Source organism: Lycium barbarum, chromosome 4 (genome assembly GCF_019175385.1).
Source record: "Lycium barbarum isolate Lr01 chromosome 4, ASM1917538v2, whole genome shotgun sequence".
Lineage (NCBI taxonomy): Eukaryota > Viridiplantae > Streptophyta > Magnoliopsida > Solanales > Solanaceae > Lycium > Lycium barbarum.
The window spans coordinates 3424264-3496352 of NC_083340.1; the positions used below are offsets into that span (position 1 = coordinate 3424264).

Here is a 72089-nt window from a genome sequence, read left to right on the forward strand (position 1 = left end):
TTTGGTTGTTTTCTTTATGCTTGCTTTTATCGTTGCCTTGTTTGTTTCTTTTATGTTCTTTTAAGTATTTGCTTTATTATATGAAATTTTCTATGTAGTAATATGTTACTGCTTTCCTTAAATTGGCATTTCGTTCATATTTCCTCCACTTTTGGAAAACTCACACTATCACACGTACACGCGAGGTGTGTTTTGCGCACCCACAAATTTTCTTCGTAGAATCCAAATTTTAGGAGAGTTGGCGTATGCGCGGGGTGCCCGAGTAACGGGGACCGCGTAGCCTTCCCACTCGAGTAGTCCGCTCGGGAACCTTGTGTCTAGTAAGATAAATCTTAGAAAACTTAAGATAGAGCTTTGCCACCAATTTTATTAAGTCATGCATGCATAAGCCTTAGGTGGGTCGGTCCTTGGTAGCGACTCCACAATTAGGAACCCTACCAAATTGTCGACGGGTTTCATAACCCAACGACCAACAAGCATATTGTGTGTAACGCGATAATGATAGAAGGATCCAAGCTTAATCATGACATGTCGAGTTTGGGAATGTAAGTTTGAAAGAATCAAGTTTGATGTTCTTAGGAAAGTCCGAGATTCTGTTTCGAATTTGTATTTGAACTGTGATTGAAGGTTTGAATGAGTTTTGTTCATCTAGAAATCATAAGTTGTTACCTTTGCTGTTTGACATTACAGTATATGCTCAAATGTTTGTTACAATGCCTCCCTCTTTGATTTCAAGTATCATGGCTGAAAAATTATTTATGATGTTAGTTAAAAGGAACAATCAACTTCTACTTCATTGTATTGGCCTCTATCACAGATGTGTGTGTATGTCAGATGATGTAGCCTTGTCGGCTCCTATTCTTTTGTGTACAGTACATGTAGCAGCCTAGTTGGCTTTTACTGTTCTTTCAGCTTGTATGTATGTAAATGTACAGAGTTCATGATGTCGCCCCTTCATGAGGCAGTATGAGATCAGTTTACGTCACTTATGGGCCCTTGATGTTCATATATGAGTATAGGGGTGTTTGGTAACTAGAGGTCAGACACCCGTCACGACTCATCGGTTTGGGTCGTGACAATATCATTCTAGTAAGAATCAACGTGAAGAACTCGGTAAAGAAATGTCCTGGCAAGAAACTGCACAGCTGCAGAATCTGCAGGTACCGCTGTAGCGGTCTGCAGACCGCCATGGCGGTACAGCAATGGCAGACAATAGACTGCTATAGCAATCTTACTCCATTTCCTGATGACCGCCACAGCGGTCAATTGAGCGCCACAGCGGCAACGCTGCAACGGTTAGTCAACCGCTGCAGCGGTATCATCTTCCCCGATAGAAACCCTTAAATTTCCAGATTTCAACCCCACTTTTTGAGTCAAAAACCTATTTTAAAGTATGGATCGGGCAGGAAATCCGTGTGCGTGAATTTTAAAACCCATTAGGGGTGCTATTCTAACAACAAACTAACCCAAATTTCAGAAAACTCCAAAAATCTATTCCAAGAATTTTCTTTACTATGTTCAAGTTTTGCGGCTTAAATCTGTGCTATAATCACGCTACGTTCAAGGGCAGGGCTATCCTAATGATTAATTAGTTCATATTACTCCGACAAATTCGTCCAAGTGGTGTGTCAACCCAAAAACCTCAACTTTGTACTACAACAACCCAACCCTCTAGGCTTGTTACTTCTAAATGCAGTGTTATTGTTTAACTAGGAAGCAAAAGAGAAGTGAATTTTACCTTTATTTTCGAAGACTTGAATGAGTAGATGGAGGTGGATTCTTCTTGCCTTGGCTGTTCTTCTTCTTCTTCTTGTGGGTGAGAGAAAAGTGGGTGAATGAGGGAGCCTTGTTAGAGTTAAATAGGAAAAGCAAGGAATTGGGAGAGTTTTATATGGAGTAGAAGTGGAATGGGGGTAGGAGTCTGGAGGAATATAGAGAGATTTTTGATTTTGAGATAAGTGGGAAGTGAAGGGATAGGGGCTGCTGCCCCTTAATATTCTACCAGCGATGGCCGCTATGGCGGTACCGTAGCCGCTGCAGCGGCGGCGCCATAGCGGTCAAGGAGGCCATTATGGCGGTCTCTTGGTTTTCGTTGTGACCGCCACGACGACCTATGCTGGCGCTGTGGCGGTACCGTCCCAGCGGTCTTATTGCCGCTGAAGCGGTTGACCAATCTTGTCCATGAAATTCTTGATACGTTTGGGATATGTTCAAGCCTTACATGTTATAGTGGACCTCTAGAAATTCGCTCCCTGCCTTTGAGTCCTTTTAACCTTAATACCTTGTAAAGCTTATGTAATCCAAACGACTCTGAATTTTCTCGGGTTAGAGTGCCAGTTATGAGGACACATGACCCCGGAAGGTCAATTATAATTGGGTGATTCCTATTGAGTTACGTCTGGGTGCGCTAAGTCATTAAAGGTTCCTCGGCTACGTTATTCGTCCTATTTCCTTCTGTTTAATTCGAGGTACAAGGGTAAGAATGTACTATTAAGTCCTGGCTGGTCAATGCGTCACCCGTCAGCGCCTGTTCGTTCTCTTGCCATTCGGGGACGAATGGTTGTTCAATTGGTATCTGAAGTAATGACCCGTTTCATAGTTACTGTGAATTTCGAAGAAACCCGCAACTCGAAATCCTTAAAAATGTCTTCGTTTAGTTATGTTTCTGGAAATCGCTAATTCAATCGAAATCGTTGTGCGCATCGAGTGAGAAATTGAAGTGTCGGCCACCAGGCCCAATTAGGCCGCCACAGCGCCTGTATAGGCGCTACAGCGGAGACGCTGTAGCGGTGGATGCACCGCCATAGCGGTAAGAGCAAGTGGCTAGTGGGCCGCCATGGCGGCCACTCAGCCGCCCTAGCAGTGAACATACTAAAGGGGCAGTTACGTACAATGAATCACCTATTTAAGACTTCATTTCGGGATTTAGCCTCATTTTTCCAAACCCTAAAGAGTCCAGCCGCCTTTGGAGCATTTATGGAGCCAAAAATGATATTTTCTTGGGGAAGGTAATCCTTCTAACTTTATCCATTCATTCTTCGCATTAGTGAATCTTATTAAAAATCCCTTATTTAGAAACCACAAAAATGGATATCACAATTTTCTAGACCTAAAGAGATGAGTAGTTAGTTGTTCTTATTATGGATTTCATTGAATCATCCCCTGTCGTTCATCACCCTAAAATAGTTCCAAACAAATTTCTCATTTCCTTACAAGTTTTTAAATGGGTCTCTTCCATAAATCTTGAAAATGAATATCTCAAGATAAGCTTAAAAATGGTAACTTTACCTAGCTAATGGCTTAAAAATAGTTGACCCTATTCATGGAAAAAGGTTGATAAATCACCTAGTGTTGTTACGACCGAAATCTAGAGGTAGGCTAAGTTCCCAATACCTTCCTTATTAATCTGAAGTCTCCTATAAGGGTTCTAATGATGATTTCTATTCTTGGGTCTCATGTTTGTCTCAAGTTCCTTCGTGCGGATTTTGACGTGGTTATTAAATTGGAGAATCAACGGATGCTCGTGGCACCGGCTCGGCCTTAAGGTAGGTTACGGCTTTCCTTTCGGTAGACTCCGATTAGTTTCCCACATTCATGTATTGGAAGGAACGGAGAATGCATGTGTAGGAGTTTGGAGATTTAGGATGGATCCATAGGATGGTATTGCTGTGCGATTTTTGTGTTCGGGCTCGTGGTCTGTAGATTCCTTAGGATGTTTGAATTGAGTTCCTCGAGTATCGGTGGTTTCTATGTGACTTGGAAGGAACGGTTGATTCATGTTTTCTACAGTTTGAGTGAGAATTTCTGTAAGATGTGCCTAGATTGTGCCATGCTATTATAGTGGATCTATTTGAGATTGGGCGTACAAAATGTATCACCGATTGTGAATTAGTTCTAGACTGAGTAGTAGCGAATGTCTTGTGAGTTGTAGACAGTTTTACTTGTATTAAGCTAATAGGCTAATAAAGGGCTAGCGGTAATAATGTGTCGCGACTTGATTGATCTATTGTGTTGTCTTGATGCCATGTGTTGTTAATAGATATTGAGAACTGTTGTTACATCTTTATTGTGGTATGGTGGTACCTTACTTGATGATGATACGAGGATAGAGGACTATATGACTTGTGTATTCTTTTATGGTATTGTTGGCATACCCACTATTACACCTCTTGTTTTCATTGTACGACTCTCTAGTTGAGTATGCCTTGAAATGGATAATTGTACCCAAGTATTGAGATGCTAAGTATTTTACCCCGTGTATGGAGGTACTAGCAGGTATTCCAAGTATATTACAGGATTAGAAGTTGAACGGATTGAACCGACGCAGGCTGAGCAGATTCAGGGAAGTCTGCAGACATCAGACATTATCGACGGACCGTTAATATGCACCGTCACCATGTTCTGAAAATCCTGATCTGCAGAAGTAGATTGACGAAATACGTCGACGGGCCGTCGATCTCCGCCGTCAATAGGACTCTGCAACTTCTGATTTGCAGAAGCAGGTCGACGGAGCAAGTCGACGGACCGTCGACACGTCGACGTGACCGTCAAACCACTTCTCGGGAACTTTCCAGTTTCAGCTATAAATAGACGAGTTGAGCTCCAAATTTTCAGATTTCAATCTCTTTCTAAGTCTTGAGGGTTCTAGAAAAATTCTCTCATCATATATCCAGGGGAAATCAACGAGTAAATGCCAAGAATTAGTAGAATCAAGTGCAAGGATACTCCCTAGGGTTTGTGGAAACCAAGAATCTCTTTGGTGTTGAAGTAAGGTTTTCTCTAAGTGAAGTAGTTCCATTCAAGGTCCATTCCTACATCATCAAAGGTAAGTTTTATGTTCAATTCATGTTATTAAGAACATTGAGAGGTTAAAAGACTTGGATTATGGAAGGGAGGAGAATATGGAGTACAAATATGGAAATAGTGATACTCTTGATTAATGACTTAACTTGAATAATAGTTCTTGACATGTTATGAGTCCAAACTTGTGGTGAATGATAAGAATGATATTAAAGGAGTATTTTATGAGAATGAATATGATATTGTAATATAGGTATGATTATGGATGATCTTGAAGGTGGATTTAAGAAGTAAACAATGTTTAACGTAAGGAATCTATTGACTATGTTATCATGAGTGTTCTTATTGATGTTTGAGGGTATCTTATTTCATGGAAGAAGCTGTCGAAACAAAGGAAGTGTCGCCAAATTTCCATTAACTTTTAGTTTCTTTAGCTTAAGCTTAAGTATTTTTCCGGTTGTCTAATTTTAGTACAAATTCTCGTGAAGGTAGCATCGTGAGCTCGAAAGGCAAGCAAGTAGGCAATAGAGTTAAAAAGATATAAAGGTATGTAAGGCTATCCCTTCCTTCAATGGCATGATTCTTATATATATTGTAACTCCTTTCCGGTAATTCCCATGACCTTCTTACATTCCAAAAGACGAAATCTAAAGAGTATTAAAAGTCTCCTACGAGATGGAGATGAGATATGTTCCTTGATAATGATATGATGTTATTATGATGTTAATGATCTTTACATTATTCCTTGATGCTATTCATTGTTGATAACCTTACATTATAGTGCTAGTTCCTTCAAGGTGAGATATGACGATCATGATGTTCCATAATGTAATCGGAGGTTACCGACCTTACGTCACTCCGATAGAGCTAGAGTGTTTGCTTGAGCTCCTATGCATGCTTCATGATAAGTATATATGTATAATGACATCGCGCCTATACGGCCGGGCATGACACCGCTAAGGCGGGCGGCTTATGATAACACCGTGCCTATTTGGCCGGACATGACACCACTAGTGGGCGCGTGACATGATTACCCTTGACGCGGGAGGCCCGAACGTGGGCTAATATTGTTACCGACTCAGACAGATTATGTATGTATATGTGATATGTTTGAAAGGTAAAAATGAGCATGCATGATTCCGCCTCAAGAGGCAAGAAGCTACAACTATCTTCTTTTCTTATGTTTTCTATATTTCCTTATTATGTTATCGTATATTCCTTACATACTCAGTACATTGTTCGTACTGATGTCCTTTTCTTTTATGGACGCTGTGTTCATGCCCACAGGTAGATGGGGAGACGGGGCAGACACTTAGGAGCTTTTTCAGCAGATTTGCAGGAGCACTCTACTACTCCGGAGTCGCCATTTCTTGGAATATTCTTTTGTGTACATATTGGGGTATGGTGGGGTCCTGTCCCATATTTTTTAATTCCAGTACTCCAGTTAGAGGCTCATAGATACCTATATGTGGGTTGTAAATGTTATGTGATCTCTTCATTGTATTTTGTATATCATTTTTGCAGCCGTGAGGGCTTATGTATATATATATATCTGTGTGTGTTGCCTTGGAGATTGTGTATGTTCCGGATGGGTATGATGAGTAGCATATTGAGTGGTGCTCGGTAGTTAGCTCCGGGTGCCCATCATGGCCTACGAGTCGGGTCGTGACAAAAGTGGTATCAGAGCAGTTCTGTCCTAGGGTGTGTCTACGAGTTGTGTCCAGTAGAGTCTTGTTTATGGGTGTGAAGCGCGCCACACTTATAAACAAGAGGCTGCAGGGCATTTAGGAAAAATGACTGTTCTTATTCTCCATAGATCGTGCGATAGTGCTATGTTATAAGATTTTCTTTCCCTAATTGTGCGTTATGATTTCAGCGATGCCGGTAAAGAGAAAAGCAACAGCCGCCCAGAAGGGCAAGACCGCGGCAGGAAGGCGGGTTGAACAGGAGCCGCCGGTACATGTAGAGGAGGGTGAGTCCCATAATAAGGCTCCATCTCACACCTCTCACACTCCGCCTGTTTCGGAGGAGCACGGAGGGGCTCCAACTCCAACTCCAATGCCTCCACCACCAGGTGCTTCGGGTCAACAGATGATAGAGGCTATTCAGTTGTTGACACAGCTAGTTGCCGCCCAGGCTCAGTGGCAGAGTGCAGGTCCGGGTGACAGAGCTACTAGTGCTAGAGCCTGTGATTTTATGAGTCTGAACCCGCCATAATTTTTTGGGTCAAAGCCGGATGAAAACCCGTAGGGTTTTGTAGATGAGATGTTGAGGACGCTGAGGATTATACATGTTTCCGATACTGAGTCAGTAGAGTTAGCGTCTTATAGATTGCGGGATGTCGCCGTTCTATGGTATAATAATTGGATAGCTTCAATGAAGGAACATGCACCTCCCCCGATTTGGCAAGATTTGTAGATGCCTTCTTTCGTCATTATTTTCCACCCAAGGTTCGAAGGGCCCGAGCTGACATGTTTCTGAATTTAAAGCAAGGGAATATGAGTGCTCGGGAATATAGTCTCCGTTTCAATTCATTGGCCCGGTATGCTCCCACTATGGTAGCCAATATGAGAGATAGAGTACATAGATTTGTGAGTGGCTTAGGGCCACATTTGTTCAAAGATTGCTTGACAGCTTCACTACATGAGGGGATGGACATCTCCGTATTCAGGCCCACGCTCAAAATCTAAAAGAACAGCAACAACCGCAGAGAGGTGAGCGCGATGTTGATAGAGGAGAGTAAGGGGGCCAGATTTACTAGTAGTGAGTACAGAGGGGGTCAGAAACAATATTCCAGGTATCCGAGTCAGTCCGCGACTAGTGCACCCCCTCGATTTGCAGGTAGGGGATTTGACCGCCCCATCCATTCAGGTCAGGGATAGAGTTCGAGAGTTTCGAGTTCCCAGTTTGAAAGTGATTATAGTCGGAGGAGGCCACCAGTTCCATGATGCAGCCAGTGTAGGAAGTTACATTCGGGTCCGTGTCGTCAGGGCTCAGATGCTTGCTATGCCTGTGGTCATATTGGGCACATGATGCGTGATTGCCCGTTGATGGGAAGTAGAGTTGAGGTTCAGCCTGCGGGATCAACAACAAGTTATTCCTCGTTTGTACTCCAAGTAGGGAAAACCCCTCAGATTTCAGCAAGTCGTGGTAGGGGCAGAGGAGTTGCGTCTAGTTCAGGTGGCACCCAGCCCCGTATTTATGCTTTGGCTGGACGCCAGGATATTGAGTCCTCCCCAGATGTGGTTACAGGTATATTATCTATACTCTCCCATGATGTTTATGCATTAATCGGCCCGGGTTCTATGTTGTCCTATATCACTCCTTATATTGCTGGCCGTACTGGGGTGAAACCCGAGCCAATTAAACCTTTTGAGGTATCTATTTCGGTCGGTGATACAGTAGTAGCTAGATAGGTGTACAAAAATTATGTGGTGGTAGTATATGATCGCCAGACTACAACCGATTTGATTGAACTGGAAATGCTGGATTTTGATGTGATTATGGGCATGGATTGGTTGGCCTCGTGCTATGCTAATGTGGACTACAGAACGAAAATAGTTTGGTTCCAATTTTCGGGCGGACCAATGCTTGAATGGAAAGGTAACACAGCATCTCCAAGAGGTAGGTTTATTTCCTATCTCAAAGCGAGGAAGATGATCGCCAAAGGCTATATCTATCATTTAGTCCGAGTGTATGACACCGAAGCAAAGTCGCCGACTCTTCAATCTATCTCGGTGGCAAACGAATTTTCGGATGTATTTCCAGATGAACTTCTAGGCTTTCCACCGGAGCGGGAGATTGGTTTCGCTATCGATGTGTTGCCAGATACCAAACCTATATCTATTCCTCCCTACAGAATGGCTCCTGTAGAATTGAAAGAGCTAAAGGCGCAATTAAAAGATTTGCTTGACAAGGGATTCATTAGACCCAGTTAATCGCCATGGGGAGCACCTGTCTTATTTGTGAGAAAGAAAGATGGTTCTTTACGAATGTGCATCGATTATAGGAAGTTGAACAAGGTGACGATAAAGAATAAATATCCACTTCCGAGAATCGACGATTTGTTTGATCAATTACAAGGTGCCAAGTGATTTTCCAAAATAGGCCTGAGGTCAGGCTATTATCAAGTGAGAGTTAGAGAAAAAGACATTCTGAAGACAGCTTTCAGAACCAGATATGGTCATTAATAATTCCGAGTAATGTCATTCGGGTTGACAAATGCCCCAGCGGTGTTCATGAATTTGATGAATAATGTGTTCAGGCCTTTCTTAGATCTATTTGTGATAATGTTCATTGATGACATTCTAGTATATTCTCGGACTGAAGCAGAACACGCAGATCATTTGCGTATTGCCCTTGGGATTCTTCTGACTCGTGAATTGTATGCTAAGTTTTTGAAATGTGAATTTTGTGACTTTTCTGGGCCATATTATCTCAGCTGATGGTATTCGCGTGGATGCTCAAAAGATCGAGGCCGTGAAGACTTGGCCAAGGCCTACAACGCCAACAGAAGTTTGTAGCTTCCTGGAATTAGCAGGCTATTATAGAAGGTTTGTGGAAGGATTTTTTTCTATTTCAGCACCATTAACGAAGCTAACTCAGATGTCAGCAAAATTTCAGTAGACATCCTGCGAACGCAGTTTTCAGGAATTGAAGGATAGCTTGACTTCGGCCCCAGTCCTGACACTTCCAGAAGGATCAAAAGGCTATATTGTTTATTATGATGCCTCTGGTGTCGGATTGGGCTGCGTGCTGATGCAGCACGATAAAGTCATTGCCTATGCTTCCCGGCAGTTGCGGAAGCATAAAAGGAATTATCCAACTCATGATCTCGAATTGACTGCGGTTATTCATGCACTAAAAATGTGGAGACATTACTTGTACGGTGTGCATGTTGACATTTATATAGATAACAAGGGTCTCCAATATATTTACAAGCAGAAGGAGTTGAACCTACGACAGAGGCGGTGGTTAGAACTATTGAAAGATTATGATGTGAGTATTTTATATCATCCTAGAAAGGCGAATGTAGTGGCTGATGCACTTAGCCGCAAATCAATGGGTAGTCTATGTAAAGTCCCTCCGGAGAAGAAAGAATTAGTCCATAAGCTCCGCCAGCTAGATAGTCTAGGGTTCGTCTAATTGATTCAGGTAATGCAGGAGTTGGTATTCACAACCCAACTGTTTCATCCTTGGATATGGAGGTGCGAGAACGTCAACATGAAGATCCCCAGTTGAGTGCCAGATGTGGCAGGACTGCGTCGTCAGATTTTGGAAGAAGCTCGTTACTCCCGTTACTTTATTCATCCAGGGGCAACAAAGATGTATCACGATCTCAAGATAACGTATTGGTGGGATGGAATGAAGAAAGACATAGCAGAATTTGTGGCCCCGTGTCCCAATTTCCCGCAAGTGCAGATTGAACATCAGAAGCCAGGAGGATTATTGCAAGAGATGGAAATTCCAACTTGGAAATGGGAAGTGATTAACATGGATTTCATTATAGGCTTACCTCGTTCCCGATGCAAGTATGACTCTATATGGGTGGTAGTTGATAGACTCACGAAATCAGCCCATTTTTTTCCGGTCAGGACTACATACTCAGCAGAAGATTATGCAAGGTTATATCTTAAGGAGATAGTGCGACTTCATAGTATCCAGTATCTATTATCAAAGATAGAGGAGCATAATTTACTGTTAAATTTTGGAAGTCTTTCCAAGAAGGTTTGGGAACTCAGGTGAGACTCAGCACGGCATTTCATCCACAGACGGACGGACAAGCTGAACGCACCATTCAGAGCTTGGAAGATATGTTACGGGCATGTATGTTAGATTTCGGAGGCAGTTGGGATGCTCACTTACCTCTTATTGAGTTTTCATAGAACAACAACTATCATTCCAGTATTCAGATGGCCCCATATGAAGCTCTATATGGGAGGAAGTGTAGATCCCCAATTGGGTGGTTTGAAGTAGGAGAGGTACAACTAATAGGTCCGGAGTTGATCCAACAAGCGGTGGAAAAGATCAAGGTTATCCGAGATCGATTGTTGATAGCCCAAAGTCGCCAGAAATCTTATGCAAACTGTCACACCCCGACCTTACTAGGGTATGATGGGCACCCAACCCTTACTTAGAGCCGAGCGAACCTACTGACTTTTGATACATACATAATCCTTTGGACTTTTTAAAGTCAAATAAAGATGAAATGCATAGTAAAATTTTTAGAAATATTCTTTTCGTTACTTCCAAATCAAACAAAATTTGTAATCATATGAAGCTTATATCATAACACAAATAACGCATCGGCTGATGGAGCCGCTTACTGAGCTAACAACCAATACCCACAACTCTGTCTGCAAAGTCTCTAACTTCGAACAAAACATCATAGCATATATACTCTGACTCGGCAGCACTCCAGGAACAAGTGGAGCTTGCCAACTTCGCTGGAACATCTTCTATAATGGCTTCTACTCATCTGAGTGTACCTGCGCGGCATGAAACGCAACCCCCGAAGAAAAGGAGTCAGTACGAGCAATGTACTGAGTATGTAAGGCATGAATAGTAGCATACGAGGGACACATAGCATGAATAATGACATAAAGAAAATATAGAGCATATTATGAGGTAAAAGAGTAACCTGTACATCTGAGTGCCTCTTAGGGCGGATGCCATGCATGCTTAGTGCTGCGGAACGTGCAGCCCGATCCATATACATATATATCATATTGCTGCGGAACGTGAAGTCCGATCCATTTGAAAACATTTCTTTTTCATATATATAGAAAATAGAACATATCATATTGCCGAGGCGTCGGCTCCGATCCATTTAACCACATATCCCGCGTCCGGGCATCCGCGTCCAGGATGGTATCATGTCATGTAACACCAACTGATCAGGTGGCTACGCGTATATAACGCTCTGGACCTTTTCCCATTTTCCCCATATACATATATATATATATATATACATATATCATATAACAGCATGCAAGAGAGCCCAAAAAAAATCATATATCTATCGGAGTGACGTAAGGTCGATAACCTCCGATTACATTATGGAATAACCATGGTCGCTTTGTCTCACCTTGAAGGAACGATAATTATAAGATGAGACTAGCAACGAATGGTAGCGTTAAGACTCGATGGGTACGTACATAAATCGACATATGAAGGCTCAAAACAAGTTTCGGGTCAATCCGACTTAGTATACGAAAGTTATGAGCGTTTGAAGTTCAGAACCTTTTATGAACATTTCAGAAGCCATTTTTGGAAAATCACTCTTATTATAATCATCATAGGATATTCTCATCCTTGGCATCATCATTGTCATCGTGAAACATATCCGTCGTTATTGCCATAAGAGTTTACGAAATCATAAACCTTTGTTTTTGAAAAATACGGACATTTTGGAAAAACATTTACGAGTTGTTGGAAAGAGAATCATGCATTGGAATCGTAAACATCTAACTTTTGAAAAACAAGTAAGATATGGAAACAATTTTAAAATCACAACATCGGGATCATGCCTTCGAAAGAAAGGGACAAGCCTTAACATACCTGTTCCGCGTCCTATTAGCTACGCTTAATTGTCCAAGCTTGCTACCGCTAGTCTACATTCAAGAAGATTGACGCAATCATTAGATTCATTACCACACACACTTGTCTTAGTCTTTCAAATAAATTCACTTATGATCTGCCGAAATTTCGACAGCATCTCCCCTGTTTATATGCCTAGCCCAAAATTACAATTCAGCAACCAATCAACAACAACAATAATACCAACATCAACAACACTATTATTCATACCAACATATTCCATAAACATCCCACACGATGTTTTTCAACATACAACAACAACACGCACCTTCTTCCATCCCAATCCAGGAGTATAATCTCATCAACACGCCAACAATGTTAGATACCATTTTTATATGCATAAATCAGTCCATCCACACATCCACAACATGTTAAAAATAGCCCGTAACACAACAACTTCAACACAACACTTTATGACCGTTTCTCCATAACTATTTTCATTTTTAAAGCTTGCTAGACCTTCAAATAAACTCAACACAAGAGATGGGATGAATAACATACCTCATATTTGAAGAAACTCAGCCACATCAACCTTTTTCCAACACCAAGCGTAAGTAGAAGCAAGAATAATCACCTTTCACGGACTAGTTTGGTGTAATCTTGTTAAATTCTTGATTTATCGGACTATAATATTTGGGAGATGTTTGAGAGGCTTCTAGAAGTTTTTGGAGTGTTAATATGCTGAAAATATGAAACTTATGGGGTATTTATAACCTCCCTAGGCCAGTTTCACCGACCTCCCCATGTGGGGCCCGCAGAGTTTTTATTTTATTTTTTGGCAGCTTAAGGTCTTGCTCTTAAAATGGCCATAACTTTTGATCCCGACATCGTATGAGGACCCACGGCCTATGGTTGGAAAGCTCATTAAATTATCTACAACTTTAATTCTTTGAGTTTTTCCAAATTCTGAACGTATAATAGCGCTTTGGCCCTTCGAAGTCGGATCATCCAAAAACGTTTTCTTAGATCGTCCTTTTGGAGGGCTTACACTCATTTTTGGCTTATGGGTCCTTCTTAGGATTTGCTTTACTTCACATGTACTACCTATATATCTCTTCATATGTCCTTTATAAAATCCCTACATGTGGGCCCCACCTTAACTTATCGCTGTTATCTTGAAATATTCGAATGTGCAAAATACGGGATATAACACAAACAACCATCGGCGAGACTTAGAATTTCAAGTTGATGATTAGGTATTCTTAAAGGTATCACCGATGAAAGGCGTGATGAGATTTGGCAAGAAGGAAAAATTGAGTCCTCGATATGTCGGACCTTATAGGATTATATGCAAGGTGGGCCATGTGGCTTATGAACTAGATTTACCTCAAGAGCTTGAATCTATCCATCCCGTTTTTCATGTGTCAATACTCCGCAAATGTGTTGGAGATCCAGCTAGAATCATGCTAATAAATGATGTTCAAGTTACAGATAAGTTGGCTTATGAAGAGGTGCCTATAGCCATATTAGATAGGCAAGTACGGAGCCTTAGAAATAAAGAGGTAGCCTCGGTTAAGGTTTTGTGGAGAAACAGTAACCGAGAGGAAATGACTTTGGAAGCTGAAGAAGATATGATGTCCAAATATCCGCATTTATTTCCTTCCCCAGAAGAGGTTCAAGATGAGACGCCATTGGCATAAGGTATGAAATGCTTTCTTTTGGATGCTTTTGGTCGTGTATGGCCATATTTTCCTGCCATTATAATGTAGCCCTGTGAGGGAATGTTATTATGGGTTGTTGTGGCAGGATGGTAGTGCCATATTACAACGAAAACTCTGGCAAAAATTTGGCAGGACCTCCAAGAATTTAACATTCGGGGACGAATGTTCTCAAGGGGGAGAGAATGTTACACCTCTCGTTTTCATTGTATGGCTCCCTAGTTGAGTATTCCTTGAAATGGAGAATTGTACCCAAGTATTGAGATGCTAAGTATTTTACCCCATGTATGGAGGTACTAGTAGGTATTTCAGGTATATTACAAGATTAGAAGTTGAACGGATTGAACAGACGCAGGCTGAGCAGATTCAGGGATGTCTACAGACATCAGACATTATCGACGGACCGTACATCATGTAGACGGACCGTTAATATGCACCGTCACCATATTCTGAAAATCCTGATCTGCAGAAGCAGATCGTCGAGATTCGTCAACGGGCCGTAGATCTCCGGCGTCAATAAGGCTCTGCAACTTCTGATTTGCAGAAACAGGCCGACGGAGTAAGTAGACGGACCGTCGACACGTCGATGTGACCGTCGAACCGCTTCTCTGGAACTTTCCAGTTTCAGCTATAAATAGACGAGTTGAGCTCCAAATTTTCAGATTTCAATCTCTTTCTAAGTCTTGAAGGTTCTAGAAAAATTCTCTCATCATATATCCAGGGGAAATCAAGGAGTAAACGCCAAGAATTAGTAGAGTCAAGTGCAAGGATACTCCCTAGGGTTTGTGGAAACCAAGAATCTCTTTGGTGTTGAAGTAGGGTTTTCTCCAAGTGAAGTAGTTCCATTCAAGGTCCATTCCTACATCATCAAAGGTAAGTTTTATGTTCAATTCATGTTATTAAGAATATTGAGAGGTTAAAAGACTTGGATTATGGAAGGGAGGAGAATATGGAGTACAAATATGGAAATAGTGATACTCTTGATTAATGACATAACTTGAATAATAGTTCTTGACATATTATGAGTCCAAACTTGTGGTGAATGATACGAATGATATTAAAGGAGTATTTTATGAGAATGAATATGATATTGTAATATAGGTATGATTATGGATGATCTTGAAGGTGGATTTAAGAAGTAAACAATGTTTAACTTAAAGAATCTATTGACTATGTTATCATGAGTGTTCTTATTGATGTTTGAGGGTATCTTATTTCATAGAAGAAGCTGTCGAAACAAAGGAAGTGTCGCCAAATTTCCATTAACTTTTAGTTGCTTAGCTTAAGCTTAAGTATGTTTCCGGTTGTCTAATTTTAGTACAAATTCTCGTGAAGGTAGCATCGTGAGCTCGAAAGGCAAGCAAGTAGGCAATAGATTTAAAAAGATATAAAGGTATGTAAGGCTAGCCCTTCCTTCAATGGCATGATTCTTATATATATTGTAACTTCTTTCCGGTAATGTCACGACCCAGCCTCGTGGGCCGCGACTGGTGCCCTATTTGGACACCCAAACCCATTCAATTACAAAATCAACATATCAAAGACTTATTCAAATTTAGCATACGTTATTTTAAACGGATACTGAAAACAGACATCATCTTAAGCGGTCACCTGTACAGAAATATCATACAAAAAGCCGATAGGCTGGCGGAATACACATCGCCCGAATATACATACATATCCAAACATGTGGGCCGTTATGGCCATAGTAGCAAACGGGACTGCTTAAGGCACAAATCACAAACATAGTCGAACAAACGTGACCCATGACCCACATATATGACTACAGGCCTCTACAAACCATAACAGAAACATATGACGGGACAGGGCCCCGCCGTACCCCAGATAGTCATACATATATACAAAGACATATACAATGAAAGATCTTTACCAAAAGTATAGGCTCCGAGTCAAAGGAGCACTCCAAAGTAGCAGAATGTATCCTACACTGGCGGGTCACCAGAACAACCGTCTGTACCTGCGGGCATGAAACGCAGCCCCCAAAGAAAGGGGGTCAGTACGAAATATGTATTGAGTATGTAAAGCATGAAGTACAGTAATCTAAACCAGAACTGAAATAAGGAGTATGGAAAGCGGTTACAGAATCAGTATATCAAACCTGTTTTAAAAACATAAGTAATGCAAATAAAAATCATGCATAAGGCTCAGGAACGTGATCGCCGCTCCGGCGCTGGCGCCACAACACATCATACTCCAGAAGGTTTCAAATCTCCGTACAATCCCCAAACGTATCATATCATCATATCATATCATATCAAAGCATCCGAACATATCATATGCCATATCACATCATAACGCCGTATATAAGCGGTACCCGACCCTATGGCGAGGTCTCGGGAACCGTAACACATCATACTGCCGAATATAACATAGTGCGCACGATTACAAAACCGGCCCGGGAACCGGCAAACGATATCATAGTAGTAGGCACGAGCGGAGCAGTGCGGGAACCATATGCATATAAATAAATAAGTTTCAAAACTTGATGAACAAATATATTTACGACATCCGAAGGCTCAGAAATCAGTTTCGGGTCAATCGGAGTTAGTATACGAAAGTTACGAACTTTTGAAGTACAAAACTTTCTAAAAGCATTTCAGAAGCTCTTTTTGGAAATTCAAGTATCATTTATATTAGAAGACTTTCGGACATCATTATGGATCACATATTCATACTCGGAAACTTGCGGATAACATTATGGATCACATCAAATGGGGACTTTAAGGCAATATTTTCATATTGAAATATTCATCAAAGGCTTTAGTCTTGTTATATCCCGTATTTTTGCATATTCGGAAAAATTTGAAATAATTTTGACTTGTAAGAAATAAGGCCATATTTTGATTTTATTATATATGTGTTGTTCATGAAATGTTGATGTGGAAATATGGAGGAAGGCCAAGGGCAAAATTGGAAATTTTGAAAATTAGTTTCGGGAATTACAAAATATTAACCCAACTAAACGGGCTTGGAAAATCAAAAAAAAAAAAAAAGGAGGCCCAACATTGTTGTGGTGGCCGGCCATGACAAGGAAAAGAGGCCCAAGCCCAAGTAAAAATTTAAACCATGTATTAAAAGGAGAAAGAGGTCATAACTCCTCATTCTTTCAAGAAGTTTCAAGAACAACAACTTGAGAGCACCAAATAGAAGGGCCATTCGGCCAACACAAAGAGAGAAAAACATTTAGCCATCAACCTTTGATCCAAAAATCCTAATTTTCTAGTATTCCTACTAAGATCAAGACCCTCTTCAACGGGATATAAATTTTGAGGCAAGAAAGTACTTTTGTTTAGTAAGTGGAAAAAATTGGAAAAAGGTAAGAATTCTATTTTTTTTTTTATGGAAGACTTATATATATTGTAGTAGATGGGAATGAATGTAAAGTATGAAAATTGTGTGTTGTGGGTGTGTGGCCGTGTGATGTTGTTATGATGAGGGGAAGATGGATTGATTTTATTTAGCTTGTTAATTGTGTTGTTGTGACCTTGTGATGTAAATGGAAGAATAATGGTTCAAGATTGACATGAAAATTAGTTGTAAGTTGTTGTAGGAAAATTATGTGATTTATTATAGTTTTATGTAATTATGGAAGTGGAATTACTAAAATATAAATTGTTGTTGTTGTTGATGAAATTGGAAGGAGAAAATGTGAACATTGGAATCGGCTTGAAAATACGTAGTTGAATGGAATAATGATGAAATGTGTAGAAAGGAAGGTTACTAGTGTTGGAATGCGTTTTAAATTGGTTTTTGATGCTATTGGTATGGTTGTTGGTATTGTTGGTATGGTTGTTGATGAATTTGGCCGAGTTAAATTCTCGAGGATGTTGAATTTACAGGGGAGGTGCTGCCGAAATTTCTGTAGACAAGTACTAGTTAGAATTGAATTTCTAAGTACTTGTAGCTAATGTTTGGTAATTGATAATATTATTGTAGATATTAGAGAGCCCGAGACTTGATTCGGGAATTGATTAGAGAGCGATCGAGGTATGAAAAACCTACCTTTCTTTCTTTTGGCATGACCTTTTTGGAATGAACAAATAACGTATAAGTATGCTCCTAAAAAAAATCCTATTTTTAGAGCCAATAGGATGGCTAACATCTTTGACCTCCATAAGCTATGCCATACGGCTGGATACATATTTTATGATGTTCAAAGATCCTATTTGTTATGTTCCGAATGTTGTTCGAAAGAAAAACGAGAAGACTAAAGCCTTTGATGAATATTTCGATATGAAAATATGGTCTTAAAGTCCCCATTTGATTTGATCCATAATGTTATCTGCAAGTTTCCTAGTATGAATATGTGATCCATAATGATGTCCGAAAAATATTTGATATGGCTAAAGTTTTGGATACATATATTTTGATACGTACATATGATCTTAAAGGCTCCATTTGATTTGCTCCATAGTAATGGTTGAAAGTTCCCCTAATATGAATGTCACTTGAATTTCCGAAAAGAACTTCTGAAATGCTTTTAGAAAGTTCTATACTTCAAAAGTTTGTAACTTCCGTATACTAACTCCGATTGACCCGAAACTGATTTCTGAGCCTTCGGATGCCGAAAATATATTTGTTCATCGAGTTTTGAAATTTATTTATTTATATGCATATGGTTTTCGCACTACTCTGCTCGTGCCTACTACTATGATATCGTTCGCCGGATCCCGGGCCGGTTTTGTGATCGTGCGCACTATGTATATTCGGCAGTATGATGTGTTGCGGTTCCCGAGACCTCGCCATAGGGCCGGGTACCGCTTATATATGGCGTTATGATGTGATATGGCATATGATATGTTTTGATGTTTTGATATGATATGACGATATGATATGTTCGGGGATTGTACGGAGATTTGAAACCTTCTGGAATATGATGTGTTGTGGCGCCAGTGTCGGAGTGGCGACCACGTTCCTGAGCCTTATGCATGATTTTTATTTGCATTATTTATGTTTTTAAAACAGGTTTGATATACTGATTCTGTACCCGCTTTCCATATTCCTTATTTCAGTTCTGATTTGGATTACTGTACTTTCTGCTTTACATACTCAGTACATATTTCGTACTGACCCCCTTTCTTCGGGGGCTGCGTTTCATGCCCGCAGGTGCAAACATTCGTTTTGGTGATCCTCCATTATAGGATACATATTCTTCCACTTGGAGTACTCCTTTGATCCGGAACTCATATTTTTGGGTACATATCCTCTGTTATACATGTTTTTGTATATATGACTATTTGGGGTACGGCGGGGCCCTGTCCCGTCATATGTTTCTGTTATGGTTTGTAGAGGCCTGTAGTCATATATGTGGGTCATGGGTCGTGTTTGTTCGATTATGTCTGTGACTTGTGCCTTAAGCGATCCCGTTTGTTATTATGGCCAAAACGGCCCATATGTTTGTATATGTATGTATATCTGGGCGATGTGTATTCCACCAGCCTACCAGTTTTGATATGATATTTCTGTACGGGTGACTGCTTAAGATGATGTCTGTTCATAGTATCTGTATAAATAACGTATGTTAAATTTGAACAAGTCTTCGATATGTCGATTTGGTAAGCGAATGAGTTTGGGTGTCCAAATAGGGCACCAGTCGCGGCCCACGGGGTTGGGTCATGACAAGTCTTCTCGTTTTTCTTTCGAACATCATTCGGAACATAACAAATAGAATCTTTGAACGTCATAAAATATGTATCCAGCCACATGGAATAGCTTATGGAGGTCAAAGATGTTAGCCATCCTAGTGGCTCTAAGAATAGGATTTTCTTTAGGGCATACTTATACGTTATTTGTTCATTCCAAAATGGTCATGCCAAAAGAAAGAAAGGTAGGCTTTACATACCTCACTCGCTCGCTAACCAAATCCCGACTCAAGTCTCGGGCTCTCCAATATCTACAATAATATTATCAATTACCAAACATTAGCTACAAGTACTTAAAAATTCAATTCTAACTAGTACTTGTCTACAGAAATTTCGGCAGCACCTCCCCTGTAAATTCAACATCCCCGAGAATTTAACTCGGCCAAATTCATCAACAACCATACCAACAATACCAACAACCATAATAATAATCATCAAGAATCAATTCAAAACGCATTCTAACATTAGTAACCTTCTTTCCTACATAGTCGTCAACATTCCATTCAACTACTAATTCAAGTTAATTCAAATACAATTCTACAAAATATCTAACAATCCCACTAACACCATATTCCATTCGAAATCTCCACAAATGCGACAAGGTCACAACGTCACATGTTCTTCTCCCAATTTCATCAACAACAACAACCATTCATACTTTAGCAATTCCATTTCCATAATTACATAAAACCATAATAAAATCATGTAATTTCGTACAACAACTTACAACCAAATTTTCATGCCAACTTGAACCATTAATCTTTCATTCACATCACAAGGCCACAACAACACAATTAACATACTAAATAAATTTAATTCATGTTCCTCCACCAACTTGATACACACGGCCATACACACACACACCCACAACACACAAATTTCATACTTTTCATTTATATCCACACACTACAACATATATATAAGTCTTTCATAATATATAAAAAAAAAAGATAAAATTTTTACCTTTTCTAAAATTTTCCACTTGCCACAAAAGGTATTTTCTTGCCCCGAAAATTATACCACGTTGAAGAGGGTCTTGAACTTGGTAAGAATACTAGAAAACTATAATTTTTGGATCAAAGTTGGAAGGCTTAAAATTTTTCTTTCTTTTTTTCTTGGTGGCCGAATAGCCCTTCTTTTTCTTGTTCTATCTTTTGTTTCTTGAATGGTCTTGAATGGTGGCCTTTCTTATCCATTTATTTGGCCAATTTAATTAGCACATGGGCTTGGGCCCTTTCTATAACCATGGCCGGCCACCCTCACAAATTTGGGCCTCTTTTTTTTTTTTTAGCCCAATTACTTATGGTTCTTATTTTGTGATTCATGAAATAAATTTTCAAAATTCCAATTTTGCCCTTGGCCTTCCTCTATATTTCCGCATCAATTTTTTCATAAACAACATATATATTAAATAAGACCAAAATTTTGTCTTACCTCTCATTAGTCACAATTATTTCAATTTATCCGAGTGTGCAAAAATTAAGGGATATAACATGTAATTCTCATGACCTTCTTACATTCCAAAAGATGAAATCTAAAGAGTATTAAAAGTCTCATACGAGATGGAGATGCGATATGTTCCTTGACAATGATATGATGTTAATGATCTTTACATTATTCCTTGATGCTATTCATTGTTGATAACCTCACCTTATAGTGTTAGTTCCTTCAAGGTGAGACATGACGATCATGATGTTCCATAATGTAATCGGAGGTTACCGACCTTACGTCACTCCGATAGAGCTAGAGTGTTTGGTTAAGCTCCTATGCATGCTTCATGATAAGTATATATGTATAATGACATCGCGCCTATACGGCCGGGCATGACACCGCTAAGGCGGGCGGCTTATGATAACACCGTGCCTATTTGGCCGGACATGACACCACTAGTGGGCGGCGTAACATGATTACCGCGGACAAGGGAAGCCCGAACGCGGGCTAATGATGTTACCGACTCAGACAAATTATGTATGTATATGTGATATGTTTGAAAGGTAAATGTTAAACCTCGGAAAATTCTCCGTTGGTACACAAGTGAATGAACTAGTAAGGAGTACGAGTATACAAAATGTTCATGAGTAAGTGATGGCATTCGACGACTCTAGACAAGATTTTAAGATGTTAGAGATGAGGGGAGAGGATTGCCAAGAGAAGGAAAAAGTATTTGATAAGTATCAGAAAGGAAAAACGAGTAACGATTTATTAAGCACTTAATGATGTTTTGGAGAAGAGTTATAACGTCCCTTAAAGTGGTATTGAAGTGTTGAACAAGTGTTAAGAAGGTTCCATAAGGATCGGAGATCAAACGAAGCGACGAAATTAAGTTCAGTGGCTGGTGGGTTATACGGCCCATTATACGGACCGTATAATGTTTTACGGACCGTATAATGGACCGTCAAATGGTCACAGTGAAGGTTGCTCATTGGTGACGTTTTACGGTCAGTTATACGGACCGTAAAATGGTCACAGTGGAGGGTGCAGGACAGTCTAATTTGACGATCGGTTATACGGACCGTAAAATCATTTTACAGACCGTATAACGAACCGTCAAGTGGTCACAGTGAAGGGTGCAGGGCATACCCATTTCATGGTCTATTATGCGGACCGTATAACCATTATACGGACCGTATAACGGACCGTATAATGGAACCCGACAGTTCAGTTATGATTTATTAAATAAGGGACCAAGTTCACAATTTCATTTCCACATTTCCTTCCTCTCTCTAAAACATCTCTCTACAACTTTTATACAAGGTTTCAAGGATATTAATCCATCAACAACATTAAACAAGTAAATCCAAGGTAGGAACCCATCAAGGATCATCTAAAGTCAAGAAACCCAAATGGAGAAAAACTAGGGATTTGCTCAAAGTGGAGTATTATCAACCAAAGCTTGTTCGTACAACTTCGAAGGTAAGATTCATGATTTTTACATGATGTTTAAGGTATTGGAGAATTAAAAATACATGGATTGTAGAAAATATGGTCAACTAGGTCATGAATGATGAATAATGACATTTTAAGGAATAAATTGGATTGAATCATGAATGTTGTAGTATTGTGGTATGAATGTGTTATAAATGGTGTTAAGATCATGAACTAAACATTTTCGACGAATGGACAAAGTGGGGCATTATGACCATAAGAATGGGTGAATAAGAGGCAAATTAAGGAACCTAGATAATGTGGATAATATGGATGATAAATGACTATTGTTATGACGTTGTGAATGTATTGTTGACGTTTGGGAGTTGAATTACGATATGGTCAAATGTTGTATAAACAAAGGAGACGCTGCCCGATTTTCTCTAGCTTTAGTCATATATGCTAGTTGTCGATTCTAATGATAGTATACCCTTAATGAAGGTAGAAACGTGAACATCGGAGGAGTACGTGCAAGTGTAGGATAATTCAATGAAAAGGTATGTGAGGCTAACCCTTCCTTCATAAGGCATGGTTCTTTGGCCAAACTCCTAATTCCTCTATGCGAGTATGTTGACTACTAATGATTGACGTTCCGAGCTCATAAGCTCAGTATCCTTGATATGCACCACGAATGTACTATGCACCTCATGTGACGAGTAAGACTATGATTTAAATGTAACGATAATGATAATGATAGTAATAATGATAATAATAATAATGATGCTAAAGATGTCTACGGGCTATTATATGTATGTGTGCCTATGAAGGGCTATGATGGAACCCCGAGCCTATGGTACCGGGTAAGTTAAATATATGTATATGAATATATGTATAAAGTATGTATACGATTACGAAACGCGCGCACACATCTGCAGATGGTACGGATAACCCTGAAGCCTTGGTAGGGCCAGGTATGAGTAACCTTGAGCCTTGGTTGGCCAAGTATGTATGAAACACCGATCTCACGAGGACGGGTACGCTATGTAAATGATATGTATATGAAATGATTATGTATATACTATGAATATGAGTAAGATAAGATTATGTATATGATTACGAGCACAAATATGGTACGAGAACTACTATGGAATACAAATGATAATGATATTACTGTCTCCCCTCTTATGCTACTTCATATGCCATTATTATGTTTCAATACCGATGTTGATCATGCTTTACATACTCAGTATATTCTTCGTACTGACGTCCTTTTGTTTGTGGACGCTGCGTTATGCCCGCAGGTGCACACGGAGACAGACTTGATCCGTAGCTGCTTATCCTGAGATTCCATAGAGAGCTCCATTTCCTTCAGAGCCATAACTTTTGGGTATTAATTCTTTTGTGTATATAATTATGGGCATAGCGGGGTCATGTCCCGCTCATGTGATGTGTTGTACCTTTTTCTTAGAGGCTCGTAGCCACGTATGTATGATTAGATGTCTGGCCTTGTCGGTCTACGTTTTTGTATATCATTTTGTCGGCCATGTGGGCCCATGTACATTGATATGGCATAAATGCCTTGATGATATGAAAGATATTATTGTCCAATAAGGGACTAGTATGATTAAATAAAAAGGAAGTGTATGTCTAATTATATGGCTCACCTAGATGTAAGCATAAGAGTAAGTTAAGAGGGTGCCCGGGTGGGCTAGCACCGCGTGCTCGTCGCGGCCCCCCTAGTCGGGTCGTGATAGTAAAAGTGAGCATGCATGATTCCGCCTCAAGAGGCAAGAAGCTACATCTATCTTCTTTTCTTATGTTTTCTATATTTCCTTGTTATGTTATTGTATATGCCTTACTTACTCAGTACATTATTCGTACTGACATCCTTTTCTTTTATGGACGTTGTGTTCATGCCCACACGGGGCAGACGCTTAGGAGCTTTTTCAGCAGATTTGCAGGAGCACTCCACTACTCCGGAGTTGCCATTTCTTGGTATATTCTTTTTTTTACATATTGGGGTATGGCGGGGTCTTGTCCCGTCCTTTTTAATTCCAGTACTGCAGTTAGAGGCTCGTAGATACCTATATGTGGGTTGTAAATGTTATGTGATCTCGTCATTGTATTTTGTATATCATTTTTACAACCGTGAGGGCTTATATATGTGTGTGTGTGTGTGTGTGTGTGTGTGTGTGTGTGTTGCCTTGGAGATTGTGTATGTTCAGGATGGGTATGATGAGTAGCATAAAGAGTGGTGCTCGGTAAGCTCTGAGTACCTGTCATGGCCCACGAGTCGGGTCGTGACATCCACGTTGGTACTTGTGATATTGAGCTGATTATTGATGTTGACACGTGCATTTCACTCATTCTCATTCTTCATGACATACTGTTGAGACTCTGTTGGTACTTGGTGAAACATTGTAATGAGCTTGGGTCGATTTTTAAATGAGAGTGATGTGAGAGTCCAACATCCAATGTTAGTTCTAGAATCGTGAATTGAGTGAGTGCATGGACTCCGCGGGTCCCCCAGGGTGGTGCCGGTGAGATCCCACCCTAGGCAAAGATCCGGGGTCTCATCTGTCTGTTGGGCAAAGATCCGGGACGAGTGGCACTTAGACTTCGCGAGATGTTGATATTTCAGTCCGGAGTACATGTGTACACAATATTTGCTTGACATTGCATTGCATTGTATCACGATTTAGATTGAGATGATTCTGTGTTTGTACTTGTAATATTGGATTAGGATTGGACCCATCGAAATTTGGCATAATTGGGTTTAGATGTTCTACTTAGGCGATGACGTGTACTTGGTTACGTTTTTTGTTGCCTTATACCTGTTGATTTATCTCTTAGATCGTTCGTAGAATCTGTTATATGTTTGGCTTATGGAAGGATGTAGGATAAGAATCTTGATGTTATAGTGTGCGAAAAATAGATGTATGGTGTTGATCTAGTTGCTTATCCTGCTCATTTGTGAATTCTTGTACTGATATGTGTTTCTAACCATTGTCGGCCTATGATACTTACTCAGTACACGTTAGTTGTACTGATACTGCTCTTGCTACATCCCTTTTGGGGTGTAGAGTGTTTCAGGTGTTTGATTGCGATACGTTGGGTGATGAACGGTACCTGTTTTGAAGATCTCCTCCTAATTCATTTGGGGAGGGAGGATTAGTCCTAGAATTGTATTCCATATTAAGATTTACATTATTCACTCTTGTACTAGTCTAGACCAGGTCGTGGGAAGTCGGAATGAGTCTGTAACTATTTAATTGTTGTAATTATTTCAATCTTGAGTTTATTAAATAAATTGATTTTTGCTGTTAAGTATATATACTTACTAGTTAAAATGCATTGTCCCTATTGATTGATGTGTGATTTAATTGAGGGTTGGCCTACGGAAGAGGGAAATATAGATGCCCGCATTATTCCAAATTGGGCCGTGACACATATGGGCATCTGCGCCACAGATCCTAAGGCATATTTGAGGCGTTGGAAATTTCCACTTTTTTATTTTAGCGGTGGCACCCCTCTCATTTCATATTTTCGACCCAAAATAGATCCTAAGCACCTCCAAGAGCTCTCTAATAGTTCACAAACCCTCCAAGACAAGATCCAAAGGGTTTTAACATAATTCTCCCTTAGGAAAGATCATAGAGGTAGAAGAACTAGATTTCTCCGCTTCGTAGTTGATCCGTAGCTTGTTTCAAGTTAAGAGAAAGCTTGCTAAAGGGATGGTTCTGAGATTAAAGGTAATAATTTATTCCTTATTCATGTGTATGAGTTAATTTGGGTTCTTGATGTATTGGCTGGTTCAGAACATGTGAGATGTCGGCTAGAAGTCGTAAACTAGTTGTTGAATGTTGTTGTGTTGTGTTGTTGGGTTGTCTTGATGTGTTGAAGTGTTGGAAGTGTGGGTTTGGAGGTTTACATGTACTCTTGTTGTTATGATGAACTTATGGAGGTAAAAGGCAGAAGGAAACTCTATTTAGTTAATCGTATAGCAAGTTTGCCGCTTGATATGTTGTTGTTTGTGTTCCTGTAAGCTTGATGCTAGTGTTACCTTCGTTGATTGTAGATTAAGCCATAGAAGAGGCTGATTCTGACTTTCTTGGGTAGAGGCTAGTTATTAAGGTATGTTAAGGCTATCATTTCCTTCTATAGCATGAATCCAATTGAAAGGAAACGTCTTGTCATAATAATCCTACTCATACTAGTAAGGGAAATGTTTGTGTTCTTGATCCTATTGAAACACAAAGTGAATCCTATGATGTCCTTATTCTTGGTTCTTATGGAGACGTATATTGATGAATTAGCTTGCATAATGTCATTTGGAGGATTAACGGCCTTACGTCACTCCGATAAGCTCAGAATGTTTTCTTCCTCATGCATATATATGGTATCTACTTACCACCGAGCTATAATCGGTGGGTACGACACCTGTTGTTCTCTATATATGTATGATTACCTCTAGTACATTATGATGATTACGAGACCCCACAGTGGCTCGATACGTTATGAGATTTACGAGACCTTATTAAGGCTCGGTAGGTTATATATGTATGTAAATATAAGTATGCATATCATGCGCCCTCAGTGGCATTTCAGGGTTACAAGTTGATTCCTTATCCTATCTTTTAAGTTGATGTCTTTTCTTATATTTCTTATTTGCCTTACATACTCAGTACATTCATTTGTATTGACGTTCCTTTACTGGAGGCACTGCATTTCATGCTGCAGGTCTAGGTAGACAGATTAACGGACCTCCACCGTAAGCTATCCCAGTTCAGCGGTTGATCGGTGAGCTCCATTCTTCCCGGAGTTGTCGTGCTGAGTCGGTATGATGTTGTATATATTGTATGGGTATGTCGGGGCCCTGTCCCGAATGTATGATAGCTGTTACACTCTTAGAGGCTTGTAGACATATGTCCTATGTGGGGTGTTCTGTGTGGCCTTGTCGGCCTTATGTTGTCATATAGACTCTTATTCTGGTCTTGTCGGCCCTTGTATATATGTGTGTGTGTGCGCGCGCGTGCGCGTGCGCGTCGTTGATCCATCAATGAGTCTTCCTTTTCTGTTCAGACTATCATGTGATGGCTTTGTCGGACCTATGTTGTTGCTCTAGGTTGGGTTGCAAGTAATGTACGATGATGCTCGGTAAGAAAGGCTCGGATACTGGTTCCGCTTCTCCGATTCGTGGTGTGACAAAAGTATTCTTCACGAGCTAGATGTCCTAATTTTGTGCGTTTCTGGCACTGTTAAAGCATTAGAGAAGATAATTCTCTCAGATGCATGATAAGAAGAAAGCATTTACTGCCTTTAAGAAGAGGAGAAGAAGTTATTCTCAGGAAAAACTGAATCCCCCACTTTCCACATTAATAATAGTAGAGTTTTTAAAGTATGAAGTAATTTCTCTGCAAGTTTTTAACCTCTTAATTTTATCTCTCCTTATCAGGCCGGGTCAACCCAAATGCAGTGACCCATAACCTTGACAAAAAATCCAACAGTATCTGTAGCACATGATTCACAATTTAGCTAAATTCTCTCTTTTACTTTTATATAGGTTTTTTTGGCGTTCAGATTTTTCAAGTTGAATGGTAAATGATGCACTGATGTCTTACAAATATTTGAATTTTGTGGTTTAAAACAAGTCAAAGAAATTTTTGTGGCTAGACATCATTTTATTAAAGGTAAATTTTAGAGTTAAATTGTTGCTAAATTCTCTTATATATAAGAAGCCACAGTTGAGAAGCTTCAGCTGTAGGTCTCATGGTCATGCCTGCCTGGGACCATGGACTACTTTTCTAACATCGACATGCTTGCCTGGTATTCACTGTTGATGTGGCATATCACTGAGAAACGAGAACTCACAGAGAAGTTAACGATTTTGCTTAAGTTCCTCTTGACAATTTTGATATTTTATATAGTGACACATATAGGCTCTCTCATTTGTCAGTTGAGATTATTGAGTACTTCAACAATTGTAAGGGACCCACTTTATAATAATTATTAGGTAGTCAAGTTATTATTGAATTTATGATTTGCTTTTGATTTAATATTGATAGAATAGTCTTTGTTGAGCACTAGAAATCAACACCTTATATGAACAGTAAATGAATATGCATATTTTTTCCTAGTTGAAGGAAGTATTATTGGATTTATCTTAGCATCTGATAATTAATTTTTTTTTTTTTTTTAATTATTTCACATAGTTAAAATATGCAAGTTCATTAAAGTAATAGTATTTAAATTGTGAATAACTTTAGACTCATATCCTAAAACTCAATAGGGCATTAAATTATAGATAATATGGTTAAAAAAAAGTAGATTCCAGATGTGAAGGTATACATTGACCATAATTTTAAAGGGTAAGAAATAAATTGGAATATAACTTTAGAGCTAGGTGTTTAGACAGTTACTTTAAAATTGAAACAAGTGAGTAATTATTAAAATTCAGGTTAAGATTCTTATGTGAATCACTTCCTAAAACTCAATAGGGCATTAAATTATAGATAATATGGTAAAAAAAAAGAAGGTAGATTCAAGATCTGAAGGTTTACATTGACCATAAATTTAAAGGATAAGAAATAAATTGGAGTATAACTTTAGAGCTAGGTATTTAGACAGTTGCTTTAAAATTGAAAAAAGAGAGTAATTATTAAAATTCAGGTTAAAATTCTTATGTGAATCACTTTATATTATTAGCAGAAAAAATTGATTGTGCACTACATTGAACAACTCTCAAACAAAGGTTAAAATTAAAGAATTTCGAAATTAAAAAAAAAAAAAGGGAGAAAATATTGGATGGGAAGGTTTATGATTGGAAGGGGCAAAAGAGTGAATGTGGGAAACATCTTTCTTTGTACATAGAGAAAGGCGATCGGGGCAAATAGTGAATGTTCCAGTAATCGGCGAAGTAAAATAATGGGGAGACCCAAAGGAGATGGAGCTAGAACCAAGTCTCGTCCCTCTAGCAGCAGGTCTTCTTCATTCTTTTCTCTTTCTTTCTTGGTGTGTTTGGGTGTTTTGTAATACTAATAACAAATATTGGGTATTGCAGTCTTGCTGCTTCTTTACTGCCCCAAGGATCTACGCCTTTGGGATTCGGAGGCTATATGGGGGCATCCCGTGTTGATTCTACTGAAGATTCTCCCCCTTTCTTGGTACTCCCTATTTACCACTTACTTTCATGCTTTATCTCAATATGACCTGTTCTTTCTTAAATAGAAAAATAACTTGAAACTTGTTTCCCCTCTTAACTGTTGCAGGATATTGATAGTGAAGTGGCACAACACTTGAAGAGGCTTGCCAGAAAAGACCCTACTACTAAAGTAATTTCCTATGTCAAAGTTTCTTATTCATTGTTACAATGCAAATCTTTTTCTGTTTGGAGACGTGTCAATTAGAAAACAATTAATAGTGCCCAAGTAGCAAGAGGTGGTTAATAGTGTCTCAGTAAGGGCACTCATATCTATGTGTTCATGGCCCGATACATCCTTTTCCTGCCCCTTATGTCTAGTTTTGGGTGAACCATGCATGTGCTTAAATTCATATTCATTTGTCATCTGATCTCTCTGTTGGACTTGCATGTTGCTTGGCGATGCTTTATTTTTCATGTTTGAGAAAGCTCATTAAAACTCTTCTTTTTCTAACAGCTAAAAGCATTGGCATCACTATCTCAGTTATTCCAACAAAAGACTGCAAAGGAGATAATACCGATAATCCCACAATGGGTATGCTCACTTCTCTTTCCTAGATGGGCATTGCTATATCTTATGTTGCAGATTTGCGATGTATGGGTTTCGTTCTAGTTCCCTGCAACCTTTCAGCAACTCATAGGAACAATTTTTACCGTATAGTTACCTTAAAACAGAACGATCAAATGGTGTATTTCAATTTGGAATGATTTAGCATTGAGTCCTTCCAAAATTTTGGAGAATTCATCCTTTTGCAGTGCAGTGCCAATACACTTGGTTCAGTTATCTTTCAAACTAAACATCTAAAGATTGATCACATATATAATTAAAAAGGAAATAGAAGATTTATTAGTGTAGTATTTTACCAGATGATATTTAAGATATGTCACTCTATCAACTAAAGAAAGAGAAAGAAACATCTAAGAAAAAAAGTACCCGTGATAATTCAATTGCCAAACCTAGGGGCAAAATGAAATATCAGTACAGTACGTACCTTAGACACCAATATATGTGTGGTCAAACCAAGAGTTGTAGAGGACAGTCTCTCAATTGTATAATCTGTTATTGATTTATCGAACTTCTTGGTTACTTCTAAAACCTTCTCATCAAATTTATAGAGAGGATTATACAATTGAGATGAGGGTGAGAAGAGGCGTGTCCATTTCAGAGAACCAGTTCGGATTCATGTCGGGGCGCTCGACTACAGAAGCCATCCATCTTGTGAGGAGACTGGTGGAGCAGTATAGTGAGAGGAAGAAGGACCTGCACATGGTTTTCATCGACCTAGAAAAGGCTTACGATAAAGTGCTAAGACAGGTTCTATGGAGATGCTTAGAGGCCAAAGGTGTACCTGTAGTGTACATTAGGGCAATCAAGGACATGTATGAGGGAGCCAAGACCAGGGTAAAGGACAGTGGGAGGAGACTCGGAGCACTTTCCAGTGGAGATGGGGTTGCACCAGGGATCAGCTCTTAGCCCATTTTTATTTTCTCTAGTGATGGATTGTCTGACGCGGCGAATTCAAGGTGAGGTGTCATGGTGTATGTTATTTGCGGATGACATAGTCTTGATCGACGAGACACGCAGCGGAGTGAACACTAAGCTGGAGGTTTGGAGACAAACTCTGGAGTCTAAAGGGCTCAAGTTGTGTAGGACCAAGACAGAGTACATGGAGTGCAAGTTCAGTGATGTGACACATGAGCCTGGCGTGGAAATAAGGCTTGGTACCCAGGCCATCCCAAAGAAAAGAAGTTTCAAATATCTTGGGTCTATTATACCAAAAAATGGGGATATTGATGATGATGTCTCACATCGTATTGGCGCAGGGTGGATGAAATGGAGGCTTGCTTCAGGAGTGCTGTGTGATAAGAAGGTGCCACCAAAACTTAAAGGTAGGTTCTACAAAGTGGTTGTGAGACCGACCTTGTTGTACGGGGCAGAGTGTTAGGCAGTCAAGAGCTCTCACGTCCAAAAGATGAAAGTTGTGGAAATGAGAATGTTGCGATGGATGTGTGGGCACACCAGGCGAGATAAGATTAGGAATGAAGATATCCGGGATAAGGTTGGAGTAGCATCAATGGAGGACAAGATGAGGGAAGCGAGGCTGAGATGGTTTAGGCATGTGAGTAGGAGAGGCACAGATGCCCCAGTGCGGAGGTGTGAGAGGTTAGCTATGGATGGTTTCAGAAGAGGTAAGGGTAGGCCGAAAAAGTATTGGGGAGAGGTGCTGCGACAGGACATGGCGCAGGTTCAGCTTACCGAGGACATGACCTTAGATAAGGGGTTTTGGAGGACTCAGATTAGGGTAGAAGGCTAGTAGGTATTCGCTGTTTTCGATCTATAGTCTATTGTCGTTTGTTTCTTGCTACTATATGTTGTTTCTTGTACTTCGATTATCTTATTTATCTGTGGTAGCTACTGCTCCGTTTTTTCAGACTGCTCTATTTTGACTTATTCGCTTTCTTTAGTTTCATTTGCATTTTGCTGAACTGCTTGTGCTTATCTAACCTTTCTCGTTGTGTTTTCTCTTGAGCCGAGGGTCTTTCGAAAACAGCCTCCCTATCTTCCGAGATAGGGGTATGGTCTGCGTACACTTTACCCTCCCCAGACGCCACATTGTGGGATTTCACTGGTATGTTGTTGTTGTTGTTGACCTCGGCCTATGGCAAGATTCTAACTGCCGCCGATTGAAGTTTCAAGCACTAAAGCGGAAAGGTTTTCTTTTAATATCCCTCCATCCATGTCCTGTTGAAACTGTCAGCAACCTAGGAAAAAAAGAGAGATCGGATTAGAATACTCTTGATCAATTACAAATACGTTGATGCCTTCATATTGGGACAAAGGTCCCTATTATAGATTCAAAAGTGGTGGAAAGTACTATAAATAGAGTTCAAGAGGATGAACAAATTTTAGTTCTTCTTGATAGATGGTAGTCCTAATTCATTTGAAAGTACATATTTTCTTAGACATGTTTTAGTAGAACAAGAATTGGTTGATTAAGGTATTTCTTTTTAATGAAATTAAACAAATTATTAGCTCGTTCAAATTTTAGGCCTAATGTGTCAGTTTATCCACATCCTATATACAGAATCTTAGTTGATATGAAATTCCTAATTGGCAGTCCAACGAATTAGGGTATCAGTACAAACAAATTAGAATACAAACCAATGTTAATTCGAATTGAAAAGTCATCTTGAAAAAGAATTCCATCTTGGACAATTATATCCCACTATTATACAAATATTTAAGGGCATAAAAGTCTATCGACATCTCGGGGATATTTTCGTCATTCAACATTTAGCGAAAATTATTCGGGCTTTTAATATATGTAGATGAATGCTTACTACTACTTTAGTTAATTTAGAAAAGATTGAATTGTTAATGCATGTTTCTTTTATCAGGGTTGTTAAAAGTTTTAGCTTATTTTTGTTAATTGTGTCACACTGGTTCAGAGAATGTGTTAGTTTTCTTATACGGTTTTGCGCAATCCTCATCTCAGGAGCTAGCTTCTGAGGTAGAGCTAGAAACCAAGTTCTATATTTTCTTGACATGGTATTATAGCCATACGCACCCCTATTCTTGGTTGAGCCCCTTGGCATGTTATCCATGCTCAACGTGTCTAGTTCTAGGCTTGCGGGAGTATTAAGTGTCCCTTATCAGTTGAGGTAATCTGTTGTCTCATTTTATGGTTCTGGGCACTTCTCATCTCATAACCTAGCTTCTAGGTTTAGGCCTAAGGTCCATTTCTCTTAGCACTTCTCTTTCTAGCTTTTTGCTTGACGATCTCTCCAACTCGAGCTCGAGCCCGAGCCATCTATTTAGGTTCATTAGATCTCAAGAATCAAGATCAGCTCTGGCTTTTATGAGGAGTCGAGTCGAGCTAAGCTTGCTAAGAATCGACTTTAGTTAGTTGTATCATGTAGTAGAAAGTAGGCATTGAGGCGTCATCTCTGGGACAAATATGTTTTGGATTATCAGAAGGTAGCCTTAAACAGAACCTTTGCATCTGCATCACAAGTTTAAAATGGTTTTTGAACTTGATTTACATGTTTTCTGGTTCATATATTTTGTTTTTTCAATTCCTTTGCTTAGCAACAGTCTTGTAACTAACAAGTTTACATCTTAATTATACTTCTTTTCACCTTTCAATTTCTGAAAGTTAACCAAGTGGATGGACAAATCTAAAACTAAGATAATTAATCATTAAGAAAAATAATTATTATGTTGATTTTTTTTTTCTTTGTGAAGGTTTTACATTGTTGAAATAAGAAAGAAATAAATCAAAAGTTCACTTTCTAATGGGAAACAAAACAATGAAGGAAGAGAATTGGAAAAACCAAGAATGAAATGAATGTTTTGGTTTATAAGATACAGCAATCAATTCTAGTGGGTTTAGTTTGCTACATTTTCTTATATTTTGAATAAATTTTCTTATTCCATTCTCTTAGTTAAATTTGGTTTAAGTACTAACCGATGAGATTTTCATTTTTCCGGAAACATGCTTCTCCATAGGTATGTTGTAAACAATTATTCCCCAGGGGGAATCTCTATGAAAAGTACCTAAAATTACATAGAAACAAAAGCTAAGAACCATAATTGATCAGAAGAAATGAAAGGAAAAAAGAAAAGAAGATCACATCTTATTTAAGAAGCATTTGATAATATGGATATCCATATTATCCGTCAGTTAACCAGTTTTTTATCCGTATCAAATCTGGGCGGGTTGGATATTTTATCCGTTTTCACCTAACCCATTTTCAACGCTCATATTTGATACGACAGTCCATTTGCCACCTGTTGGGGAGGACCCATTGAGGGTATCGTTTCTTACTGTGTTCAAGGTTTAGAGTGATTTGACAGTTCAAAACAGATCGAAGACCCATAAGGGGGAAGCACTTTGGGATCTCAGGTTTAGGAGAAATCTACAAGATTGGGAGTTGGGGAAGTTTCAAAGGTTGCTAGATTTACTATTCAAGCATAGCGTATTACCCTCTATTAAGGGTTCAGGGAGATGGGCGCTGAGGAGTGATGGCTTATTCACAATTAAATCTTTTACCAATAGTTGGTGAGAGAGGAGACACATTTTTTGCACTTATCGATATGGGTTCCAAGGACGCCTAGGAAGGTGTGTTTCTTGCATGATTGGCAGTGAGGGGAGTGAATCAGACACCTGAGAATTTTAGGAAGAGAATATTACTTATGTTAGTTGGTGCCTTATGCGCAAGTGTTCAAGCGTATTAGTTGATCATCTTTTGTTGCATTAAAGGTGGCATCGGGTTTGTGGAGGGTGGTCTTGAATTGTTTTGGACTTTTGGTATACAGTGGTGAACTGGTGATGTCAGGTACTGTTAGAGATGTGTTGCATAGCTGGGCTGGTACACGCAGGGCATGGGAAGTTGCTCCGCTAGCTCTTATATGGGTCGCACGGAGGGAGAGAAATAGGAGAGCGTTTGAGGGGATTGAAAATGATTTTTTACATTTGAGGAATAGCCTTTTGTCTTTGATTGCTTTTTGGTGCACTCTAGTGATTCTTATTCGTATAGATGATTCCGTCTCTGTTGTAGAGAATCATGTTATGATGTAGATTCTCTACCTTTTGGTATACCTTTTGCAGATGAAAGTTTTTCCCAATGTGAATAAGATTATTTACCTTATCCAAAAATATGAAATAAGAATCAGATCAATTAAGTTCAAAAATCATTTTTAATTTCTAATTCAGATGAATACACTCTGAATTTGTAAATGCTCACTCGCATAGTGGTTATCAAAAAACATATGCTCACTTGCATATAGTGCTGCTATGAAAGAGATAAGAGTCCACGGGAGGTTATGTGCATCCATTTGAGTGTTGTATTGCTACATCTACGGAGTATCTTACAAGATCTTTTATGGTTTGGGTGGCAGAATTGCTAGTTATCAGTCACTTAAGTGGCCCTTACTCCCCCGTTCTTCCTGTTAGGCATTTGAATACAAGAAGCTGCTACTGGATTACAACAGAGAGGTTCGACGAGCAACTCATGACACCATGACAAACCTTGTTGGTGTTGTTGGGTATGTACTTATCTTATTAACGAGATACAGTTACTTTCTTGCTTCTGCTACACAGACAAAAGTCAATCTTCAAACTAGATTAGCTATAATGACTTGTCTACAGTTTCTTAATTTATCCCCATTTTCCTTTATTTTGATGAAACTAGGTTGGTATTGAGCTTCTTGTTAGCTTCTATAGATTAGATTGCACCTGCTGCCAGTGATAGTTTTATTAGTTCCGCAACATGTTGACAAACACTTGCATTTTAAAAATTGATCTTCTAAATCATTTATGATTGGGTGGTGCAAATGATACCTATTTTTATAATAGCTCTTTCTTCTCCGTTAGTTGAAACTTGATTCATAATTTGGAAAATTTCTTGTTATTCCAACCTCCAACATATTTATAGCCTGTTTGACCAAGCTTCTAAAATCAACTTATTTTGGAAAGTGCTTTTCAAAAAAGTACTTTTGTTGAGAATCAGTTTGCGTTTGGCCAATTAATTTAAAAAAGCACTTTTGAGCAGCAACTAATGTTGGCCAAGCTTTTAAAGAGTGCTTCCAACTTCTAAGTGTATTTTCTCAAAAGTGCTTTTGGGGAAAAGCTACTTTTTTAGCTTCTGAAAGACAGCTTCCGATACTCCCCAAAAGCACTTATTTTCTCCCAAAAGCTTGGCCAAACACCTCACTTTTTTAAAATAAGCGCTTTTTGGAAAGAATAAGCATTTTTGGCCTCCCAAAAGCTTGGCCAAACAGGCTATTAAACTGCCCCTAGTCAAATCAGTCCATTTAATTTAAAATGGATAGAGTATCTTTTGTCGCATATCATATATGTAGCTTTCTAACTTCATACCGTCTATAGCTTGCAAAAATTTGGTTGCTTCCCGTCCTTTGCTTTAGGTGATTTTCATGGTCTTTTCCTTTTCGTTTTTTTGCAGAAGAGACGTAGCTCCATATTTGAAGTCTTTAATGGGACCATGGTGGTTTTCCCAATTTGATTCCGTCTATGAAGTTTCCCAAGCTGCAAAAAGATCATTTCAGGTTCATGTGTTTCTCAGAAAGTAACCTAACTGTATATTTACTTAATTGCATGGTTTTCTCACATGCAACAAGAGGATCAAATAAATTTCTTCTAATTGGAAGTACTAGACACCAAACTGCAATTGAAGATCAATGTGCAAGTGTATCAGTACGGTGAAGTGAAACAATATACGCTTTACATGTAACAGTTTCTTCAAAAAAAAAACCTTGTATTAGTTAGACTTGGTTTATGTTTGATCAGCTCTGCTTTTGCTCATCATGGCATAGAAAACAGATATGTACAGGTACCTACTCTGTTAATATGCACCATCTGAATCTTTTTCTGAATGGATAGGTGTTGTGATCTATACCTTTGGAATCCAACGGCATTTTGTGTAAACTTTGGGATTTATAATCAATGGGCATGATCTGATCAAGGAGATGCTATTAGTTCTCCTATATTCTTTCTGTTTTGTTGATGAGCTTCTTGACTTAGTTGTCTGTTATGATACAACAAAATAGAGCAAAGTTTCAGCTGTTTTTATCTTCATCTGTGCCTTACTGCCATATGTGTAAATATTAACAGGCTGCTTTTCCTGCACAAGATAAACGACTAGATGTCTTGATTTTATACACATCGGAGATATTTAGGTACATCGAGGAAATTCTGAAGCTTACTCCCCAGAGCATGTCAGATAAGAATGTGGCATCAGATGAACTGGAAGAGATGCACAAGCAGGTAACATCCGTTAACGTTTAGTGGGTGCCTGAATTTTTGCACTATGTATAATAGCATCTCCTTGGTGCTGACAGATGGAGAAAAATTGCTTACTTGTCAAAAGATTTAAACTTCTCGCTGCTTCTCACATTTGATTCTTACAATCGTTTTTTTTTTCTTTTTCCAATCCACATTAGTCCTGATTCATTTTCTTTGTTTTACTCTTGATTCCAGGTAGTTTCTTCATCATTATTGGCGTTGGCCACCCTTCTAGATGTTGTGGTCAGCGTACAATCTGAACGGCCTGTTTCAGAAGCTGAGTTAAAGCGTGCTTCTAAAGCCAAGGTCTTAGCTATGTCCTGTGCTGAGAATTTGTTATCTACTCATAAGTTATTTCTGGGATTTCTGAAGTCTCAGAGCTCTGCTATTCGCTCAGCTGCATATTCAGTCATGAGAAGTCTCTTAAAGAATATTCCTCATGCTATCAAAGAAACAGACATTATACATCTAGCGGATGCAATACTTGGAGCTTTCCAGGAAATGGATCCCTCATGCCATTCATCAATGTGGGCTGTGATCTTACTGTTTTCCAAAAAGTTTCCACAGAGTTGGAGTATCCTGAAGATTAAAAAATCTGCTTTGAGTAGATTCTGGCATTTTCTTCGCAACGGGTGTTTTGGATCGCAGCAAGTATCATATCCTGCTCTGTTATTATTTTTGGATGTTGTACCTGCACAAGCAGTTGAAGCTCAGAAGTTTCTTCTTGAAGTTTTCCAGAATCTGTGGGCAGGAAGAAGCTTGAGTTATTCGTCACATCTAGACCGTCTTGCACTTTTTAAAGCAATGAAAGAATGTTTTCTATTTAGCCTGAAAAACACTGATAGGTGAAGAGTCCACTGAACTTTTCCCTTTGAACTTCTGTGGTCTGTCAGCTTTGTATCGTTATGTTGAGAATTGTTTCTTTAAGTTTCTGTGCTCAGATATGTGTTTCTTCTTCCAGGTATTCTGACGCAGCAGATTCCTACAGATTTCAGCAGACACTTACAGATCAGATCCTCTTAAAGCTGCTGTGGCATGAATACCTGTTCTCTGTCAGCTCAAAGAACCATTCTATGGATTTTTCTTCGGATAGTATTCAACCTTCTCATCAGGGATCAAGACAGCTTAATGTCAAAATTCCAGAGGGTTATGTGCGGGATCTTGGGAAATGCATTGTTGAAATCCTTTCGGATATCTTTTTGCTGGAGCCTGATTTGCTTTTGCAATTCTGTTCAACATTCCAACAGACCTGCCTTGGTGTATTTCAACAAACAGACAGTTCTGTTGAGAATGCAGAAGGGGTGACTGAGTTCTTGTCAGTAGTGAATCAACAAGCAGTAAGGAAAGGTGAAACTTGGCCTCTGGTTTACTTGGTGGGACCAACATTGTCGAAGTCGTTGCCCATTATTAAAACACTTGTAAGTTATTCCTTGGTAATGTATTCTTTTGTTCGTGTTTTTGTGAGTAGAAAATAATTTGGGCTCTAATCCCATGGCTGCCTCTGCAAAAAAGGGAGAAGGACAGAGAGTGAGATAAAGGGTAATTTGGATATGTTTGACATGCCTGTTTCTATCTAATACTACTTTTCTGTCTCTTCATTTTTAAACTGTGACGAAATTGTCTCCATAAAATTCCAAGAAATTGCTGACCACTTATTTTAGTGAATATTCAAAGCTTAGCCTTCTTTTTAAAACACTAATTTGGGAATTATTGCTTTCAAGGGAAGACTCAAGATTTTTGTAGCTGCATATATTTGGCTTGTTTATGTTTCACTACTCAGTTTCCCGAATAATGTTAGTCCAAACTCAGCTTATTCGCATTTGATTCTTTTGTGGTTTTCACCATGTTCCTGCCTGGTCCGTGAATCTATAGATGCATTTGTGTTTGCTCCTCGGGGTATAGGTAAACAAAATACTTTCACACCTGACTTGCCAAAAGGTAGCAAGAGGTTGCTCTTCATCCAAAAAGGTAGCAAGAGGTTGCTTTGATGGTTCTTTGACCAATATCTTTCAGTTCCTCAAATGAGTTGTTGTATTATCTAGGATTCCCTTCTTCAGCAAAAAAAGATTCTAGGATTCCTGCAGTGAGAATTACTGTTGCTGCTGTTTCTAGTTTATCAAATGGTTTCAGTTTCACTTTCATTCTCTCATATGGGTTTTCAATTCTAGGATTCCCCTAATGCAGTGAGATTTATGGTGGCTGCTGTCTCTATATTTGGTCCGCGGAAGATAATTCAAGAGATCTTTTGCATTGAACCCGAAGCAAGAGAATTTTTGCATGTCTTCAAGGAAACCTTTGTCCCACGGTGCTTGCAGGCTAACAGTCCCTCTACTAGCATGTGGCTAGATCTCTTGATTTCGTTACTTGATGATGAATGCTTAGCAGAACAGTGGGCTAGCATCATTATGCATGCAACAAATTCGGAAGAACTGAAATATGCGGATGGGATTGTGGACTCTGATTGCCTGTCTCTATTGGCTATGCTCATTGAAAAAGCAAAAATGAGAGCTAGCAATAGAAGTACTTTGCAAGTTCCCTATGCAGCCTATTGGCATCATCATCTTTTGGATTTTGCTGCCATTTCTGTTGTTCGAGCTTTTCCACCTTTTGGAACTTCCAATGTTTCATATATGCGGTATGTGAAAAATACCTGAAATATTTTCTTCACACATGTCTTGCTCTAACTCCTCCATTTTACTAGATAGTGTACATTCTCTAGCATTAAAGTGGTTGCATTTTCCCATTTGCTTAACTTTGATACCTAATTAAATTATGTTGTGGATGTCATTTCCATCACCGTTATATTATAAAAATCATTTGAACTATTATTGGGACTAGGAGTTTTTACCTTTTGCCTTCAATTCTTGGTAATTGTCTCCTATCTTAAAATTGTATAATAAACATCTCAATGGGAAGGGGGAAAATATAATACGACAAGTAAAAACTTCAGTTAACTATGGACATCAGAATTTTCTAAGCTAAATTTCATGCTACACATCAAATCTGTGGGCCCTCCTTGATAAGAAAATAAATCTTGCGCCTAAATCAACCGTAGAAGGTAACTCTTAAATTTAGCATTGACCAAATAATATAAGGATTTACAACCCATTCCCTTAGTCAATGTGTGCCTAACTCAAGCCTAAAAGATAACTCATGAAGTGAGCATTGACCAAAATAGTACAAGGATTTACAACCCATTCCCTTAGTCAACGTGTGACACTCTTAACACCCTCTGCATGAGGGGTATGCATAATTTGGTATGGTGTATGGATTTGGTTTAAGTTCTTAAAAAATCGGTATTTGGTATGGCATACGGTATTTGGTTTTTCTTAAAAAATTCGGTATTCGATAGGGATATTGTTGAAGAGTGAAAAAGTCCTACATCGGTGGTTAATGAGATGAATGGTTTCCTTATATGGACTTGAGCACTTCTCCCCTCATAAACTAGCTTTTGGGGTTGAGTTAGACCCAAGATCCATTTCTTAACCATACGGTATTTGGTTTTTCTTAAAAAATTCGGTATTCGATATGGATACTGTTGAAGAGTGAAAAAGTTCTACATCGGTGGTTAATGAGATGGATGGTTTCCTTATATGGACTTGAGCACTTCTCCCCTCATAAATTAGCTTTTGGGATTGAGTTAGACCCAAGATCCATTTCTTAACATGGTATCAGAGCTAGAGCGGGAGAGTGTTAAGAGTCCCACATAGGATATGCGATGGATAATTGGTCTCCTTATATGGACTTGGACAATACTCACTCTATGAGCTAGTTTTTGGGGTTGAGTTAGGCCCAAGATTCATTTCTTAATAGATACCATACCAAAAAACATACTACTTATACAATACACATGTTTTAGATTATAACATAGATGTAAAAGAAATAAAATTTTTTACTTCCTTTATTCTTAGGTTCTTTTTACCTTTCCCACTTTTTTCTGTTACCTACTTTCCGTTTACCAGAAATAAATAATGTCGTTCTCATGTCATTGCTTGATGAATCCCAGATGGAATATTGTGACAATGAGAAATTAAATTAAAATTTGAATTATCTTTTTTCTTCTTCCGCAATGTAAGAATACCGCTTCAACTGTAAATTTTGTTTTGCATTGCTTTTCAATTTCTATATTTATTCCAGAACATGATCAGGTAGACCTTTCCTCTAACGCACTCCCTAGAAAAATGAAAGTTCCAAAAGACTCTTTAATTTAGTGTTTTGTCCAAGATTTATTTCTTAAAGACAAAAGAAAGTACAATTCTCTATCCAAGCCGAACAAACTGAAGTTACCGAACAACAACAACAACAACAACAACAAACCCAGTGTAATCCCACAAGTGGGGTCTGGGGAGGGCGGAGTGTACGCAGATCTTGCCCCTATCTTGGGAGGTAGAGAGGTTGTTTCCGATAGACCGTTGGCTCAAAGAAAAGTAAACAAAAGCAATTCGGAAAAAGAAATATAAAAGTAAAGAAACAATAGATAATAACAAAAATGGCTTCAACACTGCCCTAGTGCTATCAATACCAATGTTACCAATGTAAAAAAAAAAATAGACAAAAATCAGTCTGAAAAAAGGAATAATAACATAACTGCCACAAAATCATACGATAGTCGAAGTACACGAAACACTAGAGAATAACATAAATCAAAGGACAAGAAACTACAATAGTAATTCTACGACAACACTCAACTACCTACTAGCCTTCTACACTAATTCGTGTCCTTCATAACCTCCCATCTATGTCATGTCCTCGGTGGGCTTGATCTGCGCCATGTCATGTCTAATCACCTCTCCCCAATACTTCTTTGGCGTACCTCTACCTCTCATGAAACCATCCATGGCCAACCTCTCACACTTCCGCACCGGGCCATCCGTGCATCTCTTCTTCACATGCCCAAATCATCTCAGTCTCGCTTCCCTCATCTTGTCCTCCATTGAGGCCACTCCCACCTTGTCTCGAATATCTTCATTCCTAATCCTATCTCTCCTCGTATGCCCACACATCCATCGCAACATCCTCATCTCCGCCACCTTCATCTTCTGGACGTGAGAATTCTTGACTGGCCAACATTCTGTCTCATACAACATAGTTGGTCTAACCACCACTCTGTAGCACCTTCGTATCACACAAGACTCCGTGAAGTTACCAAGCGGAAAGGATAAAAAATCATCATGCCTAATTTACTAACGTATGGTATTGGCATAGCATTTCAAGAAACCGGATACACGAACCGAAATGTCTAAAGCTGTATCATACCGACCGGCGAACACCCCTATTGTACATGCTAGAATTGGATGTCTGGAGCATGATAATAAGAACATGGGCGGCAACATCGGATATATTGAGGATAGGATGAGTCTGGTGTTGATACTGAGGGTTAACTAAACCACAAAAGTTAACTCATTAGGTGAGGATTGTCCACTAACATATAAGGAGACAACATGCCATTTCCCCAGCCAATATGGGACACAGTTTATTCGCTAGGATGATAAAGCGGTCATCTTCTGTATCTCGGCACCTGTGCTTATAGACTGTCTGTTTATTTCCCATCTCTTTATCAAGGCTTCAGTGGTACGGAGGTGTTGTTTCATTTGCTTAAGACTACAGTTAATAGCACTAAACACTCACAGACCCTATTTTTTTGTTATTGTTGTTTTATTTTGAGTTACTTTGTTGTTCTGTTGCAGTGCTGTTCTGGGTGGCATAGCAAGAGATGATGAAACAAACTTTCTGTCCCAAAATACACTAGTACTAGTATTAGGGGAGGTTCTTAAGAAGTTGACAATTTTCATGATGGATTCTCCCTTCATATGGGTCAAGGACATGTGTTCAATGATACTTATCAGAGACAATAACACTGAACTGGGATTTGAACCTTCTATGGATGTGAATGAGATGGTCAATTTTGCTTTACAAGTGCTTGATGGTGGCTTTTCTGCATTGAAATGTTTGCATCATGAAGTTGAGCTATTTTCGGGAATCGTAGCTGCATTGTTTGTAATTAATTGGGAATGCAACATGGCTACTGTCTTCAATGATGAACTTGGTGAAGAATCCAGAGAAAAAATAAAGATAAGGTTGGCCTCTTGTGAGCTAGTGCATGCTCTCCATCGCAAAATTTGCAATCAGTTCCTATTTACTATCAACATAGATAGTCGAAAGATCCTAGAAAGCATCTTGGTCCAGACTGTAAGGAGTGCTGTGCTTAAGGATGAAAATTTGGATGCTGTGAAAGTCACATCTTTATGTTGTCACTGGGTCCTTGAACTTCTTGAATGTCTCTGTCAAGATCAGTTTGAGAAGCAAAAGCTGTTAGACAGATTCCTAAGCCAGGATGATTCATGGCCTGCTTGGGTTGCACCAGATATGGAAGACAGGAAAGGAGCAGATTTGGTGAAAACTGAGAGTGCTCCAATTGATGTGAGTGCCCTTCCCATTTAAGTAATTTATATTGAGCAGTTTTGGATGCTCTTGTGCACCTACTTCTCAATTCACTGCTATGTTCTTGTTGGAAAAGAGGGAGTTACAGTGAGGTTTTATAACTGGTACATATTCTTGTTTTCTTCCCGGAGGAAGTATACCCATCTTGTTCACTTACTCGTTCAACTATTTAGTTTTGTAACATTTTGTAGCATCATTTTGGCATTTCGAAGGTGACTTACATCATATTATGCATTCAAATTCGATTTATATTATAAGATTTTCAGAGTTGTGTACTTCATCCTTTGCAGAACCCAAGAGTCACCAGGTTTGTTGCTCTGATAGACAGACTTATACCCAAGATAGGTTTTGATATAATCGTCGCAGGTGCTGTTTCTAATGTGTCTCCATCTTCAACTGAGGATCCTAGTAATCAACCTACCACAACTCCTCAATGTCATTATTCCCGTGCCTGGCTGGCAGCTGAAATCTTATGCACTTGGAAATGGAATGGTGGCAATGCCTTGTGCTCCTTCTTACCTTATTTTTGTGAATATTTGAATAGTGAGTGTTATACGCCCGAGGATGAGTTGCTAGATTCTATTGTCACCATTTTGCTCGATGGTGCACTTGTTTACGGGGGAGTTGCAGAACTGAGTCTTTCAAACTTATCTGCTGTTACAAACATGGAGAGTATTGGAGAACCCTTCCTGAGAGCTGTTGTATCGTTACTGTCTAGACTTTTCGTAGATGATGTATGGGGAAAGGAAAAGGCAGTATTTCTTTTTAATCTGCTTCTGAATAAACTCCATATTGGTGAAACAATAAATATAAACTGTTTAAGGATACTTCCTTCAGTTATGAACGTAATCATTAGGCCGTTGAGTGTTCCATTTGACAGAGAGAGTGCAAGCATGCAGTCTGCTTCTACTGAATGTTGTGAAGTGCAAGAGGCTATCATGGACTGGCTCCAGCGAACACAGTCTTTTCCACCCTTAAATGCATGGCAAACGGGAGAAGGTAAAATACTGCTGTCTACAATGTGTCAATTTTCTAAAGGATAAGCTGTTATAACTGCAATTTTATTTCTGCGCTGAGAACTAGGCTCCTGATATAGAAAACATAAGAAGTAATCAAATTAGTGTCTTGGTTCGTGGCAGAGATGTATGTCATGCTTGCGGGGTGGGGGGGGGGGGGTGTTCTATTTTTATGGCCTTTGCTTTATCCTTGTTGTGGGATATAGTGTAATTACTGTGTTGGCTTATGCATCTAATATCTGATGTCTTTTCCAATTCATTAGACTTAAAGCTTATTTCACAAAAATCTGCAATTTATCCGTCTTAGGTGTAATGGAATTTGGTATTTTCAGATATGGCAGATTGGTTTTACCTTGTTATATCCTGCTATCCTGTACGACCAATTGAAGGAGGGAAAGGGTTAAGACCAGAAAGATATGTCAGCTCTACTGAGAGAATGCTACTGTTAGAATTATTTCAGAAGCAGAGAAAGAGTTCTGCATTATCTGTGATAAACAAGCTGCCGGTTGTGCAGATTTTGTTATCAAAAGTAATTCTGGTTGCAGTTGCTTATTGCTGGGAAGAATTTAGTGAGGATGACTGGGAGTTCGTTCTATACCGTTTTAGGTGGTGGATTGAACGAGCAGTCGTTGTGATGGAGGAAGTTGCTGAGAATGTGAATGATGTTATTACAAATGCTTCTGGTTGTGAACATTTAGAAGTTATGCTGAAAAGGGTCAACGATACCGTTTCAGTGGAGGACTCTACTCCAATAAAACTCGCAAGCAATGCTCTAATTGGATTTTCTTTGTTTTGCAACATAAGTGGTTTCGAAGCAAAAAACCCTGCTCCTGATGTTTCTAATCGCTTGAAAGGTGACAGATGGGACATGGTCAAAGACCGAATTATAGAAGGTGTTCTTCGGCTGTTCTTTTCTACTGCCGCTACCCAGGCTTCGGCAAGTTCTTATGGTGGTGAAGCTTCTTCAATTGTAGCATCATCTATCCTTGATCATTCTGAGTTCTGGGACTTAGTGGCATCACTTGTTGTCGAGTCCTCTTCAATTGCAAGAGACAAGGCAGTAAAATCAGTTGAAATCTGGGGCCTAAGTAAAGGGCCAGTTAGCTCTTTATATGCAATGCTGTTTTCTGCCGAGACACTTCCTTCCCTAAGGTGTGCTGCTTATGTTATTCTTTCAACTGAACCTGTATCTCAGTTGGCTTTGTACACTGTCGAAAAGACAAGTTCCTCTGGTGGAGATGCTGACGGTTCTACTGAAGAAAGTCTTCATCTTAGGGCAGAAGTGTCTCCCATGCTGGAAAAACTACCATATGAAGCTCTTCAAATGGACTTACTTGCATTTGAACGGGTTAGCTTTTTGTCCCCCCCCCCCCCCCCCCCCCTCCCCCCCTTTTATGTTTGCTTCTTCTTCAAAGCTAATGGAGAAACTGCTTTTGTTTGCTAAATATCTTTAAATTTTTCAGATAAAGGTCTTTCTAGCTTGGTCTTTGTTACTTTCACATGTGGTGTCACTACCATCATCATCACCCCTAAGGGAGAGAATGGTTCAATACATTCAAGAATTTGCTACTTCAACAGTGTTAGATTGCCTTTTCCAGCATATCCCTTTGGAATTTTGTGTACCATCAAGTTTGAAAAAGAAGGATTCAGAACTTCCAGCTTCAGTTTCAGAAGCAGCGAAATCTGCAACTCGTGCCATTGCTTGTAGTTCTGTGTCATTTTGCTTGGAATCGCTTTGGCCTGTTGGACCAGAAAAAGTTGCTTCACTTGCTGGTGCAATTTTTGGCCTCATGCTCTGTATTCTTCCTGCTTATGTTCGTGGGTGGTTTAGCAATATACGTGACCGTTCTACTTCATCTGCCATTGAATTTTTCACCAGAGCATATTGTAGCCCACCTCTGATTATGAATGAACTCTCTCAGGTATGAATGATGTCCTTACGCACTTGAGATACTGGAACATTTATTGAAATGAACTTGTCTGTTTTACCCATCTGGTTTCTAGTGATCAAATTGACAAAAGATTTAAGATGATTTTGAATAGTTTCTAGAGCAAAAATGAGACAGAGTTGCATAACTTTATACCAAGGTTAGCACGGTTAATGATATCAGCCCAAGTGTTAATTACACAACCGTATTTTGTAAATACGTAATTATCTTGAATATATTAACCATTTCTTTCTTTTCCGATTGCCTGGAAGGGACAAAAGAAAGATTACGTTCTTGATCAATAAGAACTGCAGCATTGTCATCATGTCATATTATTATCACATTGTCACGTTTTGTTCCATTGCTACCATTATTATGATAATACATATTTAAAATAAAGGGAGTTCGAGGTGTTCTCCTGAAAATATGAATCATTTTATTTTGAAAGCGGTAGGGTCATATATACTCTTACTTATGAGAGCATTAAACGCCTCACTGACCTTCATTCAAATGCAGATTAAAAAAGCCAATTTTGCGGATGATAATTTCTCTGTTACTGTGAGCAAATCTGCTTGTGAAGTGGTGGCTACCTACACAAAAGATGAAACAGGAATGGACCTAATAATTTGTCTTCCGGCATCTTACCCACTGCGGCCTGTGGATGTAGATTGTACCAAGAGCCTTGGCATCAGTGAGGTTAAGCAGAGAAAGTGGTTAATGTCAATGATGTCATTTCTTCGTAATCAGGTGTCCCACTGACTTGTGATCTCTGCACTGCATCATTCTCCCATCCCACCCTACTGATAATTTCCTCTATGTCTGTGCTCACTACGTTAAATTTATTGCCTTAATGTAACTGTTACATTTAATATTCTACTCTTTGATCATGCATATGTTTCTTTCTTTTTCAATTTAAAATGTCACCCTTCACTTTTAATACCAAGGTTCCATGTACTGATTTTTTAAGTATTGGTATTTATCATCTTTGATGTCAATTAACTGCTTAGTGGCTAAGCTGTGTTTCTTAGAGTGCTTTGGAAGTGAGGTTGATGATCTATTTTTCCTACAATGCAGAATGGTGCCTTAGCTGAAGCAATTTGCATATGGAAGAGCAATTTTGATAAGGAATTTGAAGGTGTCGAGGAGTGCCCCATATGTTACAGTGTCATTCACACTTCAAATCATAGCCTTCCACGGCTAGCTTGCAAAACCTGCAAACATAAGTTCCATTCAGCCTGCCTCTATAAATGGTTCTCTACTTCTCACAAGTCAACTTGTCCATTGTGTCAATCTCCTTTTTGATGTGTTGTCCAAAGCCCAGCCCACAACCCCCACCCCTCTTCCTGATTTCATTGTCTCTCACTTATGCTGAGGTTGGCATGGGGTTGACATACTCTTCCTGCAGCTAATTGTAAGTGCTCTCTCTCTCTCTCCCTCTTTTGTTTATTTTCTTTCTCGGGCTGATTTTTTTATATCAAAGACCTTGCAGTTTGCTGTTAAAAATAAAAAAAAATAAAAAATCTGTTCAAGAGAAGACCTTGCAGTTTGTTTACTGTTGTTACCTGCGGTAATCTCAAGTGATAATAACATCTAGTAATGCAGCTGTTTTTAGTTTTTATATAATTAAAATGATATTCTTCTTGTGTGGTCAGGAAACCTTGGTTTCTTTTATCACGTCATCTGAGAATTGGGATAGCTGTTCGAGTGAGCAGCTTCAAGATACAAATGAGCTAAGATGGTAAAGATGTCTTTCTAGACCGACTGCTCCCATTATTCAAAATTCTAAGCCCACCTTAGGCGACATTGTTTCCAGAAAGTGTTTGAAGTTTCTTTTTCAATTATTTCGATTTTTTTTCACAAGATTTTCATCCCTTGCAGGGGAGGGCAAGTAACATGGCTCTCTGGGGGTTGGGGCTTCCTCTAGTATGAATTTTAAGCTTAATTGACATCTTTCTCCCGTTTCATGCAGTTGAATATGGCTATTTGCACTTGTGAAGCGGGTACTAAGATTATCAGAATTCTAGGTGAAAACCTGTGGACAGGCAGGCACGTAGTTATCTCCAATGGTATCTGCTTATTGCTACTGTAATGGCTGTTTTGGAACAGTGCTTGCATAAAGTTAGGTTGAAAAACAAAAATGTAAAGATATTCCCTTGGTCTTGGATCTCCCATTTAAATTTATGCACAAAGACCGGGGAGAGAGAGAGAAGAGGGAGGGAGATAGAGGTCTAATATAGTTACTTTGCCTTGAGCAACAGCGAAGGAAAGCGGTCAGATGCCCCATCTTTTGGTTACATTTTGTCTTGTGCCATTTTTGCTACTTCTCCCCGGATGTCGATATTGTTTGCTGTTCATTTGCAAATTTGTGTGTTTTTTATGGCCGTGCGGGTTTCTTGAATCTTTTTTTTTTCTTTTCCTTTATGAGGTTTCGACTTTTGAGGAGGTTTAAATTCGAACTGAAATGGGACGTACAATGCAGTTCGGATTTGAAATAATACGTCCTTGAAGAACCATGATTTTTATTATTGATGTTTCCCTTTCAATCTTGGTGGGACAATTGCTTTTCTAAGTGAGATTATCTTTAATGGTTTAGCTACAGGTCCTGCAAGAACAACAGGGTTAGAAATATTCAGTTTACGCAATTATGATCTTGCAATTATCTACAGGCGAAAGTAATACGCGGCGCTTTCTATGGAAGATTTGCACAAATAAGATGTTACCATTTGAGAAAGTTTTGCAAAAATAATTTTGTGCCACACTATTAGGAGAATTGAAAAATTACGCTTGTTCAATTACTCACAAATTTGCTAGTGGGAGCAATTTTTTATTATCTTCGTTCTATTTATCTTGCCCAATGAGCAAATTATGCTTTTGTTGTTAAAGTTATTCACAAATTTTGGGACTGGCCAATTACTTAGTTCTATTTGGGCGAATTGCCCTTCTTTTGGGGTGGTCTTTAAATTTTGCCCCTCATATTTGAAATTTTTAAATTTTGCCCTTCGGCTAAACCCCATGGGTTCTAGGTTCGAACCCCTAAACAGTCAAAATTTTAAAAAAAATTCGCAAGGCAAAGTTTAAATTTCGCTATGCCCCCATCGGCATACACTTGTGAAGGAATTATCAAAGTTATGCCGGACCCGACATACTTATGCCTTATGGGCAGACTTGACATAAGTATGCCGGGTCCGACATAACTTTGGTAATTCCTTCACAAGTTTATGCCGGGCCGGCATAAAAGTTTGCCCATTAAAAGTATGATCCCACCGGCATAAACTTGTTAAGGAATTATCAAATTTATGCCGGACCTGACATACTTATACCTTATGGGCAGACTTGGCATAAGTATGCCGGGTTCGGCATAACTTTGGTAATTTCTTATGGAGAAATTGAAGATAAATTGTGAAATACGGATATTGTAAACGAATGAGGAGTGTTGTCTATCATATTGAGAATGTTGTTATGAACGTTTGAGAGTTGATATAGAATATGGGAAAAGTAGTATAAACAAAGGAAATGTTGCCCAATTTTCCTTAGAAATAGTAGCGCGTTCTTATAGTCGATTAACTAACGTTAATGCGAATTCTCTCTTGAAGGTAGAAGCGTGACATTGAAGGAGAACAAGCGAACGATAGACTAATTAAACGAAAAAGGTATGTGAGGCTAGTCCTTTCTATCTAATGGCATGAATCCTATAGCATGAATCTCTTTCCCCTTCACGAGTTCCTATATTCCAGAAAGCTAAAAACCTATGTCTATGAATAGCTATATACGATAAGAGACATGTTATGAGCCCTATAATGATGGTGATGAGTTAAAGTATAAAGATTTAAAAATGTATGATATGATGATCCTATAATGATAATGATGTATTTATTGCTCACACTCACCTTATGTGCTAGTTCCTTCAAGGTGAGGCAGAATGTCAAAGAATGCGCCATAATGAAATCGGGAGATCATGACCTTACGTCACCATGATAGAGTATAGTTGTCCTTGAGCCTTATGCATGTACTATGGTAAGCATACTATAATGAGCATATTATGTTGAGCATGTTATGATGATGATATAATATCGCGCCTATATGGCCGGGCAGTCACCGCTAAGGCGTGCAGCGTATACACCATGGCCAGATGGCATGGGCAGACACCACTAGTGGGCGGCATGAGATGATACCCCGGACGCGAGAGGCCTGGACGCAGGCTAGTGTTATGATTATCACACCGATCCGATATGGACGGGCAACTTATACATTTATGCATATATGATATGACGATGAGTATGAGTAAGACAACATGCATTATTTCTTTTATATTTGACAGTCAGATACAAATGTTTCATATTGATATTTCCTTTATATCATTGTCTTATTTCATTGTTTATGCCTCTTATACTCAGTACAATGTTCGTACTGACGTCCGTTTTCTTTGGACGCTGTGTTCATGCCCACAGGTAGACAGGGAGGAGAGCTTGACCCAAATCCGTAGTAGCTGCTAGTTGATTGAAAGCACTCATTTGTTCCGGAGGTGCTTGATTATTCTTTTGTGTACATTTGTATATGTATCTTGGGCATGCCGGGGTCTTGTCCCGTCTCTATGTCTAGCACTCCAGTAGAGGCTCGTAGATACGCAGTGTGGGTTAGATGGTCCCACGAGATTGCTACCATGTATATATATATATATATATATATATATATATATATATATATATATATATATATTATTTTGATAGCCTAAAGGCTTATGTATATAAAAGTGTTATGTTTTGAAATGAAAGGTGATTCTCTTATGAGTTGAGCATAAAATTGATAAAAGAGCATTAAATGAGTATGATGAGTAATAGAACGAGCGGTGCTCGGTGGTTAGCCCCGGGTACTCGTCGCCGCCTGTCACACCCCGACCTTACTAGGTGTGATGGGCACCCGACCCTTACTTAGGGCCGAGCGAACCCTCAGACTCTTGCTGCACATAAAATCACGTCAAACTTTTTAAATCAAATAAGATAAGATAAAATTTTCTTTCAGAAATATTCTTTCTCGTAGCTCCCAAGCCGGACAAATCTGTGATCATACAAAATTCAATACATAACACCGACCGACATATCGGCTGACGGAGCCGCTTACAGACTGACAACCAATACCCACGATGCTATCTGCAAAGTCTCTAACATCAATCAGAAACCTTTACATACGTACTCTGACTCGGCAGCGCTCCAGGAGCAAATGGAGCTTGCCAACTCCACTGGAACATCTGCTATAATGACTTCAGCTCATCTGGGAGTACCTGCGCGGCATGAAACGCAGCCCCCGAAGAACAGGGGACCAGTACGGAAAATGTACCGAGTATGTAAAGCGAAAATGTAACAAATATAATCATAATCCGAACCAGGAGTACAGAAATATAGCGGACAGAATCGAACCCGAATCCGAAACAGAAATACAGAGTGCATGGACAGAACCACAATATGTATCGTACGTACGGGGTGTGGCCGACAGAGTCGTAATATGAATTAGAGGTACAGAGTTTAGCTGGCAGAATCATCGTACGGATCAGGGGCACAGAGTGTAACTGACATAATTGTAATCAGAGCCAGAGGTACAGAAGTGTAACAGACTGAATCATAGTCCGAATCAGACACGCAGACAGAATCATTTTCCGAATCAGATTTCCAGAAGTGTAACAGACAGAGTCATAATCCAATCAGACATACAGAAGTGTAACAGACGGAATCATGCATGCAGAATCATAAGCTTACACAGATACAGATAACACACACACACACATATATATATATATATATATCTCAGATCCCGACCCTCTAGTGAGGGACGCGGTAACAGATCCCGACCCTCTTATACGGGACGCGGTGGACAGACAGATCAGATCATATGCCATCCTGGCCGCTATCCCCATACTATCACATCATCAGATCATATACAGATGTAAACAGATCTCGACCCGCACACCGAGGGACGCAGTGAACAATGCAGTGGAATGTACACGAATAACAGAACCTGGCCCGGGCGCAGTGAAGAAAGCATTGAGGCATCCACGAACAGATTAATGAGAAACCATATACATACAGATCACTATACAGACTCAAGGGAACTGAAGTAGGCCAAACGGTGGGTCAAATCAAAGAAATCGGACAATACTCATAATATACGCATATGTGTCATTTGGGATGGCACGACAGATTACATCAGAATAAGATTTCCAGAAGCGTTCCAGATGTCAAAATATTTTATAAGACTCCTAAAGGTAGTCATAACACTTATCGTATAGTAAAAAAAATACTAATGCAGATGTTGCCTGTGAAGACCGGACAGAAATAAGTCAACTAAAGCCATACGGAAAGTATCGGGACCCTATGGGCCCACCTCGGACCAAATCGAGGTGGCGTACGTAAATTACGGATAATAGACCTTATGAGGTCGTCCATGATCATTTTGAGGCATTCCGACTGCGTTTAGGATAGTTGCATACATATAGGTTACTTTAACGACAAATTATAAGGAGCTAGTTCAATCTTACTGAATGAAATGGGGCCAATTCCAACCTCGAATTTCTGAGAACAGAGTCGTATCTAAGGCTGACGTCCAAGCCTATTATGTTTAGAACATGCCAAGGAATGAAGGGAAAGACTTTACATACCTTAGCTGCGCCTTACGCTCGCTCAAATTCAATTTCCGTTTCGCCCAAAATCTACAAATGGCCATATTTACCAATTGTCAATAGTAAGACTTTTAGCATTCAAATCTTTAATTCATTACTTGTCTACAAAAATTTGGGCAGCATTTCCCCTATAATTTCGCCGCCCCGAGAGTATAACTCGGCTCAAAATTATCAACACAACACCCATGACAATATCAAAAACATCAACAATTAATACAAAACACATTCTAACATGAATAGTCTTCCTTTCTTCATAATGCCACAACTTCTACTCCAACTTCATACTTTCAAGCTAAGATCAACATTGTCATATTCATCCACAAATTCAGGATCATTCAAGTGCAATTCGGAAACATTTCACATTATTCCACAAAATATACAAAAGTCCCACCAAAACCATAATTTATCCAAAACTTCCAACCTTCGACATAAACATTCACAATGCATTTTTACCTTCCAATTTCACTAATAACAATCATAATTTGCACCTTACCACTTTCATTTCCATATTCACATAAACTACAATAAAGTTGCATATCTTCCTACAACAATCTTACAACAAATTTTCCATAACAACAAGAACCATTTATCTTCTATTTACGTTCCAAGGCCATAACAACACAATTAACACACTAAATAAATTTAATCCATCTTCCTTCATGCATGGTACCACACGGCCACACATATACACACACTTACACACGGCTCACACACACCACACCACAATTCCATGATTTCCATTCAATTCTACTCACTCTAACATCTATAAATCTTCCATAACATAAAAGAAACATAAAACCCTTACCTTTTTCCAATAAGTTCTCCTTGCCACCAAAGTCACTTCCTTGCCAAAACAATTATATCATGTTGGAGAGAATCTTGAGCTTAGTAGTAATTTCAAAAGAGATGGATTTTTGAACCAAAGAATTGAGCTCCAAGATTTTTTTTCTTTTTTCTTTCTTTTTCTTTCACTTGGCCGTATGGCCTTTGGTGTTCTTGCTCTCCTTCTTTTTCTTTTGTTTTCAAGACTAGTCTAGAATGAACAATGGTCCCTTTATTTATTTAATTATCACATGACAATTTCCATGGGCTTGGGCCATGTAGCATGGCCGGCCAAGCCCCCTCAAATTTGGGCCTCTTTTCTTATTTTTTTTTAGCCCAACTAGTGATGGATCACACTCGGTAATTCACGAAACTAATTCCCGAAATTCCAATGTTGCCCTTGGCCTCCTTCCATATTTCCACATCAATATTTTATGATCATCACACATGTATTAAATAATATAAAATCATAGCCTCATTTCTTGCGAGTCAAGATTATTTCGATTTTTTTTTTCGAATGCGCAAAAACGCGGGATATAACATCCTCCCCCCCTTTAGAACATTCGTCCTCGAATGTTCAACTGACCTTAGGGGGGTCTCGTGCCACTTCGGGGTGGTTTCTTTCTATAGTTATCCTTTGCTGACTCTCCGATGTGGATTCTTTACAAATATGATTGAGTATCGCTTCACGTCGATGATTCATATACTTTCATAGCGTATTTTCTCATATTCCACACAGTCACTGGGCCATGAACCATCTTCCAGTAATCGACGAATCCTTTTCGCTCTTTTGCAGACGTTGTGTTCCTTCTTTCTTTCAAGAAATTCCAAACCAAACATAGATACAATAGTCGTCATCATCCGAAATATCCTTTAAGTCCTTATCATTCTCTCCATTATTCTTTTAATGTGCCGACATGTTAAGGGGTTCTTTATATGTCACAATCTTCGAGTATCCTTGTTTTCGATTATATTTCATTCCTCGTCTTTCTTCCGAACTCTACGCATAACATACCGAAACTTCTTACCATAAGTTTTGTCTACACCATCGTTCTTGTCAATATTGCTACCCCTTTTCGCCCACCTTAGCACGCTTAACCTCGAAACTTCGATGAAGTGCGGTGCCTTAATGCCGATATAATCGTGCCCGCTTTCTCATATGGCCCTTATTACATGATTTGGGGCTAGTCGAGGTCTTACAAATTCCGAAACATTTTCGTAACCCGTCCTTTCTTTTACAATTACCGTTTTGCCCTTTTTGTGACCCTCAATATTCACCTTTCACTTTTATGTATAGTTATCTTCCGTCCTGGGTTCCCAGGGTCCCATCGATAACAAAATGTGCCTTCATCGCCATTACTCATACATACACGGTCACCAACCTGTTTGAATTTCCACTCACCATTCGTACATAATAATTTACAGCAACTGCTTGTCAACTTTCTCTGAGTCCTTCAACAGACTTGGTTCTTTTACTTCTTATACCATTATTTCTTTTCAAAATATATACACAACAAATATCAACAATGCCTTACAGATCATACGGCTATGTACCACATTCTAGCCATCCGGAACTGCAAATTTCAGGTGACAGAACAATACATTCATACTTACCCTTGTGACCTTTTCATATCATCACTTACCTTTTTCCACCGCACGTAAGGCTTACAGAAAGAGTTTCGTTTTTCCTATAACTTGGTTCTATCGCACGATCTATGACAGAAAGAAGGTCAACAATCCCTATATGCCCCGTAGTCCCCTGTTTATAAATGTGGCGCGCTACACACCATAAACAGGACTCTACCGGACACGACTTTGCAGACAACCCCTAGGACAGACCTGCTCTGATACCACTTTGTCACACCCCGACCTTACTAGGGTGTGATGGGCACCCGACCCTTACTTAGGGCCGAGCGAACCCTCAGACTCTTGCTGCACATAAAATCACGTCAAACTTTTTAAATCAAATAAGATAAGATAAAATTTTCTTTCAGAAATTTTCTTTCTCGTAGCTCCCAAGCCGGACAAATCTGTGATCATACAAAATTCAATACATAACACAGACCGACATATCGGCTGACGGAGCCGCTTAGAGACTGACAACCAATACCCACGACGCTGTCTGCAAAGTCTCTAACATCAATCAGAAACCTTTACATACGTACTCTGACTCGGCAGCGCTCCAGGAGCAAATGGATCTTGCCAACTCCGCTGGAACATTTTCTAGCATATCTTCCTACAACAACCTTACAACAAATTTTCCATAACAACAAGAACCATTTATCTTCTATTTACGTTCCAAGGCCATAACAACACAATTAACACACTAAATAAATTTAATCCATCTTCCTTCATGCATGGTACCACACGGCCACACATATACACACACTTACACACGACTCACACACACCACACCACAATTCCATGATTTCCATTCAATTCTACTCACTCTAACATCTATAAATCTTCCATAACATAAAAGAAACATAAAATCCTTACCTTTTTCCAATAAGTTCTCCTTGCCACCAAAGTCACTTCCTTGCCAAAACAATTATATCATGTTGGAGAGAATCTTGAGCTTAGTAGTAATTCCAAAAGAGATGGATTTTTGAACCAAAGAATTGAGCTCCAAGAATTTTTTTCTTTTTTCTTTCTTTTTCTTTCACTTGGCCGTATGGCCTTTGGTGTTCTTGCTCTCCTTATTTTTCTTTTGTTTTCAAGACTAGTCTAGAATGAACAATGGTCCATTTATTTATTTAATTATCACATGACAATTTCCATGGGCTTGGGCCATGTAGCATGGCCGGCCAAGCCCCCTCAAATTTGGGCCTCTTTTCTTATTTTCTTTTTTAGCCCAACTAGTGATGGATCACACTCGGTAATTCACGGAACTAATTCCCGAAATTCCAATGTTGCCCTTGGCCTCCTTCCATATTTCCACATCAATATTTTATGAACATCACACATGTATTAAATAATATAAAATCATAGCCTCATTTCTTGCGAGTCAAGATTATTTTGATTTTTTTTTTCGAATGCGCAAAAACGCGGGATATAACACGGCCCTAGCCGGGTCGTGACAAAAGTGGTATCAGAGCGGTTCAGTCCTAGGAAGTGTCTATGAGCCGTGTCCAGTAGAGTCTTGTTTATGGTGTGTTGCGCGCCACATCAATAAACGAGAGGCTACAGGGCATTTAGGAAAAATGACTATCTTTCTTCTTATGAGATCGTGCGATAGAGCCATGTATAAGATTTTATCCTCCCCTAATAGTGTGTTGTGATTCCAGAAATGCCGTCAAAGGGAAAAGCTACAGTCTCCCAGAAGGGCAAGACTACGACAAAGAGGCGGGTAGAAAGAGAGCCTCCGATGAATATTGAAGAGGGTGAATCGCATAATGAGGCTCCATCTAATACTTCCTCCACCCCGCCTAATGTGGAAGAACAAGGAGGAGCTCCAGCTCCAATTCCTCCACCGGGTGCTTCGGGTCAACAAGTGCCGAGGCTATTTAGTTATTGACACAGTTGGTTGCCGTCCAGGCACAACGGCAAAATGCGGGCCCAAGTGATCGGTCAGCCAGTACTAGAGCCCGTGATTTCATGACTTTAAATCCTCCGAAGTTCTTCGGGTCGAAGCCGGATGAAGATCCGCAAGGCTTTATTGATGAGATGTTGAGGACCCTAAAGATTATTCATGCCTCTGAGACTGAATCCGTGGAGTTGGCCTCTTATAGAATTCAAGATGTGGCGGTATTGTGGTATAATAATTGGATAGAATCGAGACAAGAGAATGCGCCTCCACCTGTATGACAAGAATTTGTAGATGCTTTTATTCGTCACTATTTTCCACCCGAGGTCCGCCGAGCTAGAGCGGATAGATTCCTAAATTTGAGGCAAGAAAATATGAGTGCCCGGGAGTATAGAATGCAATTTAATTCATTGGCTAGGTATGCCCCGACTATGGTGGCCGACATGGGAGACCGGGTACTAGATTCGTGAGTGGCTTAGGGCCACATTTATTCAAAGATTGCTTGACAGCTTCGCTATAAGATGGGATGGATATTTCCCGGATACAGGCTCATGTTCAGAACTTAGAGGGGCGACAGCAACCACAAAGGAGTGATCGCGACATTGATAGGAAGCAAAGCAAGAGGGCCAGATCTATGGGAGCAGGTAGTGATTATAGAGGGGGATCAAGGCAGACATATTCTAGGCATTCAGGCCAGTCGGTGACTAGTGCACCTCCTCGATTCGCAGGTAGGAGATTTGATCGCTCCTTCCGTCCAGGACATGGCTAGAGTTCGAGGGCCTCAGATTCCCAGTGTTACACCTCGGAAAATTCCCCGTACATGTACAGAGAATAGGTTAACAAAGGACGTAACTTATACGATGTTTTGATGAGTAATAAAGGGTACTAGATGACCCTCAACGAGATTTCAAAAGCATACAATGCAAGGGAAGAAAGTCGCTAAGTAAAACGAACCATATATTGTGTACCGGATAAAGAATAACGAGTAACGAATCGAGGATGATATAACGATGTCTTATAGAAGTGTAATGATGTCCCTAAGATTGATATTGAGGTGTTAAATAAGTGCCAAGAAGGTTCCATAAGGATCGGAGATCAAACGAGGCAACGAGAACAAAAAGGGAATTACTGGGCTTTATACGGTCCAATCTACGGACCGTATAATTTCTACGGGCCGTAGAATTGGCCAAGAAGAGGACCAGCCTCTGGACCAAATGTACGCCAGTACATACGGTCCGTATAAATAGTACGGACCGTATGGTGGTCCGTATAACTGGTCCCGGCCAGCTTTTAAATTCACTTAAGGGACCATTTTCATTTCATGACATTTCATTCCCACTTCACTCTCCGACTCAAGAAAAATCTAGAACCTTCCCTACTCCTCCATTACAAGAGAATACCAAGGGAATCCATGATCAACAACACATAATCCATGAATCAAGTGTGTGAAAACTCAAGAAAAACTCATCTTCTTCAAGAAAACCAAAAGAGGTGAAAATAGGGTTTTGGTGAAAGAGGAAGAACTTCACCCAATACTTGTTCAACTACCATCTAAGGTATGTTTCATGACTATACCACGTTTTTTAAGTTATTGGAAGGCGTAGATACTTGAAATGTAGCAAGATATAGAAATGAACCATTACTGAGTGAATAGTGCCATGGTTGGGTGATAGCTTGGTTGAATCATGAATGTGGTTACACTATGATTATAAATGCGTTGTAAATGATATGTAGACCATGATATAAGCATGATATATGAGGAAATGCGTTAGCGAACCCAAAATCATAAATGTGGGAAAAATAGAGAGAAATGGTGGATTTTGTGAAATGTGATCAAGTGATGATTGTAACTTGATATATTGTGGTTGTGTTGCCAGTGTTGGGAGTTGATATGGAATACGGGAAAAGTAGTATAAACAAAGGAAGTGTTGCCCAAAATTCCTTAGAATTTGTAGTGCGTTTTTATAGCTAATTGGCTAATGATAATACGACTCCTCTTTGAAGGTAGAAGCGCGATATTGAAGGAGGATACGCAAACGCTAAATCGCTTAGACGAGAAAGGTATGTGGGGATCAACTCTTCTTTCAAAGGCATGAATCTTACGAGTTTTCCATGATCCTCCAATAAGATGAAACTTATGAGTTCTCCCATCTATTGAATTACCCTTAAGCATGATAATGATGTAAATGAGCTAAAGTATAGAGATTCAAGAAATTGTGACATGATATCCCTCTAATGCTAATGATGCTATTATCGTTAACACTCGCCTTATGTTTTATTTCCCTTCAAGGCGAGGCATGATACTCGTGAATGTCCATAATATATTCGGGGGGTCACGACCTTACGTCACCCCGACATAATGTGATAGTCTTGTAACCCATTTGTATACTCTTAATGCTAACACATGCTATGATGAAAAGATAATGAACAATGCTAACATGAACATGATTATGATATATTTGAAGTACTATGAGATGATACGTGATACGATGCGATTTCCACCGCGCCTATATGGCCGGGCATGTCACCGCGAATGCGGGCTGCTATGATTTCCACCGCGCCTATATGGCCGGGCATGTCACCGCGAATGCGGACTGCTATGTTTACACCGAGCCTAGAGGGCCGGGCATGTTCACCACTAGTGGGCGGCTTGAGGGTTACCCGGACGTGGGTAACGATACAGATGACGATATACAGATGATGATGCGATGAGGTGTATGACGATGTGTGCTATAATTATATAAAGTATGATATGTGTAAGTAATAAAATTGCCTATGAAAATTGTGCAGGTTATATCCTAGTTTCTTGACTCATGATCTTTCTATTATGTTGTTATTCCATTCTTGCCTTACATACTCAGTACAATATTCGTATTGACGTCCTTTTCTTGGACGCTGTGTTCATGCCCACAGGTAGACAGGGAGGGGATATTGCTCCGGATTTGTAGAATGGCCAGCTGATTGAAAGCCCTCCATTGTTCCGGAGGTGCCTATGATGATCATTTTGTGTATAGTTGTATATGTCATCTCATAGAGGCTCGTAGATACTCGTGGTGGGTTGTATGGTCTCATGGCAGGGCTATTTTGTATGTATGTGTATATATGTATTATTTTGCTAGCCTAAAGGGCTCATGTATATATATAATGCTTTGTTTCCAAATGAAAACGTGTTTTTTTTCTTATAAATTGAGCATGAAATGGATAATTGATTGATAATGAGACTAAGGAGTAGTAACACGAGTGGTGCTCGGTGGTTAGCCCGGGTACCCGTCACGGCCCCTAGCTGGGTCGTGACACCCAGTTCAGGGAAGATTATAGTCAGAGGAGACCCCCCGTACCGCGATGCAGCCAGTGCAGTAGATTACATTCCGGACAGTGTCGCCAGGGTTCAGATACTTGCTATGCTTGTGGCCAGGTTGGGCACATGATGAGGGATTGCCCGTCGATGGGTAGTAGAGTTGGAGTTCAACCCACAGGTTCAACAGCTGGTTCTTCCTCAGTGTGCCCGGTAGGGCAGACTCCCCAGATGTCAGCAGGCCGAAGTAGAGGCAGAGGGGCAGCATCTACTTCAGGCGCCACTCAGCCCCGTGCATATGCTTTAGCCGGGCGGCAGGATCTTGAGTCCTCCCCGGATGTGGTCACAAGTACATTGTCTATATTTTCCCGTGATGTGTATGCATTGATAGATCCGGGTTCTACTCTTTCTTATATTACTCCATATGTTGCTGGTTGTATTGGGGTGAAACTCGAGCCAATTAAGCCTTTCGAGGTATCTACTCCGGTTGGTGATCCCGTGATAGCTAGACAGGTGTATAAAAATTATGTAATTGTGATATGTGGTCGCCAGGCAAAAGCTGACCTAATTAAGCTGGAAATGTTAGATTTCGATGTAATTATGGGTATGGATTGGTTAGCCTCATGCTATGCTAATGTTGATTGCCGAACGAAAGTGGTTCGATTTTGAATTTCCGGGAGAGTCCGTGCTTGAATGGAAGGGTAATACAGCATCTCCAAAGGGTAGTTTATTTCCTACCTTAAGGCAAGAAAGATGATAGCTAAAGGCTATATTTATTATCTAGTTCGAGTTCATGACACCGAGGCAAAGTCGCCAACTTTCCAATCCATTCCGATAGTGAGTGGATTCCCAGATGTATTCCCTGATGAGCTTTCAGGTCTTCCTCCAGAAAGAGAAATTGATTTTGCTATTGATGTGTTGCCGGACACCAAGTCTATTTCTATTCCTCCGTATCGAATGGCTCCGGCAGAATTGAAAGAGCTAAAGGCACAATTGAAAGATTTGCTTGAAAAAGGGTTTATCAGACCCACTTCATCACCGTGGGGATCCCCAGTCTTGTTCGTGAGAAAGAAAGACGGTTCCCTACGAATGTGCATCGTTTACAGGAAGTTGAACAAGGTGACGATAAAGAACATATATCCTCTTCCAAGGATTGATGATTTGTTTGATCAGCTATAGGGTGCCAAGTGGTTTTCTAAAATAGACTTAAGGTCAGGCTATCATCAAGTGAGAGTCAGAGAAGCGGATGTTCCCAAAACAACATTCAGAACGATATATGGCCACTATGAATTCCGGGTGATGTCGTTTGGATTAACTAGCGCTCCGACAGTGTTCATGAATTTGATGAATAATGTATTTAGGCCACTCCTGGATTTATTCGTGATAGTGTTCATAGATGACATCTTGGTATATTCTCGCACAGAATCAGAACATGCAGATCATTTACGTATCGTACTTGGTATCCTCCGAGCCCGGAAATTATATGCAAAATTTTCAAAGTGCGAGTTTTGGATAAATTCTGTAACATTTCTAGGCCATGTTATTTCAGATGATGGCATTCGAGTTGACACTCAGAAAATTAAAGCTGTGAAGACTTGGCCAAGGCCTACGATGCCTACATAAGTTCGTAGTTTTCTGGGATTGACAGGTTATTATAGAAGATTCGTAGAGGGATTTTTATCTATTTCGGCCCCATTGATGAAGCTGACCCAGAAGTCAGCTAGATTTTAGTGGAACAACGCTTGCGAGCGTAGTTTCCAGGAGTTGAAAGACATATTGACCTCAGCTCCGGTCTTAACACTTCCAGAAAGGTCAGACGGCTATGTTGTGTATTGTGACGCTTCCGGTGTGGGATTAGGATGCGTATTGATGCAGCATGGTAGATTTATTGCTTATGCTTCGAGACAGTTGCGGAAACATGAAAAGAACTAACCAACTCACGATCTTGAATTGGCCGCGGTTATTTATGCACTAAAAATGTGGAGACATTACTTGTATGGTGTGCATGTTGATATCTATACAGATCACAAAAGTCTTCAGTACATTTTCAAGCAGAAGGAGCTGAACCTGCGGCAGAGGCGGTGGTTAGAATTGTTGAAAGATTATGATGTGAATATTTTGTACCACCCCGGAAAAGCGAATGTAGTAGCCGATGCGCTTAGCCGCCGATCAATGGGCAGTTTATGCGAAGTTCCTTCGGAAAAGAAAGAGATGGTTCATAAGCTCCGTCAACTAGCTAATCTTGGAGTGCATGTAATTGGTTCGGGTAGTTCAGGGATTGGCATTAACGATCCTACAGTTTCATCTTTGAATATAGAAGTGAAAGAACGGCAATATGAAGATTCTCAATTGTGTCATTATAGAGACACATCTCATGGAAAAGAAAAGTTTTCATTTGAAGTTTCTAGGGATGGAATTCTTAGATACCGAGGTAGGTTATGTGTGCCGAATGTGGCAGAATTACGCCGACGAATTCTAGAAGAAGCACATTGTTCCCGGTATTATATTCACCCAGATGCAACCAAGATGTATCATGACCTTAAACAAATATATTGGTGGGATGGTATGAAGAGAGATATAGCAGAATTTGTAGCCCAATGTCCAAATTGCCAACAAGTAAAGATTGAACATCAAAAGCCAGGAGGATTATTGCAAGCGATGGAGATCCCTACTTGGAAATGGGAAGTAATCAACATGGATTTTATTGTGGGGTTATCACGTTCCTGTTATAGCCCGTATTTTGTACGTTTGGATGTTTCGGGGTAGTTGTGGCAAGTTAAGGGTAAGACAACTTTCAAAAATTATTTTAATATACAAGTTGTTACGAATATTATTTATGAACATTAGTAGTATGGAAATGTTGAGAAAGGCTAAGGGTAAAAAGGAAAAGTCGCAAGATGACTCATAGAAATATGGAAGAAGGCTAAGGGCAAATTTGAAATTTAGAGAATAATTTTTCCATGAATTACAAAACCAAAAAAAATATTAAAAAATTAGGCTTAACTAAAAGGCCATGTGGCCGTCCAAACTAATTGGGCCAAATCCCAAATGGATGCTAAGTGTGTATAAATAAAATATGGCCCATTGATTATTATTCATCTTCTCTTTATTTCAAGAAACATGAAGAAGTTTCAAGAAGAGAGGAGACATAGTAGAATTCGACCATGGCTACAAAAAAATTGAGCCATGGAAATTTATCAAGAAAAATAATTTGTTCTAGCTTTCCAACTCCTTGGAAGGTGCATAACAACATGGAGTAATTGTTGGAGTAGCAAGAACAAGTGCTAGTTTAAAGTACCAACCCTAGCCAAGTTGAAGAATTAAGTGAAAAAGGTGAGATTCAATCTTCTTTTACATATGTGTGGATGATTTATGCATGTTAGAGTGTGTCAAAATGAATGAAATTCATAAAAGAATGATGTTGAAGTTGTGGCCGTATATGTGTAGTGTTGGCCGGGTATGTGTGATGTTGTGTAGAAAGAATGGATTAATTTTATGTAGTATGTTGGTTGTTGTTGTAATGTATGGAAATGGATGGAAAATTCATAAAAATATGCATGTAGTTGTTGTGGCCGAATGATGGGTGGTTTGGCAAGTTATGATGAATTGATTCTGTTTGATATTTTAGTTGTTGTTGATGTGAATTCTACGATGAAAATGAAGGTCTGATGGCTTGAAATGAAATTGTAATCGTTGTAGGATTGTTGAAGAAGTTAATGCGACACTAGCATGAATTCTTACAATTGTATGAACGGTATTGTAACATGCGAATTTTGATATAGTTTATGAATCTAGAATAAGGAAAATGTGTTGTTATTGTCCTTATTGAAGTTGGAAGATTTCGGGTTATGTTGTGAGTTGGTTAGGCCGTTTAAAGTATTGTGTGAGTTTCTTGAAGTATTCGTGAATATCGTTCGAATAGTTTTGGATTAATATTTGAATATGTGAGCAATCATATTGGTTTGATTGTATGCGGTTGAATTGAACATAATTGTTGGTATTGTTGTTGATAATGTGGCCGAGTTCCATTCTCGGGTTTGTTGTTGATGATTTAGCCAAGTTAGACTCTTGGGGATAGTGTAGTTACAGGGGAGGTTCTGCCGAAATTTCGGCAGAATATAAATGAATTCATTTGAAAGAATAAGACAGCTATATCCCGATAAGTTTAATGATTATGTCGACTCTCTTGAATGTAAACTAGCGAGTTTGGACGAGTAAACGTAGCTAATCGGACGCGGGACAGGTATGTAAGGCTTACCTTGCTTTCTTTTGACATGATTTTTATGGAATGAGCAAATGACATATATGTATGATCGCAAAGAAATTCCTACTCTTAGAGCCACTAGGATGGCAACGTTCTTGATTTTCATAAATAGTTTCATATGGTTTGATGCGTATTTATGATTTCCGAAGTTCTATTTGATATGTTCCTGAGTCTGTCTACGATTCTCACGTACTTCTGGGTATGAGTGTTTAATATGTTCGAGCCTACTATATGATTGAACAATGAGATGTGCATAAAGAGTTTGGTTCCTAAAAGAGTTCTGTAAGCTCCAATGAATCTTTGACATGTTCTGATACGTACATAAGGTTCCAAAAGATATATTTGATTTGACCCATACGATACCCGAAAGGTACTTGATATGATTGTTGCTTCGATTTTCCAAAAAGGGCTCCTGAAATGTTCGTAGAATGTTCTGTACTTCAAACGATCATAACTTTCTCATACTAAATCGGATTGATCCGAAACTTGTTTCTGAGCCTTCCGATGCCGATAAGTATACTTGTATATTAAGTCTTGATTTACGTGCATATGGTTTCTCACTACTCTGCTCGTGGATGCCTCAATATGTACTTCACTGAGCCCGGGCCAGGATATGTTATCGTGCGTATTCCTCTGCATTGTTCACCGAGTCCCTCGTTAGAGGGACGGGTATGGTATATGTATATGATGATATGATTATGGCGCCGAGTCCCATGATGGGCCGGGTACGATATATGTGCACATGATTCCATTTACCGAGTCCCTTAATGGGCCGGGTACGGTATGACTTCATTCACCGAGTCCCTCACTAGAGGGCCGGGTACGGTATGTATATGTATATGTATATGCATGCATGATGATATGAGCGCAGGATGATATGATTTCATTCACCGAGTCCCATAACGGGCCGGGTACGGTATGTGATAATGGTATGCACGATTTATGTTCTAAAGGCAAGAGCTATGGTATTCTGGGCATTGTATATGTTTCTGTACTCTTTATGTCGGTTATGATTCTTTTACTGTGATTCTTTCCTTACATGCTCATTACATTTTCCGTACTGACCCTCTTTCTTCGGGGGCTGCGTTTCATGCCACGCAGGTACATACAGATGAGTAGAAGATTTTTCAGAAAAGGTTCCAGCAGGATTGGCGAGCTCCATTTGCTTCTGGAGTGTTGCCGAGTCAGAGTATATGTATGTCCTGATTTCTGGATTGATGTTAGAGACTTTGCAGACAGAGTCGTGGCTGTTGTTTGTCAGTTCTGTAAGCGGCTCCATCAGCCGATGTGTCATTTGTGTTACGATATAAGTCATATATATGATTACAGATTTGTTTGATTTGAAAGCATTTACGATGAATTTCATTTGTATCTGATTTAAGAGTCCAAAGAAATTATATGTGTGATAAGTGTCTGCGGGTTCACTCGGCCTTAAATAAAGGTCGGGTGCCCATCATACCCTGATCAAGATTAGGGTGTGACAGTTCCCGTGGCAAGTATGATTCTGTATGGGTGATCGTGGATAGGTTGACGAAAGCAGCCCATTTTCTTCCAGTTAGAACCACGTACTTAGCAGAAGACTATGCGAGGTTGTATCTCAAAGAAATTGTGCAACTCCATGGTATACTATTATCTATTATCACAGATAGAGGAGCACAGTTTACATCCAAGTTTTGGAAGTCCTTCCAAGAAGGTCTAGGCACTCAAGTGAAGCTTAACACGACATTTCATCCGCAAAGCGATGGACAAGCCGAGCGTACTATTCAGACCTTGGAAGATATGCTACGAGCATGTGTGCTGGATTTCGGTGGTAGTTGGGACGATCATTTGCCGCTAATCGAATTCGCATACAACAATAACTATCATTCCAGTATTCAAATGGCTCCATATGAAGCTTTATGTGGGAGGAAATGTAGATCCCCAATCGGATGGTTTGAAATAGGAGAAGTACAGCTAGTAGGCCCCAAATTGATTTAGCAAGCGGTGGAAAAAGTTAAGGTGATCCGAGATCGATTGCTGACAGGCCAAAGTCGCCAAAAGTCTTATGCGGACAATCGCCGACGAGACTTGGAATTTCAGGTTGATGATTGGATACTTTTTAAAGTGTCGCCAATGAAAGGGGTGATGAGATTTGGCAGGAAAGGGAAGTTAAGTCCTAGATATATTGTACCCTATAAAATTATCCGCAAGGTGGGTCATGTCGCCTATGAATTGGACTTGCCTTCGGAGCTTGAATCAGTCCATCCAGTCTTCCACGTTTCGACGCTCCGCAAGTGTGTTGGAGATCCCACAAAAATTGTCCCGATAGATGATGTGCAAGTGACAGGAAAGCTAACCTATGAAGAAGTGCCTATTGCTATTCTAGATAGGCAAGTGCGAAGACTTCAAAATAAAGAGGTAGCTTCAGTCAAAGTGCTGTGGCGAAACAACAACCGAGAAGAAATGACTTGTGAAGCGGAAGAGAGTATGAAGTCCAAGTACCTGCATTTATTCTAACCCCCAGAAGAGATTTAAGGTGAGACACTAACACTATGAGGTATGTATGCTTCCTTTCTATGCTTATGGGTCGTATGTTGCTAATTTATGTGCTATTGTGTTGTGGCCCTGTGAGGCAATGATATTATGGGTTGTTGTGACAGGATGGTAGTGCCATATTACAGGGGAAACTCTGGCAAATTTTTTCTAGATCCCCCAATGACTTAACATTCGAGGACGAATGTTTCAAAAGGGGGAAGAATGTTACACCTCGAAAATTTCCAATCTCGTACAGTGAATAGACTAACGAAGAGTATGAGTATACGATGTTTTAATCATAAGGGAATGACGTTTGACAACCCTAAGTAAGATTTCAAAGGAAATGAGGATAAGAGGTAGGTTATTAGCCCAACGATTATTTATAGGTTCTGAAAATGTGAAAAGTTGCAGATTTGCACTTTGGTCTCGTCGATGAAAAATGGACCGTAAAGTGGTATACGGCCCGTAAAATACCCTGTCGTCTTTCAACATTCCAAAACTTCAACTTTCTGCCAAAGACTTGAATGGTTAAATACGACTTGAAATACGGACCATAAACTGAAATACGGCCCGTAAACTGAGTTCGTAAATCACTATGTCCTCAGCCTACCTTTCTGGTTCTGTTATGCTTAAATACGCCCATGAAATACGACCCGTATTCTTCATGCGGCCCATATTCTAGAATACGGACCGTAAATCGAGTTTACGACCACTGTGCACTTTCAACTACTGTTCATTTCGAATCAGATTTCAAGTTTTAAATAAGAGACCGAAGTTCATTTATTTCATTTTCATTTTTCATTCTCCACAACTTAAGACTTATCTAGAAACTTCCACACATTTCATATACAAGAACTCATGAGAAATTGATGATCAACTTTATCAAATCAACAAAACCAAGTGTGGGAAACTCATATAAGTTCATCCAAGTTAAGAAATTTCAAGAGAAGTAAACTAGGGTTTTGGTGCAAGAAGAGTAATACCACTCAAGGCTTGTTCCTACAACATCTAAGGTAAGTTTTATGGCATTTACATGTTATTTAGGGTATGGAAGAGTTGAAACATTCGGATTATAGAAGGATGTAAGAAATGGGTCATGAAAGTGTGAATAGTAGCATTGTTGAGTAAAGGTTTGAATTGAGCCATGATCATTGATAATTGGGATTATAAAAAAATGTTATGAATGACATTTAGAACATGGAATAAGTATCCTATGTGACAAAAATGCAACAATGAACCATGGCCATGATTATGGAGAAATTGAAGACAAATTGTGAAATACGGATATTGTAAACGAATGAGGAGTGTTGTCTATCATATTGAGAATGTTGTTATGAACGTTTGAGAGTTGATATAGAATATGGGAAAAGTAGTATAAACAAAGGAAATGCTACCCAATTTTCCCTAGAAATAGTAGCGCGTTCTTATAGTTGATTAACTAACGCTAATACGAATTCTCTCTTGAAGGTAGAAGCGTGACATTGAAGGAGAACAAGCGAACGATAGAATAATTAAACGAAAAAGGTATGTGAGGCTAGTTCTTTCTTTCTAATGGAAAGAATACTATAGCATGAGTCGTTTTTCCATTCACGAGTTCCTATATTCCAGAAAGCTAAAAGCCTATGTCTATGAATAGCTATAAACGATAAGAGACATGTTATGAGCCCTATAATGATGGTGATGAGTTAAAGTATAAAGATTCTAAAATGTATGATATGATGATCCTATAATGATAATGATGTATTTATTTCTCACACTCACCTTATGTGCCAGTTCCTTCAAGGTGAGGCAGAATGTCAAAGAATGCTCCATAATGAAATCGGGGGATCATGACCTTATGTCACCCCGATAAAGTATAGTTGTCCTTGAGCCTTATGCATGTACTATGGTAAGAATACTATGATGAGAATATTATGTTGAGCATATTATGATGATGATATAATACTGCGCCTATATGGCCGGGCAGTCACCGCAAAGGCGGGCAGCGTATACACCATGACCAGATGACATGGGCAGACTGTCACGACCCGGATAGGGCCGCGACAGGTACCCGAGGCTAACCACCGAGCACCACTCGTTTTATTACTTCTCAGTCTTATTACCAATCAATTAACCATTTCATGCTTAATTTATAAGAAAAACCGTTTTCATTTGGAAATAAAAGCATTATATATACATGAGCCCTTTAGGCTAGCCAAAATAATATACATATACATACATACATACAAAATGACCCTGCCATGAGACCATACAACCCACATCGAGTATCTAAGAGCCGCTATGAGATGACCTATACTATTATACACAAAAAGATCATCATAGGCACTTCCGGAACAATGAAGGGCTCTCAATCAGCTGGCAGCTCTAAGAATCCGGAACAATATCTCCTCCCTGTCTACCTGTGGGCATGAACACAGCGTCCAAAGAAAAAGGACGTCAGTACGAATATTGTACTGAGTATGTAAGGCAGGAATGAAATAAACAACATAATGAAAGATCATGAATCAAGAACAAGGATATAACCTGCACACAATGTCATAGGTAATTACATTACTTACTCATACCACAATTTACACAATTATAGTATACATGTCAACATATCCCCCACATCATCGTATACATCATCGCGTCAACATCGGTATCGTCATCCGTATCGTTACTCGCGTCCGGGTAACCCTCAAAGCCGTCCAATAGTGGTGAACATGCCCGACCCTCTAGGCTCGGTGTAAACATAGCAGCCCGCATTCGCGGTGACATGCCCGGCCATATAGGCGCGGTGGAAATCATACCAACCCGCATTAGCGGTGACATGCCCGGCCATATAGGCGCGGTGGAAATCGCATCGCATCATGTATCATCTCATTGTATTCCAATTATCTCATAAGCATGTTCATGTTATCATTATTCATTATCTTTGCATCATAGCATATGTTAGCATTAAGAGCATACAATGGTTCTAAGACAATCACGTTATGTCGGGGTGACGTAAGGTCGTGACCCCCGATTGTATTATGGACATACAAGCGTATCATGCCTCGCCTTGAAGGGAAGTAAAATATAAGGCGAGTGTTATAATAACATCATTAACACTACGGGGACATCGTGTCACAATTTCGTAGATCTTTGTGCTTTAGCTCATTGGCATCATTATCATACTCATAGGTGATTCAATAGATAGGGGAGCTCATAAGTTTTATCTTATAGAAGGATTATGGAAAAATCGTAAGATTCATGCCTTGGAAATAAGAGTTAAGCCCCACATACCTTGGTCGTTTAGCTAAGATATCGCTCACTTGCTCTTCTTCAATATCGCGTCGTTACCTTCATAAGAGAGTTCGAATTAACATTAGTTAATTGGCTACAAGAACGCGTCGTCATTTATAGGACAATTTGGGCAGCACTTCCTTTATTTATACTACTTTTCCCATATTCTATATCAATTCCCAACATTCACCATAACGTCCACAATATTACAATCAACAACCATCATTTATGTACCCTCATCACATTCCACCATTTTCCTCCAATTTTCCTATATTTATCCCTATAGCTTATTATCGTGTTTTTGCACCTTTAATACTTATTTCATGATATAAACATCATTTATAACCCATCCATAATCATATCACCTCAATATCCATGATTCAATTATACTATCCTTCAATGGTAACACTATTCATCCATTCCAGACCCATTTTTCATGTCTTTCTACAACTCAAGCTTCTTAGTATCCTAATACCTTAAATAGCATGATAAAGTCATGAAACATACATTAGATAATAGTTGAACAAGTCTTGATTTGAAATACTTTACTTCCACAAAACCCTAGTTCCACCTTCTAGGGAATTTCTTGACTTAGATGAATTAGGAGGAGATTCACACTCTTGATTCTTTAATTTGGTTGTTATTGATCTTGATTCTCACTTGAATTCTTGGTTTGGAAGTGTGTGGAAGGTTCTAGAGAGAGAGGGAGTCGTGTAGTGAGAGTGGGAAATGAAAAAAATGAAAGTTGGATCATATTTTTT

The 72089-nt window shown here is 39.4% G+C and overlaps 1 protein-coding gene across 4 annotated transcripts; it reads left to right on the forward strand.

Moving 5' to 3' along the window:
* The first annotated feature begins 29298 nt into the window (after nucleotides 1-29298).
* Nucleotides 29299-49354, forward strand: LOC132634871 (E3 ubiquitin-protein ligase listerin). Of its 4 annotated transcripts, none has more exons than XM_060350988.1 (19): nucleotides 29299-29565; nucleotides 29646-29748; nucleotides 29854-29916; nucleotides 30241-30318; nucleotides 35741-35832; nucleotides 36750-36852; nucleotides 37418-37570; nucleotides 37784-38433; nucleotides 38550-39006; nucleotides 39757-40223; nucleotides 43276-44008; nucleotides 44320-45028; nucleotides 45378-46393; nucleotides 46509-46967; nucleotides 47490-47720; nucleotides 48048-48384; nucleotides 48454-48540; nucleotides 48626-48711; nucleotides 48943-49354. In XM_060350988.1, the coding sequence occupies exons 1-16, from the start codon at nucleotides 29510-29512 to the stop codon at nucleotides 48273-48275; spliced, it is 5598 nt and encodes a 1865-aa protein (XP_060206971.1). In that variant the 5' UTR covers nucleotides 29299-29509; the 3' UTR covers nucleotides 48276-48384; nucleotides 48454-48540; nucleotides 48626-48711; nucleotides 48943-49354. The 4 variants fall into 4 exon arrangements, with proteins under 4 accessions (XP_060206971.1, XP_060206972.1, XP_060206970.1 ...); XM_060350989.1 differs by having other exon boundaries at nucleotides 48463-48540; XM_060350987.1 differs by lacking the exon at nucleotides 48454-48540.
* Nucleotides 49355-72089: the final 22735 nt, after the last annotated feature.

What these genes read in the sequence shown, in the direction of transcription:
- LOC132634871 (XM_060350988.1), top strand. Translation starts at nt 29,510, where the DNA reads ATGGGGAGACCCAAAGGAGATGGAGCTAGAACCAAGTCTCGTCCCTCT. An exon ending in GAAAAGACCCTACTACTAAA is followed by an intron (nt 29,917 to 30,240) that starts GTAATTTCCTAT and finishes TTTTTCTAACAG; the next exon opens with CTAAAAGCATTGGCATCACT. An exon ending in TTATGAATGAACTCTCTCAG is followed by an intron (nt 46,968 to 47,489) that starts GTATGAATGATG and finishes ATTCAAATGCAG; the next exon opens with ATTAAAAAAGCCAATTTTGC.